This window comes from Panthera uncia, chromosome E3 (genome assembly GCF_023721935.1).
Source record: "Panthera uncia isolate 11264 chromosome E3, Puncia_PCG_1.0, whole genome shotgun sequence".
NCBI lineage: Eukaryota > Metazoa > Chordata > Mammalia > Carnivora > Felidae > Panthera > Panthera uncia.
The window spans coordinates 13,438,955-13,511,043 of record NC_064815.1 but is presented as its reverse complement, the minus strand read 5'-3'; the positions used below and the strand labels follow the sequence as shown (position 1 = coordinate 13,511,043).

At 44.4% G+C, this 72,089-nt stretch overlaps 1 pseudogene; it reads left to right on the top strand.

Annotated features, from left to right (window-relative positions):
- The first annotated feature begins 23,320 nt into the window (after positions 1-23,320).
- LOC125928675 (uncharacterized) lies at positions 23,321-23,419 on the top strand (annotated as a pseudogene).
- Positions 23,420-72,089: the final 48,670 nt, after the last annotated feature.

The following is a 72,089-nucleotide window of genomic DNA, read 5'->3' as shown; positions in this document are numbered from 1 at the left end:
CAGGTCATCATCTCTTGGTTCATGGGTTCGAGCCCTGTGTTCGGCTCTGCACTGACAGCTCAGAGTCTGCTTGGGATTCTCTCTCCCTCTCTCTGTCCCTCCCCGACTTGTGCTTTCTCTCTCTCTCTCTCAGAATAAATAAATAAACTTAAAAAACAACCACATAGGGATTATGAGCCTTGACTCTGGAGCCAGAGTGCCTGGGTTCAAATTCTGTCCCTGCTGCTCAAGCTGTATAACCTCAGGCAAGTTGCTCTAGCTCTCTGAGTCTAACTTTCCTCATCTGTAAATCAGAGATAATAGATTCATCTCAGAGGGTTTTTGTAAGAAATAATGATTTTACATATGTAAAGTTCTTAGAATTGTGAAAGTTTCAGCTACTATTATTTTTTTTTTAAAGACAAATTGTTATACACGCTGTGGTTACTATTTATTCAGTGCCTACTGGGTGAGAAACATAGTTTCATTTAATCCTTACAAGAACACCGTGAGATACATACTGTTGTTTTCATCCGCCGCTTTTATAGATGAGAAAACTGAAGCACAGAGAGGGTAAGTGACTTGTGCAAGGAAGCATGGCTAAGAAGGGGCCTTGAACACAGGTGGCCTAGCTCTGGACCTGGACATTATATTCCTCTTTGCTATGCAACTCACCAAAACTGGGGAGGGACGTAGATTGTTTTGATGGGGAGGGAGGCGACGCTGAACTGAAGTATAGACAGGTCGATTAGAGAGGATTATGGAGGAGCCAAGTGGAGATGCCCAGTGGGCTGTTTCCGACCCGCAGCCTCGGAACAGGAGGCCATGGTTTATAGTCTAAACCATTTTTCCCCACTGCCTGATACGGTCCAGCCCCAGCCACCAATGTTTAGTTCTGTCTTCCTTCTTGTTGGCTGGGATTTCATATTTAGAGCAGGTTGGTGAAGGCGGGCTCTAACAGTTTTCCAAATCAACCCGTAAACGGGTCAGGTCCAGAGACAGACGGGGCAACCAATCACTCTGGAAACACGCATCTGAGGACAATAGGCCTGGCCTGGAAAAGCCTCTCCTGCTTCCTTGTGCCCAACCTCCCGCCTCATTGCTTTTTATCACATACTTAAAAAGGTCTTAAAATGCACCAGGTATTTTTAAATAGCACTTTACAGATACTAACTCACAGTAACCCCATGGGATACTGACCTCCCATTTTACAGATGGGAAAGTCGAGGCACAGAGAGGTCAAATAATGTGCCTTGTACCTGTCTGTAGAGCTTTTGCTCTTAAGTTTTGCCCATACTGTGGCTGAGAGAGGCAACCCAAGTGTGCTGTGGTTGGCTGCCTCCTCCTGACACAGAAAAGGGAAACAGCCTGAGAATGCTCTGAGGGTCTCGGTCCCCTGTGTCCATGCTGGAGAGCTGTCCAGGAAGCAGGAGCCTGTAGAATCCTCGATATTCGTCCCTTGCAGGGACATCACCTAGAGGGTGTCCAGGAAGAGCGTCTACCTCTGAGCTCAAGCACCCTCAGGAGAGTCGCTCCAATGAGCTGATCTGTGCACACTGACTGAGCACCTCACAGCAGGATGTGGGGAGTCCAGAAAGCCTCCCAGTTTTTGAACCCTCCGCCTTGAGGAGGAGAATCCAAGGTGAAATTCCAGGATATGGACACCGGAGCCAGACCGCCCAGGTTCAAACCCCTGCAGCAACACCTACTAGCTGTGTGACCTTGGGAAAGTCACCTAACCTCTCTGTACCTCAGTCTCCCCACGTGTAAAATGGGGATAACAACCGCCCTATCGCATAGGAATGTTGCGAGGATTAAACGAGTTCATCTGTGGTAAGTGATGACAACAGTGGCGGGCACGTAGGAGACACGGTCTAAGCGACAGCTATTTTCATTGTTGGGGACTTCCTGTCTCAGATCGACTATCTGATACCTTTCCCTTGCCCTCAGATGTTCAATTTGTCAGCAGATTCCATCAATCTCCAAAGCATGTCACCGTGTGGAACACTTCCCCTGCATGCCGGTCCGAGCTACCAGCACCTCCTGCCTGGATGGCTCCAGTAACCTACATGTTCTCCCTGCTCTGCTTTTCCTCATGCCTGGCCCACAGTGATGTTTTACAAACAAAACCACTTCGCATGACTCCCTCGCTTCCCATCAGATTTAGAACCACCTCTGAAGTTCCCACCAGGCTCAATGGTCCCTCCATCATCCGATTCCCTTCTGTCTCCTAGCCCTCATCTCCTACCATGCTACCCCCTTGGTCACTGTGTTCCAGTCACACCAGCTGCAAACACACGGAGCTCTTCACTGCCCCAGGGCCTTAGCACATGCTGTTCCATCCACCTGGAATACATATCTGTATTCTCACATGCCTGGCTTCATCTTCCACTCGGGTCTCGGCTCAGATGCCCTCCCCATCATCCATGGTAGGACATGATCTGATTTCCTCTTGAAGATCTGCTCCCGTCTTTGGGGAGAAATCATTACTCACACAGCGTGCTCTTACACTGTTTCTAGTAAGTCCCACCAGGCACTAGGCACCCCTGTGTGGAAGTACGTGAACTGGAATTCATCTGCTCACTCAACAGGCATTGTGCTAGGAAGTGTGTGCAAAACCAAGACAAACGAATAATGTGCCGGCTCACCAGGAGATCAAAGCCCGAGCTAGAAGCTTATCTGGTGGTTTTCTCAGGCTGAAAACATGTCGTGGCCCAGAACTTTCCGTAAAGAGTGAAATTGCTCTAACAGGTGTCAGGAGGCCTAGGTTTGAATCCCAGCTCTGATGCTTGTTGTGATGACCTTGGGCAAGTTACTTAACCTTTCTGAGCCTCTCCTACCTGATGATGCTGCTGTGGGGAGAAAAAGACATAAAATACAGAAAAGCAGCTAGCACATTAGGCACTAAATACTTGTTTGTTGCCTTCTTTTTCTACCCTACATACTCATTAGTCCTTTTGTCTTCGTTCAAATGCCTTAACTTTGTGCACTTTGCTGAGATATAGAGCAGTGGTTAAGCATTTCTACTAGAGCCTGACTCCACTGCTTTCTCAGCTGTGTGACCTCAGGCAGGTTGCTCGACATCTCTGTGCCTTAGTTGCCACATCTGCAAAGTGAGAATAATAATTCACAGAGCTGTTATTAAGGATGAGCTAATTCAGAAAAGGTGGGTTGGCCAGTGGCACCTAGTCAATGCTTTAAAAAACCATCAGCTCTAGGGGCGCCTGGGTGGCTCAGTCGGTTGAGCGGCTGACTTCGGCTCAGGTCATGATCTCACGGTCCGTGAGTTGGAGCCCCGCGTTGGGCTCTGTGCTGACAGCTCGGAGCCTGGAGCCTGCTTCTGATTCTGTGTCTCCCTCCCTCTCTGCCCCCCTCCCACTTATACTTTGTCTCTCTCTCGCTCTCAAAAGTAAATAAAACATTAAAAAAACCCCAAAACGATTAGCTTTCACCACTGATACTATTAAGCAGTGGGCTCAGGCACAGACAAGGGCAGCCTGCAGAGAGGACGGATGGGATGGAAAAACACAAGGCCACAGCCTCGAAGTTGTACGGATGGCACAGGCACCCCAGAACGCAAGAGGGAAATGCGTGTTCGGTCTGTGCCCTGGCCAGCTGCAGGCACCAGAAGGGCACACTGCTTCCAGAACAGCCACACTCAGACGCAGAACGCACTGCACTTCTGTCTACGGTGGCTACAACGGGGAGTGCTTTGGGGTGACCCAGCATCTCCCCCCACACCGGGTGCACTGGCCTTCCTCCTGGATCCCTGGCTCATCTGTTCGTTCATGTGAGCTTTCCCGAGGGTCCACAGAGACAAAGCCTCTGTCCCATGCCCAGGAAGTTTCAGGTGCAAACAAGAGTCGGGGTTGGGGGGCAAGTGAAGAGTTCAGGGCGGAGAGGAGGCAGACGCATCATCAAGCTCATCCCCCTCCTCACGTGCAGATGAGGGGACGCTAAACGGACACCCTTGTGCTGCAGGCCCAGGGCTGCTGGAGGCGTCCGGCCTCTGCAACCCACCCCCTGTTTTCGGAGATGCCACCTCCAGCCCCAAGACGCGGAGCCATGGCTCAGAAACACGAAGGACACAAGGAAGTTCCCCCCACCCCCCGGGGTTGAGAGCCCTTCCCTGTCACACACCAGGCAGGATTCCTTCCCTGGCTGTGTGTTCCCCACGAACATTTTGTCGCAGGTGGGGGGCCTCTGGTTCTCTCAAGGGGTGCATGGAACGGAAAGGTGACCCTTCCCTGTTCACTGGGTGCCGTGATGGGGGGAGCACGTGGGTGCAGGTTACAGCAGAGTCTAGGAGCGCAGTGTGTGACTTAGGAGTTGTCGTCGCTTGTGTTGCTGGTACACACACTCCTGGAGCTGTGTGTGCCAGAGGCTTCCGGGCTGGGCTCTTGGGAACAATCCCCGAGGGGTGGCGGAGGGAGAGGGAGAGCGGAACGGCCGCACAGCTGTTATGTGGACTCAGCACTTCCACGGGGACTGTGGAGTGAGAAGGCATTTTATTAAATTATTTACTTATTTATTATTTTCTCAAAAATGTTTTTTTTTTTTGAGATACAGAGCGCCGGTGGGGGAGGGGCAGAGAGAGAGCGAGGAAAGAGGGTCAGAAGCGGGTGTGGCCCTGACAGCAGCTAGCCCGACATGGGGCTCGAAACTCAAGAATTGTTAGATGGTGACCTGAGCCCGAGGCACCCCGAGAAGGTGTTTTTGAGTGTCCCGAATGAAGGCAAGGAGGGAAGGCCTCCGCATCCCCACCTCGACCAGCTGCTGGATGTGGGATGTGCATGTGACCTTGGCCAGGGCAGCTCCCTTATGCGAAGGGCAATTCTGGGATAGGGGCTCAGCTGTGAACAGGCTGGGCCAGCAGGTGCAATCCCAGCAGTGGGAGGAGGAGGGCTGAAGGGGAGCTTGTGCACCTGCTGCAAAGGTCAAACAGACGGGGGTGCGAGTCCTGGCTCTGTCACTTTCTAGCCCAGAGATCTTGGCTAAGTCAACCTCTGGGAGCCTCATTTCCCCCACCTGTAAAAGGGGGAGGCGGCCAGGATGGGCTTCCTAGGGCTGGGGTGAGGGCTGACGGAGGGCTGAAGGTGGAGTGTAGCCTAGAGCTTGGCAGTGTTAGGAGAGGTCGTTATTATGCCCGGAAACAGCACACGGAACTGGGGGATTGGTGTGTGGTGGGGGGGGGGGGGGGGGGCAGGAGTTAGGGGTGGGAAAGATGGTTCCCCGGAAAGCGTCTCACAGCTGGGGACAGCTGAATTTTGAAGAAACTGGCCCTACAGGGAAAGGTGTGGGGTGGGGGAGGTGAAACACGGACAGAGGGAGAGTTAATAACCCAGTGGTGGGAGAGAGCCCGCAGATGGCCAGGCGGTCCCTGTCCTTTGGGGTCAGCACCTGCCTCCCTTTGCCCCACACTCCTGCTACACGGGAAACCAGAGTTTAGTACCTTTCTGCTTCTGAAACTTCCATTCAGCCTTTTCACCTTGCTCAGCATGGTGAGCTTCACCAGCTGGAAGGGAAAAAGCGAAAAGCCCAGAAGGAAGAATAGGAGCCCCGAGCTTCCATGGGGCTAAATATAAGCCCCAGTCAAATGCAAAGAAACCTAAAAGGCAGTGAGCACGGTGACTCCAAGAAAAGCCCACTGGAGGGATAATCCCCTCAATGGCGGTGGCACGGCTGGGTGAATGACACCAGGTAGGCACCAAAGAAAATTCACCGGGTTGGTTCCATCAAAAGGCTCCACGCCAACTGGACCTGGAAAATGTGCCATACTGCCTGGTGTCCAAAAAGGAGACTGAGGCCAGCTCTGAGCCTACCTCTTTTTTGGGTTCAAATCAGTTCAGTCTCTGAGACTGGATTCCCCAGAAAGGGTGAGCAGAGAGATGATCGGAGGCGAGTAATTAATGAATTAGTCCATTAGTTCATTCAACAAACGCCGACTGGTCAGCTAGTATTTGCCGGGCACTGCTTAGTTGCGGGGCCTCAGAGGAGATGATGTTGGATTAGCACTTTGAAAAAACCCAGTCTCCCCTGTTATAAGTCAGAGCTGGTGCTGACCGGAAGGCGAACGACAGAGGCTGAGCAAACGCACCTTTCTTGAGCCGGGTGCTGGTGACCAGGTGTGTTTAGTTTATGGAACTTCATGAAGCGTGGGATGCATCTCTTTGTGTGCACCTTACACTTTGATTTTTTTTTTTAAGTTGAACAATTTAAAACCTCTAAGTCCGAAAAAGATGACGGTACCCTTTTCCATGGGCAATTAGAAAAACCACTCTGTTTTAACATATGTATGAGGAAGTACAACACATTCTAATTTTTTCCATGATGACTACTCTGGTCAGTTTTTGAAATATCAAATCTCATTTTGAAAAAGCTTTTCTCTCTCTCTCTCTCCACTCCCCCACGTGTTCTGGCCCCAAGCACACGCTTAAGTTTGCTCCGAATCCGGCCCTGGTGGTGACTGAAACCCACCAGGTCTCTGTCTTCCCGAAACTGAAATTCTAATGAAGGAAAGCAGCCATTCTGCAGGCAAATTAATACAGAAACGAATTGACTGCAGATAGCAATGAATGCTATGGAGAAAATCAAACAGGGCAACGGAGCACAGAGCTGGTGGGGGGTGTGAAGAGTCAGGGAAGGTTCCCTGAGACGATGATATTTAAGTGGATTTCTAAGTGGTGAGACGACCTCCACAAGAAGAGCTTTGTAGGCAGCAAGAATGCGCGGTTGAGGGACCACAGAGCTTGCTAGATAGGAACAAAGGGTTGATGTGGCTGGAGGAGAGGAGAGAAGGGGGAAAGGAACGGGAAGGAAGCTGGAGAGGCAAACAGGGACAGAATGGGCAGAGCAGCACTTTACAAACACCTAGGCAGCTTTAAAAATTCCAGTGCTTGAACCCTCACCGCCCCCCCCCCACCCAGTCACTTGCAGCCCAGGCATGAGTGTGTTTAAAAAGTCCCCAGGTGGGGCGCCTGGGTGGCTCAGTCGGTTGAGCTTCCGACTTCGGCCCAGGTCATGATCTCACCGTCTGTGAGTTCGAGCCCGCGTCGGGCTCTGTGCTGACAGCTCAGAGCCTGGAGCCTGCTTCGGACTCTGTGTCTCCCTCTCTCTCTAACCCTCCCCCGCTCATGCTCTGTCTCTCTCTGTCTCAAAAATAAAATAAAACATTAAAAAATTAAAAAAAAAAAGTCCCCAGCTGAGTTCATGAGTTCGAGCCCCACGTCGGGCTCTGTGCTGACAGCTCAGAGCCTGGAACCTGCTTCGGATTCTGTGTCTCCCTCTGTCTCTGCCCCTCCCCTACTTGCACTCTGTGTGTGTCTCTCTCTCTCTTAAAAATAAATAAACATTAACAAATTCTTTTTAAAATTGGATTCTGTGTCTCCCTCTCTCTGACCGCACCTCCCCCCCACCCCCGCTTGCACTCTGTGTCTCTCTCAAAAATAAACATTAAAAAAAATATTTAAAAAAAAAAGTCCCCAGGTGATTAAATGTGCAACCATGGGCACCGGAAGCCCACACAGACATTTTTGAACTTTTATGTGCATCCCATTCACCAGAGGATCTTGTTAAAATCCAGATTCTGATTCAATAGGTGGGTTTAGGAGCTGCGTTTCCTTTTTTTTTTTTTTAAGTTAAAAAATGATTTATTTTGAGAGAGGAAGAGAGCAGGGGAGGGGCAGAGAGAAGGAAGAGAGAGAGAACCCCAAGCAGGCTCTGCACTGTGAGCACAGAGCCTGTTTCGGAGCTCAAACTCATGAACTGTGAGATCATGACCTGAGCCGAAACCAAGAGTCAGATGCTTAACTGACTGAGTCACCCAGGTGCCCAAGGAGCTGCATTTCTTTTTTTTTCTTTTAAATGTTTATTTATTTTTGAGAAAGAGCATGAGCAGGGGAGGGGCAGAGAGAGAGGGGGAACAGAGAATCCAAAGTGGGCTCCACACTGACAGCAGACACCCTGACCCAGGGCTCGAACTCATGAACTGTGAGATCATGACCTGAGCCAAAGGCGGACCCTTAACTGACTGAGCCACCCAGGCGCCCCAGGAGCTGCATTTCTAGCGAGCTCCCAGGTGATGCTGATGCTCCTGGTCCAAGGACCACACTTTGAGTAGCAAGGTTTTGGGCTGTGATAAGGAGGCTTATTTTTTAAAGAGCCGGGGAAGCCATTGGAGAAGAGTAAGCAGGAGGCTAGCACGACCTTCTGGATGTTTTCAAAAGATTACTCGGGTGACAATGTGGAAAATGGATTGCGCTGGAAGATAAGGGGTAAAGGAATCAAGGGGGAAGGCTGAGTGACTTCTCTTGCTTTTCCTGCTGCCCCAGGCCCTAGGGGCCATGGGCATTGGGAGAGCACGAGAGAGATTACAAATCTACAGCATCCAAGGCTTTAATCTCGAGTACCTATCTGTGTCATCTCACTAGACAGATATTCAGAACTATCCCACGAGGAGTAAGTCAACTAAGTAATGACTTTCAAAGCCAGATCTATGCCCCAAGCAGAGCAGAAAGGAGGTGCAGGTCTGGGGAAGCACAGAGGACCAGCAAAGTATACGGTCGTTTTAAAGTATAAGAAAATGATCACTGATGTCTCAGCTCTTTGGTTGACAGCTAATAGCAGTCTCTTGGGTGACAGAGAGGCCAAGGTGAGTGAAGGAAGCATGTTGTTATTTGGAGAGCTGATCCTGCTGGATGCATGTTATTAATTCCCCCAGCCCTACCCCCTGCCTCGAGCAATGCCTTCAAACCAGTCTCCACAGTCCTGAAAAGAGTCAGGAGCCAGAGAAGCAAGGGGCGCAATGAAGATCGTGGGGGATGAAGGGCAGGCCTTCGCAGAGCAGACAGGGGTCCTTCCTGCTCACATACTTGCTGTGACCGTGTTGGGCTGTGGGATGTCACACTCCTCCCAACCCTGCCAGAGAAGCTGGCTGCCTTGGGTTGCTGTGCCTCCAGTGGTGTGCTAACATTCCAGGCTTAATCCCTCAGCCCCCAGGGAATAGATCCCAACTTATCTGGAAATTCATTGACCCAGGAAGGAAATAAAAGTGAATGTTTCTGCAAGACAAAATGACCCAATGTTACCCAAACTTCATAGTGTGTGAGACCCCTTTTTAGTATAAAGGACGGCCATAGATCCCCAGATAATTGAGTTATTATGCTTTTTTCTAGCAACCAGGGAGTACAAAACCAGGGGTTCTGAAGGTCATATCCTGCCAGAGGACTTAGTGTGGTTGGCTCTTCCAGCATTTTGGAAAGACTGACAATCATAGCTAACATTTGAAAACTTCAGAGGCTCACACAAAATCTAGAATTCTGGCTTTCTTCCAAAAAAAAAAAAAAAAAAAAATCAGAGGACCCGGCAACAATGGGCCACATTTCTGTATGGGGCCATGTAATTTCCGGCTTGCCATCATGCCTCCAACTCCTTCCCTTGAGACAACCCATCTGGCTCTGTAGGCACCTGGGTTTGTGGCCCTTGTCTCCAGATTCCAGAGTCCATTGCTTGCCCCATGAGGTCCCAGGTCCACAAGCTGGGAACAAAAGACTAACTCTTTATCTGCACTTAAAAGCAGTTTGGAAGCCACTCAGATCAAAGATCTTAGTCATAGCTCAAAAAAGGAGCCTACAAAGTGAGAAATGAATGTAGAAATAACCACAGCTTTCCACCCAGAGTTCTTTGATGTCAGTGGTCTCTGATTCTCAAAGTGGGGGAGTTGTGCACACAAGTACTTTCAGATTTTGATCTCTCCAAGCAAAAAGGACTGTAAGTCCCTCAAATAGCATGGGAAATGTTGTCCTAGGAGGCATCATTCCATCCTCTGTGTGTGTGCAAACGACTTCATTAAGACCTGATGGGCAGCAAATAGGTTCAGGTCATCCTTCTCCCCTTCCTGTCCTCTCCTCACCACTCCCACCCCCCTCCCCCGAATAAGTTCATGGAAGGCAACATGGCAATATAAATCAAAAGACTTTGAGATATGGCTATCTTTAAGGAGGGAGAAGGCTGGAATAAACCATGTATTTCATGGTTTATTTCCCTTTAAGGAGGGAGAAGGCTGGAATAAACCATGTATTTCATGGTTTATTTCCCTTTAAGGAGGGAGAAGGCTGGAATAAACCATGGATTTCAACTGGAGATATGATGGCAAACTCATGTTTAGCTTAATATCAATATAGATTGGGAAATATCAGATTATAGATATGTCTATACACGTGGGTTTGTATACACACATACATTTCCAAGCTCTGTCTGCCGGCAGGGTCTAGAAGCAACAGCATGCTGGTACACTGAGTGTAATCAGTACCCCGGGTCTTGATCTCCAATCAGAGAACCAGAGCCCTCTGGAGAAATTACTTCCTTTAGGGCTGCAGCAGGGAACACACAAGATGAGCCTGGAGCATCTCATAGGCCAGGAAACAAGGAAGTGTCCAAGATACCCACCAGTGGGCATCTATCAAAAGGACACAGGTGGGGTGCCTGGGTGGCTCAGCTGATTAAGCGTCTGACTTCCGCTCAGGTCATGATCTCATGGCTCGTGGTTTCGAGCCCCACGTCGGGCTCTGTGCTGACAGCTCAGAGCCTGGAGCCTGCTTCCGATTCTATGTTTCCCTCTCTCTCTGCCCCTCCCCTGCTAGTACTCTGTCTCTGTCTCTCAAAAATAAATAAACATGAAAAAAAAAAAAAAAGGATACAGGAGCCAACCAACAGAGCTCCCAGTAGCCAAAGCTGGAACATTCTCAGCAACGAGATAAACAGTGGAGTAATGGATTATAATCCAAGGTATAAAATAAGTAGCTATGGGTCCATAGTGATATAAAGCAATAAACGGATGAATAAGTAAATGGGCGGTAGGGAAGGAGACAAATCTCCTGTACAGAAGAATTCCAAATAATTTATACAGTTATGGCCACCTCAAGGAGGGGAGCATAATTCCCCAGAGGAATTTCCTTCCAAATAGCAAAGTCTAGAAAGGGGTGCAATGCAACTCTACAGGGGAGAAACCTGACACACACAACCTCAGCCAGGTGATGGAGGTCAACATCAATAGTGACAAGTCATGTGGAGAGTTCGCGCCCTTGGTAAGATGTGATGAGAACGGCACCTTGTGTGGTCCTTCCTCTCGAAGCCCCATAACCCCTGATGTAATCATGAGAAAAGCATATTCTACAGAATCCCCAGACAGCCCTTCTCAAAACCACTGAGGTCATCAAAAACCAGGGGAGTCTAAGAAACCCACAGTCTAAAGAAGCCTAAGGAGATATGACGGCTAAACATAATAGGAGTGGCCCAGATGGGATCCTGAAACAGGAAAAGGACATTAGGTAAAAACTAAGGAAATCAGAATAAAACTCAGCTTTAGTTAATAATGTGTCAATATATTGGTTCATGAGCTGGAACGAATGCATCATTCTAATGTCGGTTCTTAACACCAAGGGAAACTGGATGTACATATACAGGAACTCACTCTACTATCTTGGCAGCTTTTCTATAAATCAAAAACTATTCTAAGTCGAAAGTTTATTGAAACATATGCTCATCTTTTAACTCAGTGTTCTCAGTTCTAAAAATTCCATAAAGAAATAATTCTGAACGTGCGCGAGAATTTATTTACAACAGTGTGTGTGTGTGTGTGTGTGTGTGTGTGTGTGTGTGTGTATTGTTTTTAACTGCAAGCAGACTAAATACCCAATAATAGGGGATGAAGTAAATAAATTATGATACATTAGAAAACGACATACTATCTGATCATTAAATGATGCAGTAAAACATTTGTTCATGTAGGAAAGATGAACGTGATGCTTTAGTAAATAAAAAAGTACTTTACAAAAAAATTTATGGTATAATCTCATTCTGGTTAAAAATAAGGGACTCCTGGGGTGCCTGGGTGGCTCAGTCAGCTAAGCATCTGACTCTTGATTTTAGGTTAGGTCATGATCTCACAGTTCATGAGTTTGAGCCCCACCCACATCAGGCTCTGTGCTAGCAGTGTGGAACCTGCTTGGGATTCTCTCTCTCTCTCTCTCTCTCTCTCTCTGCACCCCCCCCCTCTTAAAATAGATGCATAAACATTAAAAAAAAGTAAGGGATAGAGGTGCCTATGTGGCTCTGTCAGTTTAGCAACTGACTCTTGGTTTCAGCTCAGGTCATGATCTCACAGCTTGCGAGTTCAAGCTCTGCATTGGGCTCTGTGCTGACAGTGCAGAGCCTGCTTAGAATTCTCTCTCTCTCTCTCTCTCTCTCTGCCCCTCCCCCATTTGTGCACGCTCTCTCTCTCTCAAAAATAAATAAAAATAAACTAAAAAAAAAATAAGGGTTAGCTAAGTAGGGCATAAAATGTAAATGAGCCTGGGTGGCTCAGTTGGTTAAGCGAATGGCTTCAGCTCAGGTCAGATCTCGCAGTTTATGAGTTCCAGCCCCGTGTCGGCCTCTGTGCTGACAGCTCAGAGCCTGGAGCCTGCTTCCGATTCTGTGTCTCCCTCTCTCTCTGCCCCTCCTCTGTTCACATTCTGTCTCTCTCTGTCTCTCAGAAATGAATAAAAATGTTAAAAAAATTAAGAAAATGTAAATATATATATTTGATGGGGGTTATAGCTGTGCTAAGAGAATATGAGGATTATCATTACTTGTTACTTTCAAGCTAATTTTTATTTCCTAAATTTTCTATAGTGAACAATACATTGTTTCTATTGTAAAAAAGAACATTAAACATACATATGTATTTATGTTTGCATATGTTTATATACACATATGTATTAAGTATATACATATATATGTATATAGTTTATATGGATATATATTTTTTCTTTTTCTTTTTCTTCTATATATATGTTTATATATACATATGTATTAAGTATATGCATATATATTTATATCGTTTATGAGACTGACTCAGGACAATATTTATATGGTTTATATGGATATATATATATATATATACACACACACACACATATATATATATGTATGTGTGTGTGTGTGTATATATATATATATTTATTTATTTATTTATTTATTTTCTTTTTTTTCCTTAAGAAAAGGAAACACAGGCCCAGGCTGTGGACCCCCACTTGACTATGGCGACAAGCAGCTTTGGGGTAAAATCCAGTTTTTCTCTTTCTCAAGGCCACCAGGAAAACAACGAGGAGATCCTTCTCAGTACAAGGGTGTTGTTGCTGGGCACGTGTGGGAAGCAGAACAAGATGGCACTCATGGGTGGAGAGGTTCTAGAACTTTGCAGACCCACGGTCCTTCCTGTCCATCTTCAGGCTCCTTTCTTGGATGATTCTCCAAGAGGTTGCCATTTGTCCAGGCTGCCAAGTCTGGGGGACTCTCCCGGCCGCCTGGCGGGCACTAGGCTCTCACAAAACGCTTGCTGAGCGAGCCGGAGAGTAAGTGGACGGACACATGCATCTTCTTCTCTGCTTGCTCCTTGTCCTCTCTCGTTTCCATTTCTAAGTTGAGAGGATTTCTATTTTGGTTTTTGGAGGCTTTGCTTTCCATAGCACAGCCGTCCTCTTTCCGGCTGCCCGTTCCAATCCCCTGAGCAGCTTCAAAACAAGCCCAGGACTCGGGGTTTTGGGGGTCCGGAGGAGGGGGCGGGCATCAGCGCTTTTGAGCATCCCCTGGGTCACCTTCTATGTAGCCAGGACTGAGGGCTGCCCTGCCGGCTGTGCTCCCAGCTCCTGTCCCTGGGTGGGGGGCGGCTGCCGGTAAGGGCCACTCGCAGATCCAAATAACCAGCAGACTCTGAATGAATGACCAAGCCCTTTCTGGTGCAGGGCATCACCTGCTTGGGACTTTGGTGACTCATGCAGGCAGCGGGCAGCCCCTTCCTCCTCCCTTCCTTGGCATTCTGATAATCCTGGGTTTACAGATAATTTCATTCTTCAGACACAGGAGTAGTTGTCATGCACACCAAGGAATGAGGAGCGTTAATGCTTTAAAATCATCACTTAATGTGTGTGTGTGTGTGTGTGTGTGTGTGTGTGTGTGTGAGAGAGAGAGAGAGAGAGAGAGAGAGAGAGAGATTGATTGAGAGAGAGAGAGAGGCATCACAGGGGAGCCTGTAGATCTTGAAACACCCCTGGGATGAGCACGCGTCCCCAGCAAACCCAACCTCCCTTTCCAGAGGATAGTTCAGGAGTGTCTTCAGAGATAACAGGAATATTGCCTCAGCCCCCCTGAGCTTGTCCTTTGCAGCGCTTATCTCAAAAATAATTGATTAATTTTTTGTGCACAGCTGGGTGTCTGGTGAGGAAGAGGTTTAATTTTGTTTTCTGCAAGAGAAACAGTTGATGTGTGGTTCTGGGAAAGCTGCAAGTTCAGAGGACAGATTTATGGAAGGAGACAAAGATGGGAAATTATAGAGCCCTGTCAGGGCAAACTGGCCCAGCTGTTGGTGTGGGAAGGCAAGGTGTACCTGCCCCCAATATGGAAACCACCCTGGGGTGGGGGTGGGGGGCAGGGGAGGATAGGACCGGAAGTGAGGTCATCGAAAGGGAAAGACAGTCATGGATTGATGGACAATGGGAACACTCCTGACCTTGCCATCCAGAGAGCAGGCTTGTACTTGAATCTAAAAATCTGTATGTCTTATTCTGGTGTGATGTACCTCTTGCAAAATTCTCCTCTTTAGCTGCTCCAGCAGAGTTTGGTGGCTGGAGGTGATGGCTCTAGGTGAAATCCTGGTGCTGTCCCTTAGAGCTGTGATCTAGCAGGTTACTTAACCTCTCCAAACCTTAATTTTCTCACCTGTAAAATGGGTTTAATCCTAATACCCCTTAGAGTTGTTTTGTTTTTTTTGTTTGTTTTTGGTTTTGCTTTTGAGAGAGAGAGAGAGAGAGAGAGAGAGAGAGCGCGCGCGCACATGAGTAGTGGAAAGGGCAGAGGGAGAGAGAGAAAATCTCAAGCAGGCTCCACACTCAGCATGGAGCCCACTGTGGGGCTCTGTCCCATGACCCTGGGATCACGACCTGAGCCAAAATCAAGAGTCAGTCACTCAACGGACTGAACCACCCCGGCGCCCCACCTCTGAGAGTTATTTTAAGGATTAAATGAGATATTGTGTAAAACATGCTCAGAATAATACCCAGTCCAGAAATCGCTAAATCACTCAATAAATGTCAGCTTTTTCCTTTTTTTCTTTTTTTATTCACACCTTAAAGGATTATAGCAGCATGGGTAGAAATTGCACTCTCTCTGGATACTGAGATCTAGCTGCCATCAGTGCCAAGAGTAGCAACTTGAGAATGTATTTGGGATTTTCCTGTCCCAGGAGGCAGGCTGGGTGTCTCGGCAATGGGGATCCTTTCTGAAGCTAGAATCTATGGTGGCAGTTGTGACACATCGTAGCCTCCAGGGAGCACATCTCCCTGGGCTCCAGTTCAGGCAGAGCCTCTGCAGAAAGATGGACTGACCACTTGGACCCCAGGAAGCAACCCGGAGACTTAGAAGGACCCAAGGAAAGAAACCAGACCTCCCGCTGAACTGGCAGGTGGACTGCTAGGACCTGGTCTCTGGAGGGCGCTCCTGAGAAACCATTCCTAGGCTCAGGCGGCAGTCACCTGTCCCCCACCTCGAGGGCAGTCACCACCTAGCACCACTCTATCCCCAGTGCCTGGCGCCTAGTGCACACTCAGTATCTATCTGAATGAACAAGTGAATTAATGAATGACATACATTTTTCAAAGTCCTTTCACACCTAGTATCTCATTTAATTCTCATAAAAGCCCTATGAAATATGCAGGGCAAGGATCATTTTTCCAATTTTTACCGGATAAACCGGACCAGGACTCATACGTAGTTGGCAAGACTCCAGGTCTCAGACCCCTATTGTTCTTTCTACTATAGCATGTGGCTTCTAAAATGTCTTTCGTTGGTTTTGCCAGAAGTTCAGGACAGTATGGTTTTATCACCATCATCTGCCTAGACTTTTTTGGAGTGTATAAAGTCACTTGACCTCCTTGCCAAGCATCTCCTGGCTATGAAGACAATTATCTCCTCCAGTGCCCTGGAACCTGGACCTTCTGCCCATCAGAGCAGACAGACTTCTCCCTTGGCCTGTGGGCAGCATTAATGAACAGCGGCTGGGAACCCCGTGGCTTTGGCACAGGAAGCCCTGCTGCCAGCAGGGATGGTGTTGTGTCCCTTCCCACTGGCTAATTCAGGGGATTTCTCATTCCTAAGCCAAGGGAATTGCTGGCCCAGCTGCCTGGAGGGGAGACATCCTGGTGTCTTCTCCAATGCCCTCTCTAAGCGAAGAGTTTTCAGATAAGCAAAAGGAGGCAGTTTCACTACCTAGATTTGCCTTCCTGCTCCTGGACCTACGACAGGTGCACAACACTGTTTGTGGGAAGAATAGATCTTTTTAGAAGCAGCAAATTTTTCTCAGAAGGGAGATAAGGCATGCACGGTTTTCTATGAAAACACATTCCTGCAGCTGAGTTAGAAGCTGGGGAATCAGATGGATGGGATAAGAGGCAAGAGGATTGGAAAGGTTTTGATTCAAGGTTTTTATGTTTGTTTTTTTTTTTCTTCCCCACCCATAATGTTTCTAGTGTGGATCCTGGAACCAGATGCATGGTCAGGGGTGAGAGAGAACCTCTCCTCTTTAGATCTCCCTTGGTGATTTCCAGGGGACTCAGAACACCTGTTGACTGATGCGAGGCAGATAGATTTGCTTCACTGGGGGTCAGGTTTCTCAGGCTGGAACTGAAATGGAACCAGATCCGAGTTGGAGAATATTTCTCAATCACTTGTAGAGGGTATCACAAGAATCTTATTATCAATAACTGTAAGTTCTGAAATGTACAAGGGACGTGCTTCTTATTTTTATATTAGGGCGGCCTCTGTTCTCACTCGATTGCATTCTGATATACTCACTTCAAGGGGACGGAAAAAGAAGGTGGAGCGAACAACCTTATTGTCCATTTTGCAGATGAGGAAACTGAGGACACCAAGAGTTCCACAGTCTCTTGTGCAGATTCACAGCTGTCAGGTATAGAGGAAGATTCAAATGCTGCAAGGTAGCTCTGAAGTCTACACTCCCAACTGGATAAATGGAGTAACAAGAGAACCAGAGATTGTATGGCAGAGTTGGGGGACCCTAAGGTCATCTAATCTTCTTGTTCTGTAAAGATGGGGCCCCCAAAGGGCATGATTTATTCCGGGGCACAGAGTAAGTCGGGGCAGAGTGGAGCCCAGAACTAAGATTCTGGCTCTTCTAACAGCGAAGATTTCAAATATTTTCCCAACATCTCCAGGATCTTTAAATCCAAGGGACAGGTATTTTCTTGACTTGGGTGAGAACCCATGTCCAGAGTGGTCAAGATCTGAAAAACCAGGTCTACACAATCACCCACACGTTTTCCAGAGCCCGATGTTTAGCATGGAAGAAACTTGACATCCAAGTGACGGAAATAATGTTTCACTTTCTCCCTGCCAGCTTTCCGGTCTTCTAATCAAACACCTTGGTTTGGTTTCTTCTCCCAACACACCAGCGTCAAGTCCTCTCTGGCCTTCCCGTGCCCCATCCTGGTCTGGGGAATTTAGGCTCTTTTCCTTAACCCATTTCATTTTTTAGGATTATTGTTTGGTTCGTTCTGGTTTAGACTGTACCCAAATTTCTTAGGACTGACTCAAAGGAAAAAGCATTTTGTTAAAATAGCTGCATTGCTTTTAAACAATTTGTCCTCCTACTCACTTTTTCTTTTTGGAAGACAGAAACTGAATATAGATTTGTGGGAGAGAGATACAGAGGGAACCAGAGAAGAGGGGCAGAGAAGAGAGAGGCTAGGGAGAGGGGACGGGAGAGAGGAAGAGGGGAGGGCAGGACAAGGCAGAATACCAGCTCCAGGAATGACGCCAGGAAATCAGCCAGGACTCTTCCCCACTTCTGGTTGTGTACAGGCTGAGACCCAAAACCAGTCCCTGTTTCTGTCAAAACGGAATCAATGCCCAGCCCACATGTATATTTTTAAAGATCGCATCTTTTCCACTGCCCCTAAACAGGTAGTTTCATTAATGAAGGGAAGGGAGGTCTCTCTGTGGTCCCCTAACCGGGTTTGGGCTTGGGGAAGCTGGTAGCCAGAACACAGGGAAAACAGGCACAGGCTGTACCCCACAGGGGGGATTCCTGCTGACTCTGTTTCCCCATTCATGACTCCCCAGGAGGAGCAATTGAAAAATTGAGCTGCTTGGCACAGCGGGAGGGCAGTTCATGCATATTCAAATCCCTCCCTCCCAGCACTAAACTTAGCTGCCACCTTGCTCATCCTGAATGCCTTCCACCTCCGCGTACCGGTTATCCTATCCGCTCCACCTGTGCCCAGGAGCCTGTCTCCTCTGTCGCCCCCACGTGCTTACCTTGTCATTGACCGTGATAATAACAGCTAACACTTAGGCTGGCTCTACCGGGTATCCCTGTTCAATGCACGCTACATGTGCGAAACCGTTTAATCCTTATCACAACCATATGAGGTTGGTGCTGTTATTGTCCCTTCCCTTTTGTTGACAGATGATGAACCTGAGGCACAGAGAGGTTAAGTAACTTGTCCCAGGTCACACAGCCAGTAAGAGGCAGAAGCAGGTCTTGAACCCAGCACTGTCTGACCCCCTATGCCATGCTTCTATGGCATATGTCTGACCCCCTATGCCATGATAATAACTCAATCCTGTGTACCTGGCTTTTGCCAACACAACTTTTCTGAGGAGAATACTGGCCTTTCATTCTGGTCCAGGTTCTTATAGGGCCCGTTGTCATCTTCTCCTAAAGGATATCGCTTCTACCCCTCACTTGATTATTTAGGACTGAATGGTTTGTACTAAGTCAGCAAGATAAAATAGTTGCCCTTGAACACCTGCCAGAGAGCGCATTCTTCAAGTGCATTGTTACAAGGTGGTCGCCAAAAGTACAGAAGTACCACTGAGAGGAGGGTATTTGGCAAAGGTTTCACCCATCTCCCAGGTATTCTGAGTATCCCTCTGGATCAAGCCGGACTAGTGCTGAATCACTCAGTGCTATGAACATCCACAATGCCAGCACAGTCACTGAGTGAGAACTATATACAAACACTTGGCCAAGGGCTCTATCAATTATTATCTCATTTAATTTCCATAACAACCCTAGAAGGGAGGTACTATTTTTAAAAATGTTTTTAATATTTATTATTTTTGAGAGAGAGAGAGAGAGGAGAGAGAGAGAGAGGCAGAGAGAGAGGGAGACAGAATCTGAAGCAGGCTCCAGGCTCCGGGCTGTCAGCACAGAGCCCAACGCGGGGTGTGAACCCACGGACCAAGAGATCATGACCTGAGCCGAAGTCAGACGCTTAACCGACTGAGCCCCCCAGGTGCCCAAGGGAGGTAGTATTACTTTGCCCATTTACAGATGGGTACCCGTGTACCGGAAAAGTGAAGCAGTGTGCCCAAGGTCACACAGCCACTTAATGGCAGAGCCAGACGGGACTTCAACACAGAGCACTGTGCTCTGTGGCTTTGGGGACTTTGCCATCAGCCCGTGTTGAGGATACTCTGTTTTGTGACATGAAACATCATCCACTTAGGAAGGAAAATATTCTTATCTGATCTTGGTACCAAGGAGAGTGGGATGTGTCTATAAATTCTAAAACTTATTTATTCTAGCAACTATTTATCAAACACATACTAAGTGGCTGGTGCTGTGCTAAACACTTCATATATAATATTTTATTTTGCCCTCAAAATAACCTCATGACTACAGTTTTATCCCCATTCCATGTAAAGAAACTCAGACTCCAAGAGATTAAGCAATTTGCTCAAGGACAAAACACGGAGCCTGTTGGAGAGCCAGGTCGGCTTGACTACAGATCTGCTTGGCCACCGGGTTCTCCCGTATTCTGAGCACTGTGGGTGTGCAGTTGACCAGGTTTCCCCTAGACAAGGGACTGTGAGGAAGCTTGGTTCACAGGCGGCTATATGAACCACGCTTAGCTAGAATGTAGTTCATTGTGAGGTGCAATTCACTCTCATTCTTGGCTCTGTCCAGTCCCTTTTTTTCTTAGTCCAATTTTAAAAATTGGACCCATCTTTTCTTATTTTGTGTAACTAAAGCCCCCTTAACTCTTTTCTGGAGCAAGATGGGTATCAATCAACAAATATATTAAATATTATAGCCCCATTTCACAGATGAGGAAACCGAGGCACAGAAGAATTAAGTAACTTGAATAGGGTCCCCTAGTTTACAGGTGGTAGAATCAGGACTGCAAACCCAGGTGATCGGGCTCCACAGGCTGAATCCTTGCCCACTCTGCTAAGCTACCAGCAGCTACCAGGGCAATGGAAGGAGCCAGGAGTGTCTCTTAGAGTGAGCTCTGCAGGTAGCTAGAGGGGAGACTGGGACCCAGGCACGAAGGGCTCCCTGTGAGTGGGTGGCCACCCATTGTGTTGATGGCTCAGGCCCACGGGCTCATCAAAACCCTCTGAAATGCAAGGCTCCCACTCTTGTCAAATTGAACCGGCTTTGCAGATTTCAGTTTCAATCCTGCCAACTTGAAAGTTTTAGCATTTCAGCTGTTTCAGAATTATAAAAGCCTACAAATGCTAAGGTGCTTTTTTTAGAGTTAAAAAAAATGTGTCTTTTCCCCACCATCACATAACAATCTGAAGGGATTTTTTTGCAGATTCTTGCCAAATGTGTATTTTTAAAGATTGCATTTGGCTAAAGACCAGAAGTGGAAAATCTGGGAGGAATGTTGAGGAAGTTCTAAGGCATATTCATAGAGGAGGAGAGGGGAAAGCTCTTTCCTCTCTGCAGACCCCTGGGTCTGCTGGGGTGGATGTTGTTTATTTCAGCTTTCTTGCTACCTTTGGTGACAAAGAGTTTCTTTAAAATACTGACACCTCAGCTGGTTGGGTGGCCCAGAGGACATGTGGAGTGTGGCCCTGGCCAGGGAGGACCACCATCACTGCATGAAAAGCTCCCGGCTCAGCAACTGTCACCAGGAGCCAGATGGCCTCTTAGTGGACAAAGTTACTGCACTTATTGGATCAGGTGGCAGCTCAGTCCTCACTAATTAGGTGTCTTGTGTGTGTGTGTGTGTGTGTGTGTGTGTGTGTTTATGTGTCACAGACTCTTCCCCAGTGTGAATCAGCTCAATCATCATTTTGCAGTGTTTCAGATTCAGATTGCAAACATCCACCAACAAATAGGAGCCTTGCTTTCTAACGAGCTGGAGATGTGTGGAAAATAGAATCACTCACAGTAGTAGTGAGCCACAGATGTTCCATGGAGACAGCCGGCTGTGCCAAGCACAGACGGTATGTGTGACCACGAGACAGGATGCAGAATCTTGCAATGAAAGTGTTGCCCACAGAGCCCAAAAGATGAAGAGATGAAGACAGGCAGAGATGGAATCTGGTTTCTTCTTCCAAAGTCCTGGCCTTCTGTATAGCTGCCTGACACTCCATTTGGGAGTGGTCCAAAACGCTGAATGTTTAAATTTGAGTAACTGCCACCAAGGCCTTCACTACCAAAGTAAAAAGATGCTTCTAAGGAATCAGAATAACCTGGGTTCAAATCCCAGCCCCAACCCTCTACTGACTGAGTGTCTGTAACAAGTCACTTAATCTTTTAGGACCTTGCGCATAATAATAGGGCTTCCCTGTTGGGTTTTCGTGAGGATTAAATGAGAGAATACCAAGAAGCCTCTTGGCATCATGCCTACTCACAGCATATGTTCAGTAAACAATAGCTATTACCACCACCATCACCATCATCACCATTACTACATCATCATCACCACCACCCTTATCACCATCATCACCATCATCATCACCACCATCACCATCATCACCATCACCACCATCACCATCATTTCTAGCTCTGCAATCCTAGCAAGTTTGACTGACCTGCTAAATTTCATTTTTCTCCTCTGTAAAAATGGAAATAATTATGTCTACTTCAGAGTTGAGTTAATGTTTATTAACTTCCAGCACAGTGCCCAGCACATAGATGCTCAGGAAATGTGAATTAATTTTTCTTCTCCATATTACCTTCAACCTTACTTTAAAACATCACTGAATTTGGTTATTAAGAATCAATATTTATAGTTCAGTGCAGGTTCCCTCAGGACCCGTGAGCCAAGAGGCATGGACATCGACCTGTCCTCCAGGAGATGATCCTCTAACAGGTAAGACAAAAGCTGAGTAGAATGGTTATGTTTCCAGGGAGACCAAGAGGTTAGAGAGTCTCAAGGCATTTGCTCAAGGATAACAAAGTGGTTCCCAAACAGGTCATTCTGAGTCCAGAGTCTACACTTTTAACCATGACTATCACGACTACCATGGCTTCCAGGAGAGAATGGGTAGAGGTGAAACCAAGGGTTTCCATTTCTCTTAATTGCTTCAGTTCTTTGTTTTGAGGAAGAAAAAGAGAGAAGGGGAGGGAGAAGAAAAATGGTTTCTGATTTGTGTGTAGGGGCAAACAAGTATGCTCCTAGTGTCCTGGGAGCTCACTCAGTTTCCTTTGAATAAGGAAGGCCCTACTCAGAGGTCAAGATCACTTTAAATACCTTATAGAGGAGTACTCCTCCTTCACAGCAGGAGGCAGGGCTTGGCCCCTGCCACTGTTCAAGGCAAATAGCAGAGTTTGTGTCACTGTTGGGGCTCTGATGAAACAGCTCCAGCAATGGCATCCTTGGAAGAAATCCCACACAGTGGTTAAGAGCCCAGGTTTGGAGCCAAACAGAACGGGAATCACATCCCAGCTATGCTACCTACTGGATGAGTGACCTTGAGTAAGTGGCTTAAACTTTCTAAGTCCCTGGTTTCCATTTCTGTAAAGTGAGGATGGTAGTTAATAGGATTTATATCTTACATGGAGGGTAAAAACACAAACATGCACTTAAGGCACTAGCTTATTACATGGGAATCACTCAATAAATGGCTTTGCTGTTTTTATTGTTTTCAGAACAGTGCCCCCTGGGGGCGGGCATGGTGGTGGCAACAGAGGGTGCTAGGGACAACTGAAACTCAGAGCTCATATTTGTGCTTCCAACCCATTCTAGGTGGTCTCCTTTCACTACAAAATCTTTGAATGTATGTGTGTGTGTGTGTGTGTGTGTATGTGGGGGGGTATCTTTTAATAATTAAGACATTTTCCTGATAACCACCCCCTTGCTACAATCTGTAGCAATAACCTGTCCATATCTATTAAAATCATAACCCCATACCTCTACTGATTTAGCAATCTCATTTTTGGTAATCTAGTCTATAAAAACAAAAGCACCAGCATATAAGGACACATGCGTAAAAATGACTGAAAGTGAGACAAAACAAAACAAAATTGGAAACAAGGTGGATAGTGCTCGCTTCGGCAGCACATATACTAAAATTGGAACGATACAGAGAAGATTAGCATGGCCCTGCGCAAGGATGACACGGAAACAAGGTGGATATTCTTCGACAGGGAAAAGGTTGAATACACTGAAGGGATTCCAGTCTGTGGAATATTAGGCAACCATTAAAAAGATTGAGTCAGATCAGTGCCTATAAGCCTGGAGGAATATCTATGATGTATTGAGGGAAAAAAGCAAGTGGCAGACTAGTATCTCCAGTGTGGATTCAATTTTAAAAATCAAACAATGCCGTTCCCCCACCATGTGCATGTATGTATGCGTTTCGAGAGTGAAGATACGGAGGAAACACATCTAGCTGTTGACATTGGTCACTTTGGAGTGAGGTAGGGAGGGGACAGAGAGGGAGTTGGGCAGGGCATATTATTACTTCTCTTTCTATTTTTAGATGGTTTCACTGTTTAGAGTAAACAAATGTTACTCTTACAATTTTATCTAAGTAACCTCTACACTCAACGTGGGGCTCAAACTCAGGATGCCAACAGCAAGAGCCACACGCTCTACGGACTGAGACGAGCTTGTGCTATAGGCGATCACATAAAATAGGCTTTTCTGGACACTCCCAAGTCCTTGAGGGAAGGGGTCACACCTTTTCAGCTTTGCTGGTCTCAGACCTGCTCAGTGCCACCCTTACCAGAGGAAGTCCTCAGTAAGTGTGAAATACATGATTGAGCATTTACTCAGCCAGTGTTATGGGATCTGGCTTTCCAGGGAGCCCACTGATCTCGAAGTGAGTTTCCACTCAGACAAACCTCCTGATGGCGATCATGCTTAGCTAATTCCCTACCACAGAGCTGTGTTCTTCAATGCTTCCTTTTCAGTGATTGATGACTGTGAAAAATTGAAGTGGCAAAGCTGGTCAATCACCCTGGAAGATGACACTTAGCTGGGAGGTCTAGTGGCTTTGCTGGATGACAGTTAGGACCCCTAAAAGGACCTCTTCACACTTAACACACACCAACCTGAACAAGGAGCAAATTTAAATCTGGGTTAAAAAGTCCCAAGGGCAAAAACGTGTTGCTCAAAATGGCATTTGGCTAGCTACCTTCCAACAGCTTTTCCCAGCTTCTTAAAAAATACATAACATACCAGAAAGAGATAGACTCATAAGCCTAAAACCAAAGACTGAAAGACAACCTAATGGCACAGTCTTGGGAGAAACAACGCCAACTATTAATGCAGTTGGAGATAAATGAGAAATAGAGGGGGAAAAAAGACAGATTTGAAAGAAAATAAACTGTAAGCAATCACACTGTTCAACTCTGTACTAAAACATTTATACGTTTCTATGAAGCGAATGATTTTCTAGGCAACAAAAATGACTCCAGAAAAAGGCCCAGTATAGACAAGACATGAGAGAAGTTATCAAAGAACTACTTCAAAAAAGCCCCAGGCCCAGAAGGTTTTACATGAAAATTTCCATGCTGCAGAATCTACGTCACAGCATAGAAAATCATTTTATCAGGCTACTACCACTCTGATTCCAAAACTTGACACCAGGAGCACACAAAAAGGCAAATTTCATTGACAAATACAGAGAAAAACCCTATTTACATACTAGCAAATCTATTTCAGCATTATCAAAAATTAAGTATGTCTCAAACAGATTTATCACAGGAATGAAAGATAGTTGGCTAATATGAAAGGCACTAACTTCGCCTATTAGCCAGCCAAAGGAGAGAAAGCTAGCCATGTCAATAGATACCCCGAAATGGAACCCTTCATGCCCAATTAAAATTCTTACTTAGCTACATACTGACAGAAACTCCAGAGCATGATAAAGAAAACACTTTGCGCCAAGAGCAGATGCCAGGCTTCTCGGTGAAACCCTGGAGCAGCTGGCTGTTCACTTTAGGGGGAGCAGGAATCACCCCTAGGAGTCTGCTAAAATGCAGATTACCAGCTTTGTACAAATTCTATGATTTATATCCAAATCTGCAACCACACTTTGGGAAACACAGTCTGCAAAGCATTACAATTACAGTTAGGAGCAGGGCAAGGTGACCTTTTGAGCATCACCACTACTTAACTAAGCTTCTAACTAAGCCTTGACTATTCTCTAAGCCTCAAAGGAAAAACAGCAGGGGGAGAAAAAGTTCTATCTACTATTTGCAGATGATATGATTGTTTACCTGAAAAACCAAATTAAATTAATTACAGTGCAGATAGCACCGCTAACCAAGTTCAAGCAACTTACAAATAGATAATTACTGATCACTAGCTTCTTCATATTAGTAATACTAACCACTTAGAAAATATCTTGGAGAACATCACCCATTAACGTTAGTAACCAAAAATATAAAACCTACCTACAAACAATGTGCCCAATCAACATACAGGCTCGAATGAGGAAAATGGAACTTCTCTAAAATACATAAAAGAAAACATTAATAAATGGGATATATATTATGTTTTTAAATGGGGGAAGACTCGATGTCTGAAAGAGGTCAATTGTGCCCAAATAAGTCTATTAATTAAATTTTTATTAATATCCCAGTTTTCCTGGCAACTTGATAGAATGGTCAGAAAATTCACAGGGAAAATCAAAACGTGAGAACTAAGAAGATGTTAATAAAGAAGCATGGTAAGGGAGAACATGACCTTCCGGTATTAAGAGTCTCATGAAGCTATATTAGTTCAAACAACAGAGTGATAGAGCCTCAGAAATAAAAATATAGATTAAAAGAAAAGAATAGAAAATCCAGAAACAGATACAGTTCTAGTATGTGTGTGTGTATGCGTGCATTTAATAAAAGATAAAGGTCATAATTCAACTCCATGTGGATGAACTATTTCGTAATTTATAAATAGTGTAATTCGCAGTTTAAATATCTAGGGCAACTTTGTGTCCAAGTACTTGGTATTTTCCTACTGCTTACAACAAACACAGGAGGAAAGTGGCATGGAGGCGGGAGAGGGTATAAAGCCTTCAGGATTAGCTTGCTATGAGCCCAATACGAGTTTCCAGGCCTTTGTGGTTTCCCAAACATTTATTAAGCTCTTAGGCTCCATTATTGCAGGGTCAGAAAGGATGGGTGTGGGGTTTCAGTTCTTGTTCCGCTGTTTACTTGATGTTTGACTTGGGGCAAACCACTCAGCCTGAACCTCAATTTTCTCACCAGAAAATGAGGATAATGCTCCCAAGTCTTGTGTCGTTACTCAAGTTGGGAGGAAAAATGAAGTCATGGATGAAAGCTCTGTAATCGTAAAGCATTGAGTGAAGGTAGACATCTGGTGACCGGATTCTTATTTAGGGTTAAAAGCCCAGGTTGTGGTTAGAGGCTGCCTTAATTTGCATTGGGACTCCATCACTTCCGATCTGTGGGTCTCTGGAAAGGCTGTTTGTACGTTGGTTTTGTCATTTACCAGCTGTGGGTCCTTGGGCAGTTTAGTTAACCTCACTGTATTTTGGCTTTCCTCATCATTAGAAGGGTGATAACAACAGTGGATAACTCAAAGTGTTGTTACAGGAAGCATACCACTTAGATCAGTGCCCAACATGTACTAGCTAATCAATAATGTTTGTTGTTTATCATAATGATCTCTGGGGATCTATGCCTCTCCTACTCCAAGGTTAAAAGACTGGGCCTGAGCCAATCAGCCCCGTGGGACCTCTGGTCTACAGTGATTGGGTCAGTAATGGACACGTGATCTAATCAGAGCCTATGAAATGAAATGAGGCTTGTACCTGCTGCAAAAGACACTCCTACACTAATGCTGGATTCAAGCATAGAAGAATCTAACCCTGAGAGCTGCTCTCATACATATTGTATCCGTGAATCTCTCATTGTTGGAGGAGGTCATTGAGAGGATGTGGCTGCCAGCTGACTTATGAATTGGACCCAGGCAATTGGAGGCTCCTCACACCCCCATCCCCACCCCCACCCCCACCTTTGGAATGTATGCTCTGCTCATTGTCCCCACAGTGGAAGCCATTTTCAAGGACATAACCTTGAGAGAGTAAGGTGGTGTTGAGACCTTCTGGACTGAAAATGTGACTGAACCCAGTTATAAGGCCTCTAAGTAAACTTTTACGATTCTGGCGGGCAATGAAGAGAATAATTTGTCTTGCGGCCGGCTCAAGACAAGCCTTGTATATAAGTCCCCTTGCCTATTAAAACTACCACCTTCCAATCTGTAGTGGTCTGCCTCTTTCTTGGGTCTCTCCTTGCCCTAGGGGCATGCGGGGACAGTTTACAAAGCCCCCCTCCTGTGCTACTATGAACCAAAGTCAACAGAGAGGAAGAGAGAAGAGAATGGTAAGAGAAATTCTGTACTTGTGAGTTTGATCCCTGTGCGAAGCCATCCCTTTACTATCCACTTATGTGAGCCAATAGAGATCTCTCTGAATGTCTGTCTGTCTGTCTCTTTTTTCTTAAGTCCATTAGAATTGGGTTTTCTGTCACTTACAATTGAATGAATTCTATACGATACAACAGTATTATTATCCTATTATGAGCTCAGACAATATATTCCCAAATTCGCCAGAACAGTTGGGTCGCGCTGTTAACACAAATTCGGCACTTAGTACATTTTTCATCCTCAGTGTGTGGTCACAGAATTATGAATGACGATCCTTCATCCAAATGATGGGCACTTTTAAGGATGAAGACAACACTGCCCTTTTCCAAATACTGGTTGAGAGCACAGACTAGGGACAAGTTCGGAGCTTCAAGCTCATGACCTTCAAGCAGCAGCCCCAGGGCTGGAATGGAAATTAGCTGAGACCATCATTTCAAATTTCAAAAGGTCACCATTTATGAATAGATTCTTTAATGTTCACCCAAAACCGGATGATAAATCAGAAATGAAAGGATAAAGGGCTGAAACAATGGTTACACACGACTTGCTTTCCATGACCTAGTAAACTCTATCTGTGCCCAATTAGACTGGCAATGACCTCCTGGGGTTGCATTCAGACTTTTAACATCAGTTACTCCGTCACATGGCACCTCATCTAATAACCTTTCGCTGGCTGTCTGTGATAGAATTAGCAGGGGTTGGAATGTCCGTGTTTGAGTGTTTTCTGATCAAAAAATACAGGATGAATATGGGGAAGAAATTAGATAAAACATCCTTTCTGAGTTCAGCATTAGTGCATCCAGTGGCCCTCTTAACACCCCCACTCGAACGTTAGATGGGAAGCTATAAATTCATCATGTTCAAAACCTAATTACCAGCTCCCCCTACAAACTTTCCATCAATAGAAGGCCTCGCCATCCATGCAGAGGTTAAAGCTAGAAACATAGGAGTCCCCTGACCTTGTTTTCCCCTGTCCTTGATGTTCAACAGGGAATTCTGTTGATTCCAGCTTTTAAGCATCTCCCAAAGCGATAGCCAATGTCTCTGTCACCACTGCCACTTCCCCAATGGGGAAATCCATCATTGAACCTGGATTATTGCATGAAGGACTTTTTTTTTTAAATTTTTATTTGTTTTGAGGGGTGGGGAGGGGCAGAGAGAGAGGGAGAGCAAGAAAACTGAGCAGACTCCACAGTATCAATGCAGAATCCTATGTGGGGCTTGACCCCATGAACTGTGAGATCATGACCTGAGCTGAAATCAAGAGTCAGACTCTTAATCATCTGAGCTACCTCAGGCGCCCCTGCATGAAGGACTTTGAACTGGCCTTCAGATATTCTTCTTCCCATTGATTGTCCATACTGCAGCCAGAATGAGCCTCAAAAATGAAAACCTTATCATATCAGATTTTTAAACTTACATTGTAAATGTTCCAAAGGGCTCCTTTTGCTCCCAGGATAAACTTAACATACTTTCCACAGATCTGAATGGCTCCTGCTATTCTCGGGACTCACCCCACCTGTGAATTTACACCTGCCTCTAGCCACTACTGAATGCTTAGGCTTCCCTATTAGTCCATACTCTCTCTAGCCCTGAGACCTCTGTGCCTGCTGTTCCTTCTGTCTGGAACAACCACCTTATTCCTTCATCTCTGTAACTCCCCTTCATCCTTCAGCTCTTAAGAGAATTGTAATTTTTCTTAGTTCTTTTTAAATGTTTATTTATTTTGGGATGCCTGGGTGGCTCAGTCGGTTGGGTGCCTGACTTCGGCTCAGGTCATGATCTCACAGCTTGTGAGTTCGAGCCCCGCATCGGGCTTTGTGCTGACAGCTCAGAGCCTGGAGCCTCTTCAGATTCTGTGTCTTTCTCTCTCTCTCTGCCCCTCCCCCGCTCACACTCTCTGTCTCCCAAAAATAAATAAACGTTAAAAAAATTAAAAAAAATAAATGTTTATTTATTTTTGAGAGACAGAGCACAAACGGGGGACAAGGAGAGAGAGAGGAAGGGAGACACAGAATCTGATCTGGGCTCTGGGCTCTGAGTTGTCAGCACAGAGCCCGATGTGGGGCTCGAACCCATGAACTGCAACATCATGATCTGAGATGACGGAGCCACCCAGGCGCCCCTGTAATTTTTATTTTGGAAGATTCTTCTCAGCCCAGGGAGGAAGCAGCTTGGTGGTTAAAAGGAAAAACCACGGAGTCGTGTTGTTGTGAGTTCAAACTCTGTCTCAGATAATAACTAGGAGTGTGACTTTGGGCCACTTACTTAACCTCTCCATTCCTATGTTGTCTTATTTGTAAAATGAGGACGATAAGCATTGTTAAAGGGTCAAATGTGATCACATAAATTACTTAGCATAGTAGCTGGCACATAAATTCTGAAGCAGTGTTAGATATTATCATTATTATTTCACTTCTATACACGGTCACTTGAAAGGCTTTGTCTTTGGTTCCGTTCTCTTATTTTTCACACCCAAAATGTGAAATTTTTTTCACAAATGTATTTTCACATTTTGCCACTGACAATTTCTAAGTATGCATTTCCAGATGAAGCTTCTAAAGTCTTCTCTTACTGGGGTTGTAATAGCCCCGTGGCTTAATCTCTCTGCTTCCCTTTTAAATCTCTAAAATCTGTTTCCACAAAGCACCTGACTATACTTAAAAAAAAAAAAAAAAGTCAGTTCAGACCACATCACTCCTCTGCTCCAAACCTTTCAATGGCTTCTCATTATCTTTCTTTCAGTCAGGTGTCTCAACCCCAGTTGCCACTGTTGACACTGGGGACTGGAAAGCTCTTTGCTGTGAGAACTGTCTTGTGCATGGCAAGATGCTTAGAAATCATCCCTGGCTTCACCCAGCACCTGCCAGTGCTTGCCTACACCCCTACCTAAGTCGTGACAACCAAAAATGTCACCGGACATTACTAATGTCCCCAAGGGGCAAAACCACCCCCTGTTGAGAACCACTGCCTTGGCATAAACTCTTGATACCTTATGATAATCTTCAAGATTATTCCTGGGTCACATGCTCATCCTGAGAGCCAGGCTGGGGTTGGTGCCACATGGACAGAGAGGACAGAATGATAGAGTGATGGGGCAGCCCCCAAAGTAGATTAGAATACTGTTATCAGAAGGGGGGGGGGATGGATGCAGGGCTGGCCAAACAGCAAACCAGCAGGAACAGACATTCCTGGAAGCATCCTCAATACCCTTTGATTCTGGATTTCACTTTGCTTCCCAGGGCCCAGCACTGGGACTGGCCAGGAGCAATGCCTGTTCTCTGGAGGCCTGGCATCACCCTCCCTCCCCTAAACTCTCCATCTTCACGCACAGGGTCCTTTAATTATAGGTAGAAGGTAGACAGTTTATACATTTAAGCCCCCATCCGCTAAGAACCTGAGGACTCAGCTCTGTTTTCCTATGCTTTGCTTTGTCTCACATGTAAGGTGTCTCTCAACAGATCCCGAGCCTCCAGCTCTCTGTGGAGTCGTGGCTGAGCTTTGTTGGTGTTCCTGAACAAAGACACAAGGCGCAATGAATCCTCCAGGCCCTGTCGGGCGTTCTACCAGCAGGGTTGCATTTTAATCAAAGACATTGCTTTCAGTGCTTGCTGGAACCTCACGTTGCCTCTTACATCCCAGTGGTGGTGCAACAATGGTGGAGCTTAGCTGCAGCAAAAGAGAACTCAGAGCAGAGAGACTGGAACGCGCCAAGGGGACTGTTTCATCTCCCAGTGGGGAAGATAAGGCACAACTAGAAGGAAGTCTTCTGAAGGAAGTACGAAAATGGTTCCTTCAGGTTCTCTCCTCAGCCACTGGAAGTTTGTCAACAAAATTAAAATAACAGCTGTAGCAGCCATTCTCCACGTTTTTGATCTCAGGACTCCTTTCTATTTGTGCAAATTACTGAGCTGCTGTTAACGTGGGTTATATTTACCAGTATTTCCTGTTTCGGAAAATAAAACTCAGAGAATTTAGAAATATTTATTTTAAAATTCGTTTTGCAAATATTAAACTTGACTGCATGTTAATACAAACAACATATTTCTATGGAAAATAGCGATATTTACCACCCTCCCTCCCCCCAAAAAGTAGAGGGGTGCTATTTGTTTTTACATTTTTGCAAATCTCTTTAATGTCTGGCTTAATAGAAGACAGGTTCTCGTATCTACTTCTGTATTTGACCTGCTGCCAAATGTTTTGGTCGAAGCACAGGAAGAAAACGCAGCCTCACACAAATATGTGGTTAGGAAACACACGAGTATCTGAACAGCCTTCAGACATGATTGTGGATATTCTTCTTTGATACGACACCAAAACTCAACAAGAACTGATTTCTTAAAGGCTGGTGACTATGTGGAATCTGAAACCATATTAATTAACTTTTTATGTTCTTATCCACTAAAATCTTTGTTGTAATCCTGTATTTTGACCAAATCTTTTACCCAGGGATAATTTTTTAAGTAGGCTCCATGCCCAATATGGGGCTTGAACTCATGACCCTGAGATCAAGAGTCATGTGTTCTACCAAGTGAGCCAGCCGGGCACCCCCAGAAATAATTTTTAACATGATGCATTGGTCCTTTGAGAAATATTGGTTCACTGAGTTACACGGGTCTTCCAAATTTGGCACATTTCTTGACACAATATAAAAAAAAAATCACATTCACTCACAGGGGCAGATACAAGCAAAATTGTAATTTTCATTTGAAATCTTGAATTTTACCCTTGGCAACAAATGCCATCAGTGGCTTTCCTCGAAGTGACAGGATCACTTAGCTCATTTTCAAGAAAATGTCTGCCAAATATCCAAGACCAAATAACCATCATTTGCCTGTCAGTCATTCTTTCAAGTGAATGTGGTGTTTCATAGGAAAAAAAAGCAGCTAGCTCAGCACACAACTCAGTTGCATAAATGCCTTTGCTGGAGACCAGCAGTGTAGCCTGGCTTGCCAATGAAGAGCTTTTGTGTGCTTCCTATGTTGTTACATGTAAGGCTTGAGATTTCATAAAATTTAATAAGGACACTTTGAAGGGACACTAGTGTTTTCTTGCACTGTGAGTTAGCGATGGTGATAAAGACAGTGACAGCTAGTGTGGATGGGTGCTACTGCCTTTATTCAAGCTCAGGTTCCAGTAGTGTCACCCACTGTTGGCTTTGGCGTCATTGGTGCAAATGTCAACACAATGAAAAAGGCAGATCACATCTAATTATTGCTCTGAGATAGTCTTGACCTTGCAGACTCGCGGCCATGAAATGGTCTTGGGAGGCCTTCCTTAGCCGCTGGGGTTAATAACACATGCTCTGAGAACACTGAACTATCACAACAGTGTTAAGGATCTCAGCTGTCAGATTTGAAAGACTCAGGGTTGAATCGCACCTCTACCACTCACTAGCTGTGAGACTTTGGAAGTTACTACGCTGAGTTCCCCTTGTTCATCAGTAAAATGGGTGTAATACCCCATGGGGCCCTTGAGAGAACTAAGTGAGATAATGCATGTAAACACTCAGTATGCACCTGCTATTGTTATTTATCAAGGTTCTAATGGAACTAATGGTTCCTCAGTGTGGCTTATCTGGGGGACATTCTAGAATACAGATTTCTTAAAATTTTGACCACCTCATCAACCAGTATGAAAAGAACCTAGCTTAAGATCACTAGTTGGGTTCTGTGCTGACAGCTCAGAGCCTGGAGCCTTCTTCGAATTCTGTGTCTCCCTCTCTCTCTGCCCCTCCCCTGCTCATATTCTGCCTCTCTCTTCTCTCTCAAAAATTAATACATTAAAAAAAATTAAAGATGTGTCACTAGAGACCATGAATCTGATTCCTTGGTAGGATCTCCGTCAGCTGTATCACTGGCTTTGCTCCTAGAAAGCAAAATGCGAAGATTTGTGAGGGTGAGGGGACTAGCAGAATAATGGTAACCATGGCCTGGAGAGTTCCTTGCTGTGGACAGAACTACGAACATGGGCAGACATTGCCCAGTGCCAGACACTGTTCTATGTGTTGTACAGATATTCGCTCATCAAATACCCATAGCAACCTCTGAGTGGTACAATAAGAACCTCCATTTTACAGATGAGGGAAGAGACACAGAAAGGTTAAGTAACATTGGTATACTGTCGTGCACTGTTATACACTGTTGACCTTGGGATGTGAGCCCAAGCAACATGACTGTAGAGGTGAGCTCTTAACTACTATACTATATTAGGAAAGCAGAAAAAAAGGAGCAGGGTAGGTAACGGCTTTTCCAGAAGGTTCTTTCCTCCACCACAGGACTTATATTTAAAAAGCACAATTTTGCTCTGAAATAACCTGTTAAGAAACCCTTTGAGTCACTCAGAAACTCTAAGAAAAATGAAAACCGTACCAAAAAGCACAGTGCAATGCAAATAAATATATGGCATGATTTTGAACAACTGGTTAAGTGTTAGAAAAAAAAGATTCCATTTGGACCTTTTTTTTTTTTTTTTGAATAGCTATGAGACTGTGACTTTGAAACCACAAAAAGGAAAATGAAATCCTAGAAAACAACTTAGATTTGCACTGAACATTGTCCACCTAATCATAATAATTTCATTGGCTTTCAAACTTCAGAATCGACCTATAGCCCCAGCATGGGAGGCACTGGCACAGATACAGAACAAAATGCAAATAGAATGAATTCTTGACAATGTAAAAGTAAAAATACAACTAACAGATACGGGTGAGTGGAAGGGACAATGTGGACACCGTCATTCCAGAAAGGGGAAGCTGAGACATTCTATCCAAGGTGGATGGGGAAAGAAATAAAGATTTATGTTATCTTTAGAAATTGGAAAGGTAATCAATACAGAGGGTGGAGTGATTTAGCTAATCCTCCTCTATTATGGCAGGAAGTCGATAGACTGTAAGTCAAGAAATAGAAGATAAACATGTTATTTAGACATACAGATGTAACCACTGGGAGAACCAAATCAGAAATGGTTAAAGAGGAAACAAAAATCTTGCTCTGAGGAAGAGAACTTGGGGTAGGGGGAGTAAGCACCCCTGAGGCAGATGCTTGTCATTAAAAGCCCTTCTGGATGATTTAATTTTTTAAGTAGGCTCCATGCCTAGCGAGCAGACCAACGCGGGGCTCAAACTCATGACCCTGAGATCAAAACCTGAGCTGAAATCAAGAGTCGGATGCTTAACTGACTGAGCCACCCAGGCGCCTCTACATGATCTAATTTTAAACATAATGCGCATGATTAAATGCCTTCATATATTATAAGACAATTTTTAAAAGCTTTTTGAGTAAATTGTGAAGAATTTGAACCGGAGGAGATAAACACACCCTTTCCCATCTCTTTCACACAGTAGAGCACAAAGACAGGGAATGATATTTCTTATAAATTCACCAAACTGGAAGTAATAGTCCTTTCGGGGCAAGGGGATGCGATTCCAGTGATGTGGATCCAGCACAGAGGAAAGCTTGCCTGGCCTGTTTTGTTTTAAAAGTTTATATTGAGGGGGCGCCTGGGTGGCGCAGTCGGTTAAGCGTCCGACTTCAGCCAGGTCACGATCTCGCGGTCCGTGAGTTCGAGCCCCGCGTCAGGCTCTGGGCTGATGGCTTGAAGCCTGGAGCCTGTTTCTGATTCTGTGTCTCCCTCTCTCTCTGCCCCTCCCCCGTTCATGCTCTGTCTCTCTCTGTCCCAAAAATAAATAAAAAACGTTGAAAAAAAAATTAAAAAAAAAGTTTATATTGAGAATGTGTTTTGTGTTACTTGTATGTTACCAGTGTTTTAAGAAAATACAATAAGAAAAATATGCCACTCAAAAAACATGACAAAAATCAAGTATCCAGGTTTTTTTTTTTTAAAAGACAGTTTAAAATTTTAACCAATGTGTGTAGTCACTCAATTTGTCTCCATGGATTTTTCTAGAAGTAGGCTATTGTCCTGCTTTCTTTCCCCTCTGCTTAAGGATAAGAAACCAGGAACTCTGAATTCGTTTCTACTCCAGCCCCCAGCACTTAGGAGAAGTCAGTTTTCCTCTGTGTGACCTACACAGCCTTTCAGTGAGTGCATCTGGCAAATGTGTTTTGAGCCCTTACTGTAGGTTAGGCTCCTTGGAGACATACAAGCCCGAAGAGAACGTTCTGTGGCAAGCCCCTTCTCCCCCTGACTAATACAGGACCCTTACTCCACGTTCTGAGAGTCATCTGGTCCGAGAGACATCCTGGTCTGTTCACCTGGATACACTCTCTCAGCATCTTTCCTATGCATTTCTGGACTTACCAAAGATGAGAATTTGTCTACTTTACTCTCTGCTGAGTCCTCAGCACCTAGAACACAGTAAGTGCTCGGTAAGGACTTGGAGAGCAGGGGATCCAGGATGGATCTGCCCCGGCTGCAAACCACTCACTTCCCACCTCCTATTGGATCTCCAGGCTGAGAAGAGGGACCAGCCCAGGAGAAGGCGTTAGCCTGGGCTGGAGAAGGGCGAGGATCTGAGTTAGGAGGGGCTGCCCACTGGGAGGGGTGAGTCTAAGAATTTTGCAAGATTCACTAAACGTTAGAAACTTCCATGTCACTATCATCCACCCCCTTTCCCCACAATAAGAGATACAATACTGAAAACAGTAAGGGGCCAAGAGCTTGCTTTCAGGGGAAGAGGTAAGATGAGGGTGAAGAGGTGCTATTCCACTGTGACCAGTTTTCTAGAAGCACCAGGGCAAGGTGAGGCAAAAACTTAGAAGACTAGGGTCGAAGTTCGTGCCTGCGGGAAGCCAGGGAGGTCACAGGACAAAGCACTCCTTTTATCAAGCAGCAAAGAACTCCATTGAGGAGGAAACCCAGACCGTGGCAAACTGAAGAACATGTCAGTTGTGGGCTTAAAACCTCCAAAGCCTTCCAGTTTACCCAGAGTCAAAGTCAAAGTTCTTACAACATCTTTCAAGGCCTCATACAATCTGGTGTCTAGCCCCCTCGACTGACGCACTTGCTCCTCTGAGCTCATCCTCTTCAGCCACAGTGGCTCCCTTGCTCCTTGAGCACCCCAGTCACATCCCACCACTGGGCCTTTGCACTTGCTGTTTTTTTCCCCCTGTCTGGAATGATCTTTCTCCCAGTAGCTGCCTGGCTTGGCTCCTCATCTCCTTTATACCTGGGGTTAAATGCCACCTTCTCAGGGAAGCCTACCTTGATCACACTACACTTTCACCCTCCTTCCTTCTCTCCAGTGCATCTTCCAGCTTTTGGACAGTTTGGAGAAAGTCCATAGCGCTGGGCTGGGACTCTCCATTACCTAGGCTAAAGGGATGGCCTCGCAGCTCAGCCCCAGGGACTGTGACTGGAAAATCATCTTTGGAGGTGGCCCAGCATGAATTTTCCTTGGTTCAGACCTTATGATCTCTTGGAACCTAACCCCTGCCATCCCCCCAGCACACGGGAGCTGAGCCATCACTCACCACAGAGCGAAAAAGCAGAGAAGAGCAATTATTATGCTGTGCAGCAGACCTTTGACTCAGATTAACATCATTGCCTGTTGATTTGATCTTTTTATTTTTCTCTAAACACTTAGAGCATTTTGATCACAAGCCGGATTCATCTCTGGTGAAAAGTACTATTTTGAAAAACCAGGACTTACATGGTAGTATATATTTTAAGGCATTTTCAGCTGATAAACCGCTAATTGGCCCTGCGGTCCTGTAATTTGCAAAGGGTCAAAACGATTTGTTGTAAATACACATCTGTATTGACTGTGGCATGCCAAAACCAGCTTCCACAGGTGAAGCAGAATTTTGCAATGGCTGAGATGCGGAAGACACCTCAACAGTTACCCATGGTTTTTGGAACTATTTTAACAGGTGGGTGTTATTGTATTGCAAGACAGCTTTGCCTCATGCTGAATGGCATATGCCACGGAATACAGAGTGGTGGAGATACCATTTCTTAAACATGCAGGTAACTGAATATACATAGAATCTGAAGCACAAGGGATGGAAACAGGGTCTGATGGATTTGTGCACACTATGTCCCCACAACATGTATTTACTTTTTTCTCTCCCCGAGTGTACACCCAGAGTATTGCAAGAATTTGAAATGAGACTATTGAACTACTCTGGATAATCTTTGAGGGAAAAATGGGAAATAAGGGACAGACAAATAATGTTGAGATATTCAACATAGTGACGTCAGTCTTCCTCAAAAGACACGCTTACTGAATTGCTAACAGTCACGGCAGAGATTATAGGATATATTATTTTAAAAGTGGTTTGTGAACGCTTAAGAGCAGAACAGTGACTGGTAGGGATTAGCATGGGTTCACCAGGAGAAGCTCAAGGTAATTGAATTACCTACCCTGAAGCGACAAATTCAATGAATATTTATTGAGTATCTAGTATGTTCCAGTTCTAGGTGGTTCAGCAAAATGTGGTGGGTAGAGCTATTTGATAATATTTCTTAAAACGCACAGGCTGAAAGGTAGATACATGGTGTCAGGTTTTGCTCGCCCCAATCTCATCCCAGGTGTCCACATCTGTCCTCTCCAAGCCCAAGGTCATCAAGACCCAGGCCTGGTGGTGTATTGGTCTGTTGCATATCTAGTGGGTGTTTGTGCTCCTCGAAGATGATTTCAGGGGTGCCTGGGTGGCTCAGTCGGTTAAGTGTCTGACTGCAGCTTAGGTCATGGTCTTGCCTTTGGTGATTTTGAGCCCTACATCAGGCTCTCTGCTGTCAGCAAGGGGCCCGCTTAGGATCCTGTCTCCCTCTCTCTGCTCCTTCCCCACTCTCTCTCTGTCTTTCTCAAAAATAAATAAACATTAAAATATATATATATATATATGGTTTCCGCCTTTCTGAGTGCTGCGTGAGAATCAGGCTGCAGATCCCGAAGTAACAGTAATCTACACCAGAACTTGATTCCTGCCTGACACAGAGGCGAAAGCTCAAAGAAGTCAAACAAATGATGTGTCCCAGTGTACTCCTCAGGAAGTGGGACAGCCATGAACCTAGTGGCTTCCCCAAGTTTGCAGACACTCAAGTCCAACGTAGAAGATGCAACGATCTCCAGTGGTTTGCTTACTTGCATCTAATCAGGTTCTTTAAGAAACTCTGTTCTTCTCACTTCCAAACCATTGGTGTTGCCCTTAAAAAAATACACACACACACACACACACACACACGCACACACACACACACACACACACATCACAGGGCACCTGGGTGGCTCAGTCGGTTGAACGTCTGACTCCTGATTTTGGCTCAGGTCATGATCTCACGGTTGCAACATGAAGCCCCATATCAGGCTCTGTGCAGAGCATGGGGCCTGCTTGGGATTCTCTCTCTCCCTCTCCCTCTGACCCTCCCCTGCTCCTGCACACACACATACACACACACTATCTCTCTCTCTCAAAATAAATAAACATTAAAAACAATTTCTTCTAATTTACATTTGATTTAAAGAGGTGGTGTTTCTCAGAAGCTCAGTGCTACAGTATCTGAATCTTGTTAGCTTTACCATTTCTTTTCCTTGACCTTGCTGGATTTAGAGGAAACATTGGGAAAGGTTGGGATAATTCTTTTTCACAGTTGTTTCCGTTGTTGAATGGCTCAGAGCCAGTGACTAACATCAAATACTCCTTGGCACAGGAGTGAGCTGGTGGGAAGAGACCTGTCCGTCAGGCCCCAGGCCCTTCAATGAAGGCAGTGCAGTGTGGTGGTTCAGGTGAAGCTTCTGGCGATCACATTGGCAGGTGACCCAATGCAAGCGAGTTACTTCTATGAGCCTCAGTCTCCTTGTGGGTGGAGCAGGTCTGCTAACAGCACACAGGACTATTATGAGTTGCATCTATTTATACTAAATGCTTATCCAAGTGCATGGAATACAGTAATGAAAGGCAGCACAGGGTAGGGTTGGAATACCAGCTCTGCCTCTTACTAACCATGGACTCTCTGGGTCTCCATTCTCTCCTTTGCAAAATGGGGATAAAAATAGTATCTACCTCCTGAAGAAGTAACAAGGATCAAATCATATTTGTCAAACACTCACTTAGAACAGTGGCTGGTATATAGTATGTGTCTGGGTTTTTTTTTAAGTTTATTTATTTATTTTTGAGAGAGAGAGAGAGAGAAAGAATATGAACAGGGTAGGGACAGAGAGAGAGGAAGACAGAGAGAATCCCAAGCAGGCTCTTCACTGTCAGCGCAGAGCCCAGCGTGGGGCTTGAACTCACAAACCGTGAGATCATGACCACAGAACCACTGAGGCGCCTCTACGGTACGTGTCTGTTAAGTAAGTAAATAAATGCTCAGGATTTAGCCCAGACGTGAACATTCAGTCGGCCCCAGTAATCGTAGCTTGGTACACACAAGGCGTTTGTTAAGTGTCAGTTATTTCTTATTTCCTTGGCCCTTCCGGGTTCTCATGGCCCAGCATCTCCTTTTCCAGCTTCCTTGGAAGCAGTCCCCAGGATCTATAATTGACACCTGCCCTGTTTCCTGATTCCAGGAGGGAGGGCAGGCCTATCCTGGAGGTGTGTCCTCTTATGCAAGCCTCTTGGGCTGGTGAGCTGCTAGTCTAGACTTTACTGTTCATCTACATCATTTTGGAGCAAGCTTCAAGAGACCCTGAAAATGCTAGTCAAATCCTGACAACTTCTTCAATCTCTGCTTTTCTTCCCAATTTCCACCAGCCCCTCTGCTCCTTGCCCCCTAAGCGGCAGTGCTCCCTAGGGTTTTGTCATTTTCCCTGTTTATATTCATTGGCTTTTCTCTGGCCCTTCTTGTGTGCTTTCATGTCTTCAATTTCCACCTATGTTTAGGTGATCCTAAGGTCATGCCTGGTTTCACCTCTGACCTAAGCTCTGCAATACTGATCCTTAACATTTTGGAGGATGCAACTCTCTCCTTAAAAGCACGTATTTACATAACATTTTTCTTCAAGTTTCATGAACTACTGAACCTCATGTATGGAGCAAATGGAGGGGAACTGCTGTCTAGACTTCCAATACCAGCTGCCTGTTTTTTGTGGACACCGATTTCTTTACCCTCACTTACTCAGGAGCCATCTATGACTGACTCCACCTTCACCCTAGTCTCTAGGGTCCTGTTCTTTCCACTGCCATCAGAACACTGGCTCCTAAAGTTTCCCCCTTTTGCCAGCGCTGACAGATGCTGTTCCCTGCATACCTGGGCAGGGGTTGCATTTTCCTGGAGACCTTTAAGAGGGAAGGATCTCACTGACTTTCTTCCACCCTCTCCAAGTCTCAGGAAGAAGTGAAGTACTACCTGGGCAAAGAACTAAGTGCCAGTTCTCCCAGAAAGAGAAGAGGACGCACAGAATACCTGGTGAGATGAAGAGTCTATGATGAAGGCAAATAGTACAACCACCTCTCCCGACCCAATATTCTTTTATGAAAAAGACTATTTTTTTACATTTATTTATTTTTGAGAGACAGAGTGAGACAGAGCACGAGCAGGGAAGGGGCAGAGAGAGAGAAGGAGACACAGAATCTGAAGCAGCTTCCACACTCTGAGCAAGCAGTCAGCCCACAGCTTGATGTGGAGCTCGAACCCACGAACCGTGAGATCATGACCCGAGCCGAAGTTGGACGCCCAGCCGACTGAGCCACCCAGGCTCCCCCGCCCCCAATATTCTTGAGAAAACAAAGGCTACTTCCAGAAATAAAATGTTGTTATGGATTCCTACATGCCTCTCCAGTGAGATATAACAGGAGTTGGCAAACTTTACTTCTTCTGTAAAGGGCCAGACAGTAAATATTTTAGGCTTTGCAGGCCAAGCAGCAAAATTGAGGATACTATGTAGGTACATATGCAACAAGAGAGAAAACAAATTTCCATAAAATTTTTATTGGCAACGTTCAGAAGTACAGATGCTTAAATTTGAATTTCTCATCATTTTTATGTGTCATGAAATATTATTGGATATTATTTAATTTTTTCAACTACTTAAAAATGTACAACACATTCTTAGTTTGTGGGTTGTACAAAAATAGTAAAAGGGCTGAATTTGGCCCATGGGCTATAGTTTGCCAACCCCTGAGATATAGTTACGTATCATGGTAGATATATACTACTGTGTTTTCGGCTTCCAGAATTTTAGAGACAAAGCATGAGGATATATACCCTGTCTATTGAAGAGTGTCAAATGAGTGGAGTGTAAGTGTGTAACTTTTATTTTAGCTTTCAACTGTGTTATATCTAATCTCTTATTTCCTTAATGATATTTTGGGCAGGTGTCAAAACTTTCCAGTCACTTGTGCCTGTTAAAACTTCCAGATTGCAATGCTCTATCCATGTTTGTCCCTCTTAAAAATATTTTTTTAACATTTATTCATTTTTGAGACAGAGAGAGACAGTGCATCAGTGGGGGAGGGGCAGAGAAAGAGGGAGACACAGAATCCGAAGCAGGCTCCAGGCTTGGAGCTGTCAGTAGACAGCCTGATACGGGGCTTGAACCCACAAACCATGAGATCATGACCTGAGCTGAAGTCCGACGCTTAACCCACTGAGCCACCCAGGCGTCCCTCGTCCCTCTTTTAGCTTCTAGCACCTTCAGTATGCTGTGGCCGGGAGCAGAAAGAAAAGAAGGCCAAAGTGTTACTTCACTCAACTTGGTGAAGGTGTAAACCTTTACTATTTGTTGTTACTGCTTCGCCAGCTAACACTGACGGTCAGGGTTCTCTGCGTGGCGGGGATCTACGTGTTGTCTGTCTTATGGAGACACATGCATTGGTTACTGGAGGCCTTCCCGCTGCAACTTCCCTCTCTGATGTGGGGTATCTGAGTCTGATCCAGTCTCTTCCCTCCCACTTGGCTTCCGACACTGGAAACTCATGGCTCCACGCTGCTGGACCAGCAGTTGAGTCATACAGTACCCTGTGACCACTTTCGAAAGGACTTCTTCCCTTTGGATGGACTCAGCTCTGGGCCAAGGTGCATGGTTTGGGGAATGCAGCAGGAGATGACTCTCAGTCCTTGCTTCACCCCCAGGCCCAGCAGCCCTGTGCAGGGCAACATCTTTGTGAACATCATGTAGCTCTAACCAGGGTCTGCTTGCCTAACGGGTGGCTCTCTTGGGTGGGATACTGACCAAATGGCTCACGCTCAGCCATTCACCAGTTCCACACAACCCACTGAACCTCCCCATTCCAAAAAGGCTGCCCCAGTGTCATTCCCTCTCTCAGCCTGGTGTCTCCCCCAACTTCCCTGCCCAAATAGGCACACAAGCAACGTCCAAACCAGGAATGTGATGCCAGTCTCTCTTTTTTCCAGGCACCCTCAATCTTTATAAAAGATTCTTCTTGGAGCCACAGGTGACTCACTGAAGAACCACAAGTATTTAGGAGAAAGGAGGTGGCATAAGAAAGCTAGCTTATCGTTTGTCTTTGCACATGGGTATTATCTTTCCAGGATGAATTAAGGACTACTGGTCAACATATTATTTAGAGGTATGAAGGAATAAAGGAACCATAAGAAGCATAAAAATACAAATAGTTGAAAATGCTTGCTACTGTGTTTCTTCATTTTACAGGTGTGGAAACTCATGATCAGAGGTTAAGCATCTTCCCAGGTGTTGCAGGCAATAAACGGCAGGATCCAGGTAAGAACCCAAGTCTACCTGATCTCAAGCCCCTTGCTGTTATCCCATGTTCTCCGTGGTCAGAGAACAGTGCATAAATGATTAAAGGCCCATTTGCTCCTACAGTGAAAAAGTGGGCTTTGGCAGGGTCGTGTGGATGGAGGAAAAAAGAAAAACAACATTGGAGTTTTGTGGGCTTCTCTTTAGCCTCAGAAACACTGGTGTCACTGGGGGGGGCACTTCCACATGTCAGAGTATAACTTTTAAATAGTTAGAAACATAATTTTCCTAAAATATACAATGAGCTCATGTCAAGTTTTATTCAACTCCTCAATGAGAGAACTGGCAGAATGACAAAGCTAGTTCAAAGGGGGATGTTATATATATTTTTCAGGGAAAAAATTCTGAAGTAAGATTGTCAAGTTAGGAAACTGATTCATGTTCTAGAGAAAGGGCAATAAATCTACAACATTTGGGGTTATGTCTTCTAATGAACAGAAATCATTTGCACCTCTAATGAGCAAATTAACTTGCATCTTTCCACGTTTCTACAAGTAAACATCTAACTATACCACTGACCCTGAATCTGTAATGAAACTTAAGTCAAACAAAATTACATTCCCCTAGAGGATCCGATGACCCCTTCGGTAAGATTGTTAGAAACTGCTCTAAGAGAACACTCAAAGGATACAGTCATCTTTTTGTGGGCTTTTTTTTCTTGTTTTATTTTTTCTTGATGGATACCAGTAAGCCCACTAGTCACCATGCTAATAACCTACACTGGTTACCCAACCTTGGAACTCGGATCACTTGCCTTTTTTTCTAATCCAGAAAATAAAATGTCAAGTGATGAAGCAAACAGAACTACTTTCAAATCATCTACTTCCTTGAATGAGTAGGATGGTAGGGGGACTGGTTTGAGGTAGAAGGAAGAGGAGTCAGTCCTTTTCACCAATGATAGAACTTAGGAATAAGATTCAGAATATTTAATCACCGGTAAGACACGAGACCAGTCAGAATAGATGCTTCCGTAGGGCTGGAGCAGGATCATGATGGACCCTGCTGGGCTGGGTCTTAACCCTTTACTGGACAAATCTCATAGATGTCTGGGAGGTTCCAGGATAGGCTAGGGTAGCTACAGTGGTGGTGGAAGGGGGAGGGTTGATGGGGGACTTGGGCCAGATACTGTTTACCAAGAAGTAGGAAAGTATTTCAACATTTTAACAAGCAATATGGCCATACAGACATGTTCTAGTTGAATGTTATCATGCTCACACCTCAACCTCTGCCACCTCCCCAATCCTGACTGGCCCTACAAACACAGGCATAGTTACTCACCCCCATCCTGCCTTAAAGCTCCAGTCCACTTCTCTCCTCTATTTGCCTCTTGGGCTTTAGGGACAAAGAAGAAGCATGCAGGGAAAGGAACAGGAAGGAGGTCAAGAGTAAGGAAGAGAGTCAGAGCATTCTGTACCCACGTCTCAGGGAAGGTGCTGCATCAGATCTAGGAGAGGAGGAGCAGAAGTGACTGGTTGACTGTTCCTAAGCTCTAGAGATAGACCAGGGCTCCCAACAGCCAAGGATCCCTGTCCTTATATTCTATTGGAGGGAGCTAGGAAATATGAAAAGTATGAGTTACCATATGCGAGAGCACCCAGCACAGAGCTTGGCACATGGGAAATACTCAACAAACGTTACACCCTTCTCTCATCCCTGTCCTCAATCACATCTTTGCAGCTTCCCCGAAGGCTTCTGAACACATAAATAAAGCTGCAACCCCATCTGGCTGAAAAAGTCAACCATCTGGAGATTTGGAAATATAGGGGAACTTCTAATGACTGGCTAATTTTTTTTTTCAGTTTTTCAGCCAGATGTTTGATGTCATTCAGGCCCATCTGTAGCAGAAATAGCATTTTGTTGAAACTCTTTTCTGTCATTTTAAGTTCCTTGTCCTAAAAGCTAAGTGGGCTTTATTTTCTTTGTAAGCATTTTTTTCAATGAATTGAAAAAGTGATCACTGACTAATGGAGAACAATTCAGGAATAAAATACGAAAATATCAGAAATTTAGATTAAAAATGACTTTTAGATAATTTCCAGGACTCAAAACTGGCAGCCTATGGATCAAATTCAACAATAAGGTAAGTTTGGCTTGGCAGGCACTGCATTAAAAATTGTTTTAATTTAGTTTCCCACATTTTATTTACTTAAAAATTTTTTTTCAGTGTTTGTTTATTTTTGAGAGAGAGAGACAGAGACAGAGACAGAGACAGAGTATGAGTGGGGAGGGGCAGAGAGAGAGGGAGACACAGAATCTGAAGCAGGCCCTATCTAGGCTTGGAACTGTCAGCACAGAGCCCAATGTGGCGGGGCTTGAACTCGTGAACCACAAGGTCATGACCTGAGCTGAAGTTGGATACTTAACCAACTGAGTCACCCAGGAGCCCCTAGTTGCCCACATTTTAAAAATCAAGAGATCTTACAACTGGCTTTTTAATATTTGGAATATTGGGATGAATTTGGTACACATCGGCCCAGAGTAAAAATCAACTCAAGTCCCATAGTAATTGTCCCTTAGATGGGGGATTCTTCTCTCTGGTTTGCCTCAGTCCCCACCACTCTCTGTTGCCCCACCCTGAGACCACATTTCAGTTACTATAGATCTTCTCAAATGCAATTACTTCCCCCTCCCCCACCATAGAATTAAGAGGACAGCGAAATCCTTGTTCCAAATGTAAATTGGAACAGGTAAATGTTATATTACCTGCTTCGTCTGCATGGACATTTGGATTTGTTACTCCCTAATCTTACCTGGGGCTTTCATTTCAGACTTGGATAAACTGAGGCTCAAGGGAGGAAAATAACATGTACAATTCACAGAACTGTTAGCGACAGAAATGTGATGTGTCCTCGGGGTTCCTTGCTACCAGGCCAGTGGTCTTTCCATTATGTAAATATATCACTTTGACTGTGTCTCAGACTTCAAGAGGTCTTAATGAGAGAATCATGCATTGAACGTGTTCTCATTCAAATGCACATGCTGCCATTGAAAACACGCAGCAAGTTGGGGCCCTACTTTGTGAATGCCTTGCGTGCTTTCCAGATAATGAGTCAGGCATTCGTTCTGCTTTCTGAGTGTGGGTGTCTCTACATAGGTCGATTGTTTTTTTTTTTTTTTCTCATTCAAAACGTGTCCTTTGCTGTCTCTGAGTGTGTGCCTGTCTGATGTCTCCTGCACTCCTGCAGATGCTGCACAGGCATGCTGAGTGTTCCGGGACCTGACACTTCTGAGTGGAAAAACCCATGTGTCTGGGCATTCTCACGAGCTAATGTTTGTAGCAGTAGCAACCTATCCACTGGAGCATGAATTAATGTTCTCTAGCAAATGCTCTGAGAAGAAACATGGCTAAGGTGAAGTAGGGCCTGCTGGGTTTAGGTATATAACCTCAGGCAAGTCATATAATTTGTCTAGGCCTCAGTTTCTTCACCTATAAAGTGAGGATAATACGGGTGCCTGGGTTGGCTCAGTCGGTTAGGCATCCGCCTCTTGGTTTCAGTTCAGGTCATGATCTCACGGTTGTGAGATCGAGCCCCACATCGGGCTCTGTGCTATCAGCACGGAGCCCGCTTGGGATTTTCTCTCTCCCTCTCTCTCTGTCCCTCCCCACTCTCTCTCCCTCTCAAAATAGATAAATAAACTTTAAAAAATGAGGACAATAACAATACCTACATCAATGAGCTCCTTTAAAGAGGAAAAAGTTAATTTTTCAAAATTTTGAGAACAGTGCTAGCATATAGTAAGTACTAAATATAAATGACATTCTGGTGAGTTATAGAAGTGAAAACTGGAAACATCCCTTCTCTCACTTGAGTGATGTGATCCTTCTTAACTCATGTAATCATTGCCAGGCCCGTTGTAAATAGTCAATACTTGTTGCTTTTAACATCATAATGACTTAGAGGAGTTTCAGAAAATTTAGATTCCAGTGATCCACTACAGACCTATGGAAGCAGAGAATCTACTTGTGAGGCCTCATAATCTTTTTTTTTTTTTTTAAGCTGCCCATGTAATTCTGATGATTTAGCCAAGTTTGGAAACATTGATGTAGTTTCATTATTCTTGAATATCTTTGGTGGTGAAGAACTCATAACCTCTTAAAGCTCCCCATTCCACACTGCATAGTTATTTATATTGAGGTAACACCTATTTTCCTCTAGCTCTTACTTCTACCCTCTGGAGGCCACAGAGAACATTTCAAATCTCCTTTCCATATGACAACTCTTCAGATATTTGCAGACAGCTGTCATGTCCCTCCCAAGCATTCTCTTTTGGACAAAATAGTCACATTCTCTCATGGTTCTTAAAAAAGTGTGGATGAACTGACTCTTCTAATTTGATATTAGGGAAAACTGAGCTACAAGACCTCCAGTTATCCTTTGACGCTAAAAGACCAGAAAAATGAGGATGTCGAGACTCTGGGAGACAAGGGATCCTGAATGAGAGATGGGTATGCAGCTTTATTCCACAGGATGAATGCTGCCTACTGCATGTGTCTTCTCATGCAGGAGATCAGAGGTTCCTGAAAATTCCTTGAACATTTGCTATATTCATGCACAAAGAAAAATCTTGGCTTCAGATTTTCAGCCAGGTCCATCTAGGTGGTAGTTCTACAGGTGTACACATAGCTAATAATTCACTGTGATTCATTCAAGTTCATGCATCTTACTGTATTTAATACTTCAAAAATGTAAAAAAAAAATGTATAGCTGGGTCAAGTTGCATGAAGACTGCAACGAATTTTCTCCAAAGAATTCACCTAAAAACATATCTTAGATTCATCTAGTTCCATCTTGATTCAAATTCTCACTTCTCCCACTAAGCCCACAGAATGCCTGGGTGGGATTCCAATTCCTTGTGCAAACTGTGGGTGTAGGACATGATGTTGGAGAAAAGAGAAACCATCAGTTGAGAAATTCTGAGCAAGGATTCAGGGATTTTAGGCCCTAACAGGGGAAGCCAAAATTGGTGTTTAATTCTGCATTCCAAGGTTAGTTCCAAGAGGCAGAAGAATCAGAAATAACTGAAGCATGGTCTACATATGTACCTTGTTTGACTCAGATTTTTTATGCCATCCCTAGAACCATGTATACATCAAAACATCTACCAAATCACAACTTTACAAAAGATAATTCTTTGTTGTCAATACAGGAAAGGGAACTATGGAACTTCCCTAAGGTAAATGACTTCACCATATCTGATCACCAATGATCACAAACTTTAGATTTTTGTCAATGTTTGGGAAATAATTATTCTAAAATTTCCGTCAGTGCCCTGGATAAAATAAGAGCTTTGGATAGTGCTAATTCATGACCACCTATTCCAAACTAATCATTTCCCAGATTAATAATTGAGGGTTGGAGTAGGTAAATGTCTTAGCCAAGGTCACATGCATAGTTTGCAGCATTACCCAGGTCTTTTGGCTTCAAGTACAATGATCTTTGTTGCATTTAAAGTAGTCTTTTCCTACCTGGGATTCCCACCAGTTGAAAATTTGTGTTGGAAACAGAATCAATGGTAGTAGTGCTACAGTCAGGAGAGCAGTTGTTCAGAGTGTGAGGACATGGGAAGAAGGCCAGGGAATGATGCAATATTACACTAGCAAGTGATGTCATAGCATGATTTCCTAAGAGATTTACATAAATGCAAGTTCTCAAAAAGCCCTGACAAATGCCAGCCAGTGGGAATGCAGGCATGGAGAACCAATGGCAAACAAGGGAGGGGAACATACAGGAAACCCAGATTTCCTTGCTCATCACTGTGACAAGCTTCACAGATTCCTCAGAAGCCTGAGAAAATTCCCTTTTGCCCCTCTAATCCAGTGCCTTCCCTCAGGCACATAAGCTCCACAGAGCTTTGATTTTCTTCTCTATTTTCCTATTTGCTACCACTGACATTCAGGCATTTCCCAGTGATGCTGAGAGTGACTCCTCATGTAGTGAAAGTGAGTTTAATCATCAGTCAGGCTACCCAAGAGCTTGACATTCTAAAAATTGGTCTGTCCTCTTCGTTATAATTTGGAGCAAAAATCTTCAATTTTTTAAATTAGAAGCTGTGATTTTTGGAGAATTAATCTTATACAAATGTAATGAGAATATATTTGTTGAGTTTGGAGATGACTTAAGAAAGAAAACAGATGGATACCAAATACTAACACTTCAGTTTTGTTTTGATCCCAAACAGTGAAACATCTATTAGTAAGGAAGTTTTGTTAAAATGTGTGTGTGCATGTGCGTGTGTAAGGGTTCACATATGTTAAGTCTCGTTGGCAATGCAAGTTCGTGAAAATATCTACTTAGACCAAACTCATAAGAAACTGATAAGACTATGTTATAAATAAGGAAATAGCTCAGAGTGTGCCAGCCTAGGTCACAGTTTCTCCCTCTCTCTCTCCCTTTCCCTCCCTCCAATCCTCCCTCCCTTTCGCCCTCCCTTCTCCTCTCTCTTCCTTCCTCCTTCTCCCTCTCCCTCCTCCACTGAAAGGCAGTTTAAACAGAGCCAAAGACCCCATCTCAAGCCACAGATCAAAGCAGTTCACAATATGCTTAGGAATTTTAGATTTGAAGACTTTGCTCAACTGCAGAAGCTGCCTAGAGTGCCACAAAATCGCATCTCACGAAGCTTAAACCATAAACAATCAACAAGATCCAACCCCTTCATCCCACTCAGCATTCGTCTTGCTGGAAACAGTCTGGACATCTGCACCTTCTCAGCAATAATTCAAACTATTCCTCTTTCCCCATCACTCCATCTCCCCCAACACCTGCTGGAATATCAGAATATCAGAAACTGCATTATTTGGGGCCACTGAGAGGAATTTGTAAATACCTTCTAGGCAGCAGGTCCTCCACAGCCCCGAATGGGTCATTACTTCTTCATTCTTCCTGCTGGTTTCATTATCACTTGTAGATTTAGTCCTGCACACACCTCTGGAATATAACCAGTAGTCCGTGCCCACTGCAATGGTCATTAAACTAAAAGCTGCGAAGGCTCCCACGGTGGTGATCAACATCTGGATACCTCTGTCACACATCCTCATAATTCTTCATGGTACTCTGGATGGCTGGGGGTTGGAGGGGTAGGTTCAATGCCAGAGGGGAAAATCACTCTGCAGCTGGGTAACCTAGGGCAGGCTCTTCCAAAAATTCGGGTCTCCTTTTGTCACCATCCACAGAGACTTTAGGAAACCTGGGATCTCCTGTCTGGAGCTCTCTCCGGTTCCCTGGGTCGCCTATGGCCCTTGGAAGGGTGCAGGCTCCAGGGGGTTGGTCCACATCACTGCTGCCTTCTGAGGATCCCTGGGTTCCTTTCATTCCTCAGGAGCTTGGTAAAGATGAGGGTCCGTGCAGGGCATGGCTCCGGAGCCTGGAGCTGCCAGCTTGGTTTGAGATGCGCCTGGCTCCTCACAGCCCCGGGAGACTCAAGGCAAAGAAATCCAGAGAGGTCTATGTGTGTGTGTGTGTGCGTGCGTGCGTGTGTGTGCGAGCGCGTGTGCTGGGGGTGAAGGCGGATGGCAAAAAATAGCACTGCTGGGAGGCGAGTCGCTGAGAAGAGTGTTCATTGCTTCCCCAGCCTCCCAGGAAAGCTCTCCGCCTGCTCCTGACACCCCCGCTCAAACTGGAGAAAAGACAGAGTCCTGGGGCGGGGGCCGGCCGGTTTCATCGGAGGGCAAAGGTCTGCCGTGCTGAAGGGACAGCTCCCGCCTGTTGCCCCGCCTCCGCCTCCCTAACGCCCAGGCTTTAGGTCCGTGGTGCTGAAGGGACAGCTCCCTGGCAGCCGCTGCTGTTGCACCCCCTGCCTTTCCAGCGTCGGGGCTAGATTGCTGGGGTGCCGGAGGGTCAGTCCTCCCTCCCGCCGCCCTTCCCCAGTCCCTTTCCAGGCCAGCCAGCCGGCTCGGCTCTGCCTGGTCAATCCCACGCTCCGCGCAAAGTTTCCGGAGCCCAGGGCAGTCAGCGCCCCGGCTCGTCGGCGCTGCAGCACACCCTGTTCCTCCGCTCCCGGAAGGGTTAAGAAAAGGGGAAGGGGAAAGAAGCCCGCAGCGCACTCTGGCGCTCTCTCAGCTCCCACCCAGCGCGGCGTTTTCCCCCCACCAATGAGCCAGGCAAGTTTGCCTTTTGCTGCGGGCGCCGCTGGAGCCCATTGGGGAAGACCGAGTCTTCTTAAAGGGACCGGCAACTCCCGGCGACAGATCTATGTCTTACTCGGGCGGGTAAAAAGTGTGGTCACAGGCACATCTGTGTATAGTCTGTCTCAATTTGGCTCCCCAGAAAACAAACCAATATGTCTACCCTCCTTTCTCTGGAGCTCTCGTTTACACCGGAGACAACGTGCTCAGATCAGACCCGGAACTGTTCATATACATATGATCATGTATTCCTAAAAGACAGAAGGAACTGAACGTATATAGACTCTGTTGTACGCATATCACAGATTTGGGGCGATGGGGTGTGAGATATTGGTCTTTGATCTCATATACTTTAACATCTTTACGTCTGTGGTGGTGGGGGTTGATGGATTCAAGGTGGGATAGTCAATAAAAATGTCAAATTCTTTCCAAAAGTCCCTGGAATGTTCATTTGTTTACATTTTTGTCTAAGTTAGACCATGAAGCAGGTGAAGTTAGGTCTGCTTTCCTTGTTAGTCCAAAGTGCAAATGCCATTGCACACTTGAAAGCTAGTGAGAGTCTCCCTTTAAAATAGTGTTGCAAATGATCAGCATTTGACCAGCTTTCTATTACTATGTATTCTGGCATACACATGAACACAGAGTTGACTAATGACAGTCCACAGAAATGCCTTTATTATTATTATTATTATTATTATTATTATTATTTTCCTATGGCATGACGGGAGGCTGGGTGTTTGGAATTGAGGCTGCTTGGGTTGTTTCTGCAGTTTCTGAGATGTGACCACTACCAACTGTCATGTTTGAGTATTATTAAACTGGACAAAAATATAATGGAAGGTAATCACAAACACATACAGTCTCCTGGTGCCAAGTCAGGCTCTCTGTCTGAGAGCATCTATACAGATGACTGAGTAGCAGTAATGTATTGAAGAGTTCTCAGATGTAATCACAACTTCTTGGTTACTTTGCTACTTTGGGGGGGGGGGCAGTTTAAGGTCACTTGAAGACTTGATTCTTGGTGTTAGATAAACATACCTATGCATACATGGATTTGAATATAAGGTCATGGTGTGATTGTGTTTAAATGTTAACCTGTGCTGTGTTCAATTTAGTTATGAGTTCTGAATGCCTGGGAATTTGTGGCAGAAGAAAAGAATTGCATATATGCAAATATATACATGTACCTGTAGACACTGTTGTGGGCCATGTGAATATGTTTGCTATAAATACATAGCTGTGTGGATGGGTGGGCACGCATGCTTGTGTATAGGCATAGCATATGTTTGTGCACCTATATGTATTTAATTCCATATGCATATGTCATGGTTCACAAATACTGTTTTATGGGCAGGAAGTAGAAATATGAAAAATCTGCCACATAACCAAAATGAAAAAGATAAACTTGGGCCCACAACCATAGCTAGCTTTACTCCCAAAGAATGTAAGAGACAACAGAGGAAGGTCTCCAAGGCCTTCTATAAGTGACTTAATTTTTTTCTTAAAAAGAAAATTTGCTTCTTATTACAATGTTCTGCTTTGGCTTTTTTTTTTTTTTCTTTTTCAAGGAAAAAGCTATCTGTAACTTGGAGATGAAGTTGCTAATGAGATGTTATTAGATGAGTGAAATTTTCCTTCCCTCCTCTCAGAAAATTAAATAATATAAAATAATTGAAAAATGACCATAATAGCCATTCCAGGATCTGTTTCTTTCTTCCTTTAGTCCAGTAAGAGTAAGAAAGGTCTTTTCCCAGAGCAGGGCCATGTAGATGGGAGGTCAGTGACTTTGGGCTTAAGGAAAGTATGCTCTAGTCACTCCATTCACCAGACCTGCAGTAAAATGAGAGCAGCTTCAGCTAAGGTGATTGTGCCCAGGAGGTCCAGCAGAAGGAATTGGGTACCCAAGTAGGATACTGTGGAATAGCGAGGGGAGAGTCAGGAGCTCAGGCAGATGAAAGTGATAATTGTAGATCAGGATACTGTAGACAGTAGGAAGGAAAGAAAGGGGCATGTGTTATAAGATGGAGCTTTATACTGAACCTTTGGCCTGATGAAGCAGGATCACCCTTTGCAACTTCTGCCCAGGGCCAAAGCTGATCACAGATTGTGGGAAGTCCTGAACCTGCATTTGAAGCAAGTAAGAACACCTGCCTGGAGTGGGAGTGTGGAGGTAGGGGGGCCATCAGTTAGTTCCCCGTGATGATTCCCCACTTACTAGGGGGTGACCTCATCCTTTCATTCAATTGAATGTGTAGGCGGTATATACATGGGAGCGTAGAATCAGCTTCTAAGCTTAGATTTAATTGCTTATTTCTACCACTAGAGGGCTCTTTCACCAGATCAATCTGGGACCCAAGAGATTCAAAGCACTATCACATCTGAGGAGCCAAGATGGCAGAACAGCATGGAAGGGTTTTTTTTGTGTCTTGCATCCATGAAATACAACCAGATCAACACCTAGAAAACCGATCTGAGGATTAACACAACAATCTGCACAACCTGAACCACAGAACTCAGCAGGTACATGGCGCAGAGAGGTGAACTGGGGTAGAGAGAAGCCGCAGAGGGCAGGGAGCTGGTGGAGAGAGGATGGAGCCGGTGAAGAGTATGGGAAAAGCACTCCCCAGTAGCAGCTGGAGAGAAAGTGGAAAAGTAGAAACAGCTGCAGGGACCAAACTAAAAAGGAGAAAGGAGAAAGGAGAGGGTTTAAATTTCATTAAGACTATAAACAGGGGGAGCGCAGAGTCTGAAACGCCGCAGCTCTATACCTGGCGGTGCTCTGGTGAGAAGGGCGAATCCCCAGGAGCAGAGTGGGGTCCGGTGTTCTTCAGGCCACACAGGAGAGGCGGTTCCCCTGCTGGGAGGACATCTGGTAGAGGCTGTGTGGGTCCCCCCCAAAGCAAGGCTCCAGTGGCCCTGGGAGAACAACCACTTTCGTTGGTGCTGGAACAAAGTCCCTGGGGGTGAAGCCTGGTGCCAGATGCGTGTTGTGATTGGCCATAGACCCTGAAACGCTGCTGCTACACTGTCGCGCAAACTTTTTCTGGGGCGGGCTGGCACCAGGTCGCAGTCTCCGGCCTGCGGCAGCAGCACAGTCTTGCGAACATTCCTGAGTGTGGCCGACATCCGGCCATTGCTTGGTGAGACCCTCCACAGAGGGGCAGAACAGGTCGATGCCGCAGTCCCTCAGAAGTGAGGGGTCAGGAAACACAGCCGCATCTGCCTGGGTCTTGGTCACGGACGGTCTAAAAGCGGATGGAAGCCGAAGACAAAGGATACATGTGCAATTGCTGATCGGCGAGAACAGAATTCTGATACTAGAGACCTGGCGGCTGGCTGACGCCATTTTCACTGCCCCTGCGCATGCGCGTACGCCCCTACAAGCGCCACAATCATCCACCCCAGTAAGCTAAGCAGCGCCATCTAGTGGAGAATGGAGCCATTACACTAAGCCCCGTCCAAATGGGCCAACATCGCTCTTCAGAAACACAACTCTCTGCCTGCTTAGTTTACGGACAATAAAGCGCTTCACAGTTTGACTTCTAGGGGAAAACGAAGTAATTTCAATCATATTTCAGTCTGTTTGCTGGTCCATCTATTCAATTTTCTTTTTTTCTTTTTTCTCTTTTTCATTTCTTTTTCTTGAATACAGAAAGAGAAAAATTACTTGAATTTTCAATTTTTATTAAAATATTTTTCTTCAATTTTTTTCTACTATTTACTTTTGTGTAAATTTTTTCAAATTCTATTTTACTTCCATCATTTCATTTTATTCTACTTCAGTCTATTCATTTTTTCAAATTTTCAAACAATTTCCTCTTTTTTTCTTTCTTTCTTTCCCCCATTTCTCTAATCTATCAAGCTCCTTTCAACACCCAGACCAAAAGGCACCTAGAATCTGACATCATTTATTTCATTAGTGTGTGTGTATGTTGTTTTTAAATTTTTTAATTTTAATTTTTTTAACCTCATTAATTCCTTTTATCCCTTCAAAATGACAAAATGAAGGAATTCACCACAAAAGAAAGAGCAGGAAGAAATGACAGCCAGGGACTTAACCAACACAGATACAAGCAAGATATCTGAACCATAATTTAGACTCATGATAATAATAATACTAGCTGGAGTTGAAAATACATTAGAATCCCTTTCTGTGGAGATAAAAGAAGTGAAAGTTAGTCAGGATGAAATAAAAAATGCTAGAACTGAGCTGCAACCTCAAATGGATGCCACGGAAGCAAGGATGGATGAGGCAGAGCAGAGATCGGTGATATAGAGGACAAACTTATGGAGAATAATGAAGCAGAAAAAAGAGGGAGATTAAGGGGAAAGAGCATGATTTAAGAATTAGAGAAATCAGTGACTCATTAAAAAGGAACAACATCAGAATCATAGGGGTCCCAGAAGATGAAGAGAAATAGGGGTAGAAGGGTTATGTGAACAAATCAGAGTGGGAAACTCTCCCAACCTGGGGAAAGACATAGACATCAAAATCCAGGAAGCAGAGAGGATTCCCATTAGATTCAACAAGAGCCAACCATCAACAAGGCATATTATAGTCAAATTCACAAAATACTCCAGGTAAGGAAAGAATCATGAAAGCAGCAAGGGAAAAAAAGTCCTTAGCCTACAAGGGAAGACAGATGAGGTTTGCAGAAGACCTATCCACAGAAACTTGGTAAGCCAGAAAGGAGTGGCAGGATATATTCAATGTGCTGAGTCAAAAAAAAATATGCAGTCAAGAATTCCTTGTCCAGCAAGGCTGTCATTCAAAATATAAGGAGAGACTAAAAGTTTCCCAACAAAAATTAAAGGACTTTTGACCCCTAAACCAGCCCTGCAAGAAATTTTAAGAGGGACTCTCTGAGGGGAGGAAAGATGGAAAAAAAATAAATAAAAATAAATAAATACCAAAAGCAACAAAGACTAGAAAGGACCGGAGAACACCACCAGAAACTCCAACTCTACAAGCAACATAATGGCAATAAATTCATATCTTTCAGTACTCACTCTAAACGTCAATGGACTAGATGCTCCAATCAAAAGACACAGGGCAACAGAATGGGTAAGAAAACCAGATCCATCTATATGCTGTTTACAAGAGACCCACTTTAGACCTAAAGACACCTTCAGATTGAAAGGAAGGGGATGGACAACCATCTATCATGCTAAGGGTCAACAAAAGAAAGCCAGGCTAGTCATACTTATATCAGACAATTTAGTCTTTAAAATAAAGACTGTATCAAGAGATGAAGAATGGCATTATGTCATAATCAAGGGGCCTATCCACCAAGAAGACCTAACAATTGTAAACATTTATGCTCCAAATGTGAAAGCACCCAAATATGTAAATCAGTTAATCACAAACATAAAGAAACTCATTGATAATAATACCAGAATAGTGGGGGGCTTCAACACCCCACTTATAGCAACGGACAGATCATCTAATCAGAAAATCAACAAGGAAACAATGGCTTTGAATGACACACTGGACCAGATGGACTTAACAGATATACTCAGAACATTTCATCCAGAAGCAGTGGAATATACATTCTTCTCCAGTGCACATGGAACGTTCTCCAGAATAGACCACATACTGGGACACAAATCAGCCCTCAATAAGTACAAAAAGACTGAGATCATACCGTGCATATTTTCAGACTACAAAGCTACGAACCTCGAAATCAACCACAAGAAAAAAATTTGGAAAGGTAACAAATACTTGGAGACTAAAGAACATCCTACTAAAGAATGAATGGGCTAACCAAGAAGTTAAAGAGGAAATTAAAAAGTACATGGAAACCAATGAAAATGATAACACTACAACCCAAAACCTCTGGGATGCAGCAAAGGTGGTCATAAGAGGAAAGTATACAGCAAATTCAGGCCTTCCTAAAGAAGGAAGAAAGGTCTCAGATACACAACCTAACCTTATACCTTAAAGAGCTGGAAAAAGAACAGCAAATAAAACTCAAAACCAGCAGAAGACGGGAAATAATAAAGATTAGAGCAGAAATTAATGCTATCAAAACCAACCAAACAAACAAACAAACAAAAACCAGTAGAACAGATCAATGAAACCAGAAGACGGTCCTTTGAAAGAATTAACAAAATTGATAAACCACTAGCCAGTTGGATCAAAAAGAAAAAGGAAAGGATCCAAATAAGTAAAATCAAGAATGAAAGAGGAGAGATCACAACCAACACAGCAGAAATAAAAACAATAATAAGAGAATATTATGAGCAATTATGCGCCAATAAAATGGGCAATCTGGAAGAAATGGACAAATTCCTAGAAACACATATACTACCAAAACTGAAACAGGAAGAAATAGAAAATTTGAACAGACCCATAACCAGTAAATAAATCGAATTAGTAATCAAAAATCTCCCAAAAAACAAGAGTCCTGGGCCAGATGGCTTTCCAGGGGAATTCTACCAAACATTTAAGGAAGAGTTAACACGTATTCTCTTGAAGCTGTTCCAAAACATAGAAATGGAAGGAAAACTTCCAAACTCTTTCTATGAACCCAGCATTACCTTGATTCCAAAACAAGACAGAAACCTCACTAAAAAAGGAGAACTATAGACCAATTTCCCTGATGAACATGGATGCAAAAAATCCTCAACAAGATATTAGCCAACCAGATCCAATATACATTAAAAAAATTATTCACTACAACCAAGTGGGATTTATACCTGGGATGCAGGGCTGGTTCAATATTCGCAAAACAATCAATGTGATTCATCACATCAATAAAAGAAAGGACAAGAACCAAATGATCCTCTCAGAAGATGCAGAGAAAGCATTCGACAAAATACAGCATCCTTTCTTGATGAAAACCCTCCAGAAAGTAGGGATAGAAGGATCATACCTCGAGATCATAAAAGCCATTTATGAAAGACCCAATGCTAATATCATCCTCAATGGGGAAAAACTGAGAACTTTCCCCCTAAGGTCAGGAGAAAGACAGGGATGTCCACTCTCGCCACTGTTATTCAACATAGTATTGGAAGTCTTAGCCTCAGCAATCAGACAACACAAAGAAATAAAAGGCATCCACATTGGGCAGGAGGAGGTCAAACTTTCACTCTTTGCAGATGACATGATACTCCATATGGAAAACCCAAAGGATTCCACCAAAAAACTGCTAGAACTGATTCACGAATTCAAAAAAGTTGCAGGATATAAAATCAATGCACAGAAATCAGTTACATTCCTATACACCAACAATGAAGCAACAGGAAGAGAAATCAAGGAATCGATCCCATTTACAATTGTACCAGAAACCATAAAATACCTAGGAAGAAATCTAACCAAAGAGGTACCAATCTATACACTGAAAACTATAGAAAGCTTATGAAAGAAATTGAAGAAGACACACAAAAAATGGAAAAGTATTCCATGTTCCTGGATAGGAAGAACAAATATTGTTAAAATGTCAATACTACCCAAAGCAATCTACATATTCAATGCAATCCCTATCAAAATAACACCAGCATTCTTCACAGAGCTAGAACATACAATCCTAAAATTTGTATGGAACCAGACAAGAGTCTGAATAGCCAAAGCAATCTTGAAAAAGAAAACCAAAGCAGGAGGCATCACAATCCTGGACTTCAAGCTGTACTACAAAGCAGTAATCATCAAGACAATATGGTACTGGCACAAGAACAGACACTCAGATCAATGAAACAGAATAGAGAACCCAGAAATGGACCTACAAACATATGGCCAACTAATCTTTGACAAAGCAGGAAAGAATATCCAATGGAATAAAGACAGTCTCTTCAGCAAATGGTGCTGGGAAAACTGGACAGCGACATGGAGAAGAATGAACCTGAACCACTTTCTTACACCAGACACAAAAATAAACTCAACATGGATGAAAGACCTCAATGTAAGACAGGAAGCCATCAAAATCCTCGAGGAGAAAGCAGGCAAAACCTCTTTGATCTTGCCCGCAGCAACTTCTTACTCAACACGTCTCTGGAGGCAAGGGAAACAAAAGCAAAAATGAACTACTGGAACCTCATCAAAATAAAAAGCTTCTTCACAGTGAAGGAAACCATCAGCAAAACTAAAAGGCAACTGACGGAATGGGAGAAGATATTTGCAAATGACATATTAGATAAAGGGTTAGTATCCAAAATCTATAAAGAACTTACCAAACTCAATACCCAAAAAACAAATAATCCAGTGAGGAAATGGGCAAAAGACATGAATAGAGACTTTTCCAAAGAAGATATCCAGATGGTGAACAGACACATGAAAAAATGCTCAACATCACTCATCATCAGGCAAATACAAATCAAAACCACAATGAGATACCACCTCACACCTGTCAGAATGGCTAACATTAACAGCTCAGGCAACAACAGATGTTGGCGAGGATGTGGAGAAAGAGGATCTCTTCTGAACTGCTGGTGGGAATGCAAACTGGTGCAGTCACTCTGGAAAAAAGTATGGAGGTTCCTCAAAAAATGAAAAATAGAACTACTGTAGAACCCAGCAATTGCACTATTAGGCATTTATCCAAGGGATACAGGTGTGCTGTTTTGAAGGGACACATGCACTCCAATGTTTATAGCAGCACTATCAACAACAGCCAAAGTATGGAAAGAGCCCAAAAGTCCATCGATGGATAAATGAAGATGTGATATATATATATATATATATATATATATATATATGTACATACATACAATGCAGTGTTACTTGGCAATCAAAAAGAATGAAATCTTGCCATTTGCAACTACGTGGATGGAACTGGAGGGTATTATGCTAAGTGAAATTAGTCAGAGAAAGACAAATATCATATGACTTCACTCATATGAGGACTTTAAGAGACAAAACAGATGAACATAAGGGAAGGGAAGCCAAAATAATATAAAAACAGGGAGGGGGACAAAACATAAGAGACTCTTAAATATGGAGAACAAACAGAGGGTTACTGGAGGGGTTGTGGGAGGGGAGATGGGCTAAATGAGTAAGGGGCACCAAGGACTCCTGAAGTCATTGTTGGATGTAAATTTAAAAAATTTGGATGTAAATTTAAAAAATACAAAAAATAAATTAAAAAAACAAAACAAAACAAAAACACAAAGCACTATCACATCTTACAGTAATGGAGCCTGGCTCTCCCTGTTTGCTGATAATTTCTGATCCTACTTTTGTGGTGGGAGACTGGGAGGCATTTACATGGTTTAAAACTGATGTTTGATCCTCTTATTAAGGCTTCGTTCTATCTCTTCTTTAAGTAGGCTTCATGCCCAGCACAGAGTCCAACATGGGGCTTAAACTCACAACCCTGAGATGAAGACCTGAGCTGAGATCAAAAGTTGGATGCTTAACCAACTGAGCCACCCAGGTACCCCGAGGCTTATCTTTTTTTTTTTTTTTTTTTTTATTGGACTCTTAGTGGAGTAGCTGGCTTGGTATATCTGCTTTTTTCTCTGTGTATCCTTTTATATATTGGAGTCACCTTCAACTCAGGAGGGGTCAGTGCCCCTTGAAGGTGGTTGTGTCTTTCAGGAAGGTGTACTGACAGTTGTTTTAATTCAATAAATGCTTCCTGTGTGCCTACTATGTGCAAAGCTTACCACTTTGCAGGACACAAAGATATGGTTCCTATCCTCCAAGGAGCCCATAACATAGTAGGGGGCATTTCATTACTACATTTGGCTGTAAACACTGGAAACTCACTGGTGACAGTTTAAAAAATTGGGAGATTTTGTATAAAGATACGGTGGCATTTCAAGGAACCTTAGGGCAAAGACACAATCAGGCCTTAGCAAGGAATTGAAGCCAGGAAATAAAAGTCATCAGGGGTCTTGCCAGTCACTTTATTTTTCATCTCAGCCTCTTTTTCTTATTATTTTGGTGTTGTTGTTATTGTTGAGAAAAACCATTTTGCCTTCTCTATTCTTCAATCCTTAAGATAAAACCTGGATTTAGAGTTTTTACATCATCTCTACTCAAGAGACCCAGACTGAAGTGGGAAATTTTAGTCCCAATTCCAAATTTCCAGGAGAGCAAATGATTGGTCTGTCTTGTTTCATGTGCCATTTCTTGGCCCAACCAGCTGTGGTCATGGAGAGAGGATCGTGTGCTACAAACATGGCTATCGGGACCAGCCGCTGGGAGCTGAGGAAGGGAGGAAAGATCTTGGGGTAGGAGGAATTTCTGTAACATCTTAAATGACTACTACAAAAAGTCCATGTAATTCACATTTGGAGCCACTCCATGATGCCCAGGTATTCAACAGTAAAACAGGATCACAAATGAGAAGACAACATGGCAGGACTGGGGGACTCTTGGAGCACTCTGATAGAAATGGTACTGGGCTAAGTGTCAGTGATACCAAACCAGCCTCACCTTTTGTCTATGCCCTTATTCCAAGGGCAAAAGGTTAAAAGAGAAAAATTTTTCTAGACTTACCTGAGGTAAAGGTCAAGGAGGATGGTGGAAACCAAGCTGACTCAGCCTGGGTAGTATAGTTTCTGCTGTCTTATAATTTCTCCTTGATGTTTCCACATGGTCTAGTTATTCGTTTTTCTACTGTTAGATTCAACTTCATGCAAAAAAGCATTGAAAATGACATGTGGCTATAAAGCACACCTTCCCATTATTATTGAAACTCTAGCCTTACCAACAGTTAGGCAACTGAAGCCCCCTGTTCTCACTTGCTCACAGCCAAGTGCTTGCAAGTTCGATTCCCACTATACACACAAGTGACGGGACAGTGGGTGGTGGAACGGGGGCGGTGGTGGGGGGAGGGATGGCAGGGACGCAGCATCCTGATATTATTACAAAGAGAACAGCTAAGATATACCGTCTAGAGTTCATGAAAGGAGAACTAGAGGTTGAGGCATGTTATTGAGAGTTACAAAGATAACAGAGGAACTAAAAATATCCTACAACTGTACTTGGGGTGAAGCAATTTGAACTAAGACAAAAACACAACTTGGTTGCCTTCTGGGGAGAGGGACAGGAGTGAGACCAGTCCCTTGGGACCGGTCACGTAGGGCCTTGCGCCCTATTGGATTAAAAATCTTGTGCATGTATCCTTTGATAAATGTTTAGTCAATTAGAAAATAAATGAAAACAGTATGCAGCTAGCTGCCACCTGCCCATCTCTCTCAGCCACCTCCTGCTTTATCAGTATAGAAATGCCAGGTGTTTCCTGTGACTCATCTGTCTATTCCCCGTGCCTGGAATGCTCTTCCATGAGATAGCCTTTTTATATAAAAAAAACACATTTATTTTGAAATAATTTTGAATTTACATAAAAGTTGCTGCCACCAGATGTTCTCCTGGTTCAATCCCTCACTTCATTCATATCTCAGCTCAAATGTCACCTTCTCAGAGAGTCCTTTTTTAACTGCTCTCTCTAAAATAACACCCCGTGCTTCTCTCTGTCCTCTTACTCTTTTCTCTTTCTCCATAGCATTTATTAATATCTGACACTATTCTATGTATATATACACATATGTCCATATGCATGTATATATGCTTTTATGTTTATTGCCATCTCCCCCAACTAGAGCAAAAGAATCCTGAGAGGACAGGTGCTTTGTCTTGTTCACATTTAAATGAGAAGACCCTGGAACAGTGCCCAGAATATAGTAGGCACTCAATTAGCATTTGGTTAATCAATTAATTGCATAAAGAATCATTACATTTCACACACTGCAACAGGCGCTGGAAAGTCAGTAATAATAAGCAAGACAGACATGTTATTAATCGTCTGGAACTCTCAGTCTACTGGAGAGGACAGGGGTAATTGAACAAATCAGAGTAATTGTAGTAGATGCTGCCGGTACCCCCCAGAAGCCCAGATCCCCTTTACTGGGTTGGTGCATTTTTACCCCCAATCTTGATCTCTTTAGCCCCTCTACCTGCTCTCAGCTGCCTCTTCTTGGGAGAATTGCTCTCAGCCAATAGGAGCCCCCCCCGCCCCCCCCCAAGGAACTGCGAGGCCCTTCCTCAGGGACAGCCTGCAGTCAGCCAGTGGCTGAAACAAGGGGGCAAAAGGCAGCCCTCTTGCCAGAGGGACAACTCTGTGGCACAGGTGATGCTCCAGAGTCCTCCGTGGGCCAGGCCAAGGCTAGACTTCATCTGGGGACATGCCCTTGTTTGACTTTGTCCCCTTTCTCTGTGGTTCTCAAACTTTTAGTGTGCATCGGAATTGCTTTAGAGACTGACCACACAACATATTATCACTGAGTTCCATCCCCAGTGCTTCTAGGGTGGTTCTTGAAATTTTTCATTTGGAGTAAGTTCCCAGGTGATGCTGATGGTGCTCCTCTGAGAAATCACAAGTGGAGAATCACTGCCTTCCTAATGCTGCTCCCCATGCTCCCTTACAGGTTTTCCCCAAAGATTACTCCTTCTATAAATCACATGTATCTGAATCCCTGCCTCAGGCTCTGCTTCCAGGAAACTCTTCCTAAGAAAACAAGGAGGGCCGTCAAGGGGTCTGTGAGGGGAAGTGCAGGTCAGGGACAATTAGTGTTGTTGAGGGTCATGGAAGAAGGCTTCACGGAGGACTTTCCATGTAACCTGAACCCTTAGGGATGGGTAGCCAAGTGAAGAGCAGGGGAAACTGTGTTCCGTGCACTGGACTAGCATGTGCAAAGGATGGTGCATAATGAACTTGAGGGAGTGAAAGATGTTTAGTGTGGCAAGTGTATAATGTGGGGTCAGCGTGGTTGACTCTTCATGCTTGAATATTGTACACAGATAAGATGCTTGGCCATGAACACTCTTCAAGAAAATATTCAAAGCCGATTAGCTTTTTGAGGAAGAATATTGCCAACTGATTCCCAAGCTTGATATGTAGCAACCTGTGAATATTAAACCTTGAAACAAGTAAATCCCAGGGGCGCCTGGGTGGCTCAGTCGGTTAAACGGCTGACTTCGGCTCAGGTCTTGATTTCGCGGTCCGTGAGTTCGAGCCCCGCGTCGGGCTCTGTGTTGACAGCTCAGAGCCTGGAGCCTGTTTCAGATTCTGTGTCTCCCTCTCTCTGACCCTTCCCCGTTCATGCTCTGTCTCTCTCTCAAAAATAAATAAACGTTAAAAAAAATTTAAAAAAAACCACAAGTAAATCCCAAAAAGATCCTTGAGCCCAGTTGGGAGCTGGTCATTCCCCATTCCACCTCAGACGAGTCCAGGAAGAGAGATGGACAGAGGAGCATCTCCCAGAGGGCAGAGAGAAGGGTGGTGGAAAGCGCTAAATAAAGGAGTTCTCCCTGCTCACTAGGAAACTTCTTTCATTCTCAGGAAAGGGGAATTTTTGTTATTCCTATCCAGTTGGATTAGATGGTGTCTATGGACCTTGACTGCTGCGGGTACCTCGGTCTCTGCTTTCAAAAGGAGTTCTTCTTCCAGGCCAGGACTGCTTATCTACAACATTCTTATTACATGACAAAAATAGATTCAATTTATTTCATCCCTTTTCGAGTTTAGCAGATGAACATAAATCCCAATTTATACAGATGACAAGAAGTGAAATTAGACAAGTAGTCTATTGGTCATGAAGTTTCTAGTCAGTTGACAGAAACCCAGCTCCAAGCATAAAAGACAAATGAAAGCAATCAATCAGTGCACGTGACTGCAAAGTAGATATGCCCGTGGGTGGCTGGACCTGGGACCTGCATCTTCCTCTCAGCCCTGTCTCCCTCTAGACAGGTCCATTCTTAGATGGGCTATCTTCTCAAGTACCAAGAACTCCTGGCTTGCATCCTCCCAACTGAGTAACCCTAGAAGAAAGAGAACATTTCTCCATCAACAGTTATAGTAAAGGTCTTGGGACAGGTTTCTCAGTGACTCATTTTGTTCATAACCACCTGAGTCAATCATTGTGGCCAGGAAATGAGATTCACTGATTTTCAAGTCTGGGCTATCTTTTTGTCCCTGAACACACAAGAAGGATGATCGGCCTCAGCTTAATTCACGTAGCCTGAGAGTGGGATAAGGGGCTGACTCTTTAGGGGAAATCAAGGTAGTGTCTGAAGAAGGATAAGTAGATGATGAGTTGTAAAAGCTGACAGATGTTCATGGTGCTCTACAGGTAAAAAGATGCCAGATCATGCAGGGTCTTTTAGCCATGTTAGATCATTCAACAGATTATCTCCTAAGATCCACTGGTTTACCAGGTCCTGCTGTCGCTACTGAAGATACAGCAATGAGCAGTACAGATTCTCTGCCCCTAAGGAACTTCCATTCTAGGTGAGAGAGACAGCCAGTGAACACGTAACCAAACAAAAAAGGCAGGTAGTGATAAGGCTGCAAAGGATATAGAATCAAGTAATCTAATGGGATATGACTGGTGTTGGCAGCAGAGGAAGGACCACACTAGGTAGCGTGGTTCGGGGGGGTGCGTTCTGAGGAGGTGACTAAGTTGAGAAAAGTCAGTGGTAGAGGAGTCAGCCCTAAAAGGATCTAGAGCAAATGCCCACAGGAGAGGGGTTTTCAGATGCAGAATCCCTGAAATGAGCATGAATGTGGCTCGCTGAAGAACAGAAATGATAGTGTGGTGGGAATCTTATGCACAAGACAAAAACTCATAGCAAAGTGAGGTCAGGGAGGTGGGCTGGGGTCAGATTATGCAGAACAGGGGCCAGGGTAAACTGGTTTTCTTCAACAGTGTAAAGCCACTGCATGATTTCAGACAGGGAGTAAAATTATTTGATCTATACTTTGGAAATTTCACTCTGCCCACTGAGTGGGTAGACTCTACAGGGGCAAGAGTGAAGGTCTGGAGACAAATTAGGAAGCTATTTCTTTTTTTTTTTTTAATTTTTATTTATTTTTGAGACAGAGAGAGAGAGAGACAGCATGAGTGGGGGAGCGGCAGAGAGAGAGGGAGACACAGAATCCAAAGCAGGCTCCAGACTCTGTCTGCACAGAGCCTGACGTGGGGCTCAAACTCACAAACCTTGAGATCGTGACCTGAGCCGAAGTCAGACATTTGACTGAGCCACCCAGGTGCCCCAGGAAGCTATTTCATTAACTCAAGCTAGACATATTGGCATCTCAGACTAGGGTTGCTAAGGATTGTGACTTTTTCCTGAGGGCAGTGGGGAATTGGGATGTTTTAGCAGGGAATCATGTTTTCAGGGGTTTTTTTTGTGTTTTTTTGGGGGGGGGGTTGTGTGTGTGTGCATGCATGCGCATGTGTGTATGTGTGTTACATCGGAGCTTTGGCTGTACTCCATGGAATAGAAATTACAGCAGAGACCAGGAAGAAAGCAAGAAAGTAGCAGCCATTTGGCCCCAAGCTTCTCCAGGACATTTGTTCTCCTTCCCACCTTCTAGGCTGAGGTATGTGGAAGGAGGGCATTGTCTTTTCCTCAAGACCTCGCTAAGGAAATCAGACTTGGGGGGGAGGGTAGAGACCCTCAAATGGTATCCTGGACAAACTTAGCCAGAAAAGTTAGGAGAAAGAGCCTTTCTTCTCTCATCCTAAACTGGTTTTGGGGACAGAGGCTTACCTCTATAGAAGCACCAAACATTGTAACTTGGTTGACATCTGACAGAATTGGTGGAGAGTATGGGCTTGGAGTCTGTTGAAACCTGGATTCAAGTCCTAATTGCATTACTTGCTCTATGACCTTGAGAAAACTACTGAATCCTCTGTGGCCACTCTTTCCTTGTAAATACAATGATAGGACCTGTGTCTTTGGTCCATGTGATCTCCTTATTATATAATAAGGATTATATATGACATTACACATAAAGGCTTAATACAGTGCCTGGCATATATGAAGTGCTCAATAAATGTCAGCTGTAGCTATAAATAAAGCGATGATGCCAAAGAAGCCCGTCCTCTTAACGAGATTAGTTTTAATCTGCCACCTTCAGAATAACAAACGGGTGACTATTACATGGTTAATCACTTTCCATGAGAATTCTGTGCTAGGAAAGCAAAATGACCCAAGAGGCACTTAGAGATTCAAAAGGTGTCTTTATTGAGAGGTAGGATTAACACCTCAATAGATAACTAAGAGGAATAACATCCTTTTGGACACCTTCCTAAAATCAGTGGAACAGGATGTGGTTTAGGACTTTTCCTATGGCTTGGAATGTTGGCCAAAGCCCTAAGGCTAAAAACAACAAGCACGAAATAGTCCCACATCTGGAGCCACAGAGCTGCCAAGCAACTCCCCCAGGGTCTTGAAGAGATGGCCAGATAGGTTCTGCAGCTCTGCCTCTGATAACTCCCATCTAGACTCTACGGACTGAAGAGTAGGACTCAATGAGGTAGGGGAAATAAGAGGGCCTGGGGGAGAAAGGTGCTTTGGTTCTTTTTGTCCCAACCCCATGGTGGAGGAGGGGATGTTTCTTACCCACCAAACCAGTCAACTCATTAGAGAGATTATGGATACGCCAGAGGGGAGGCTGAAACCTCATTCCCTGGCCAGTGCTTGTTGAGCCGTGGATGCTCTAGGCTGGCACCTGAAACTAAGTGTGGGCTGGAGCAGAGCCCCAGGAGGGAGCACATGAGACAGACTGACAAGTGTCACCCATGAACGCGTGAACATAGAGAGGTGTCTGGTTCCTGCCTGGAGAATGGCGAAGGCAAGAGGCTGGCTGGAGCAGCTCTTCCATTATAGGGTGAGGAGAGAGGGCACCAGAAAGGCAGTCTGGACTATCAGGGTGTCGTGAGGCAACGATGCACTGAGTGCCGCACAGGTACTGAAGAAAATCAGTGAGCTCAAACTCTCTTCATAGGACCATTCACACAAGAGATCAGCATTCGGGAGAGCAGCACTTGAGATCAGCAGCTACAAGAGACCTGCTTGTGGCACCGTCTAAGTAAGGCGACTCTTGACTCTTGCCCTCTGCCTACCACTCCTTCCCCATCCTCAGCCCCAGAGGAGGAGGAGGAGCAGAGAAGGACCTCCTAGCCTCCTCTCCCACTGCGGAGGCCCAGCACTGGCAGCCAGGCTGGACCTGGAGAGAGAGAAAGGCTTTGGATTGAATGCGAGGTTGGGGTTTTGACTTTGATGGAACTGGACCTAAAAACCCTTTCATTATGCAAAAATTCCAAATATGCATAAAGGCAGGGAGGAAAGTATAATGAATGAAGGCCCCTGTGCTACATGCCACACGTGGCAGCAGTTACTGGCATATGGCCCAACTTGTCTCATCTCTATGTCCCATCACTGTCCCTCCTCACTGAATTATTTTGAAGAAGGCCCCAGATGTCATATTGTTTCTGGGTTGGGCTTTTGACTGCCTACGAATGAGTCCTAATTACAAAACTCAGGTTCTTCACATTTAGAGTGACCAGGAGCCCCTGGGTTCCGTCTGTTGCTTCCTTTTATGTTCTAGAACATAAAGAACACAAAGTTCCATGGATGCAGAGACTTTTTCCTTTTTACTCACTGCTCTATCCCCATACTTAAAAAAATATTTTTTAATGTTTCTTTTTTAGAGAGAGAGAGAGAGAGAGACAGAGAGTGTGAGTGGGGGAGGGGCAGAGAGAGAGGAGGACAGAGGATCCGAAGTAGGCTCTGCACTGTCAGCACACAGCCTGACGTGGGGCTCAAACTCATGAACTGTGAGATCATGACCTGAGCTGAAGTCCAGTGCTCAACCGACTGAGCCATCCAGGAGCCCCAAGCCCCCTGGTTTAGAACCAGAGACATGGAAGTATGGATTCAACTTCTGTCAATTTGCCCAAATGTATGAACTCATTCATGAAACCAAGTGGGCCCACGGCCATTCTTTGGCTAATTTTTCAGTTTTCCCCACTGTGTTGTATTGCACTCAGATCTTTTGAATCTTCTTTTGGAATCAATTTTTGGCCATCTATATTTTCCTATAATATAACCTAGTTCATCAAAATTTTCTAATTTCCTAGTCTGTATGTAGTTATGCATAATATTTTCTTGCATGTTTCATTTATTTTCCTTAGTGGTAATTCTGATTCATCTTATTCTTTTTTTTTCTTGATTTCTCTTGTTCTTAATGGTTCCTTGTCTCCCTTCTTCTTGATCAGATTAATTTAAGATTTCCTTTTTTTCTTATTGACCCCCAACACCCACCAAAGATCCACTTTTGAATTTTGTCTCATCCATATCATATTGGGTGTAAGTATTTTAAAGTTTCAAATATATGGATGGCAGCCTTGCATAATTGTTGACAGAGAGATAGCTTTACCTCTCTTTAAAAAATAGGTAAATCTGTATGTAACTATATATACTGTGCATACATACATATGTGTATACACATACATACATATATGCTTTTATGTATAAACTTATATATAATACATATCTATTTTTTTAAATGATTTTTTAAAAGTAGGCTTAACGCCCAGTGCAGAACCCAATATGGGACTTGAACTACGACCCTGAGATCAAGACCTGAGCTGAGATCAAGAGTCAGACACTTAACTGACTGAGCTACCCAAGCATCCCCATACACATCAATTAAAAAAAAAGGGGGGGGTATTGGGGCACCTGGGTGGCTGAGTAGGTTAAGCATCCAACTTTGGCTCAGGTCACAATCTCATGGTTTGTGCGTTCAAGCCTTGAGTCGGGCTCTGTGCTGACAGTTTAGAGCCTGGAGCCTGCTTCAGATTTTGTGTCTCCCTCTCTCTCTGCCCCTCCCCCACTTGCGCTCTCTCTCTCTCTCAAAAATAAACATTAAAAAATTAAATAAAATAATAAAATAAAAATAAAAAATGGGTATCTGGGAGGTAGGAGGACCAGATAGATATTAGATACGTGATCAAGTGATCAAGTTTCCTTTGTCCCCAGAAGTCTAGATTGTTTATTAGTCTCAATTAACTTTTAAATTACTTTATACTCTTTAATCAATCCGGAATTTACACTGATGTATAGTGTGAGATGAAAATTTAATTTTGCTTTATTTATTCCTCCCCCCCAAATATTAATCAACTGTCCCACTGTCATTTATTGAATATTTTTCTTTCTTGCCTTTGTGTGGCTGCTTTTATTATCTAATAAAGTCAGGTACATGAAAGATTATCTCAGCGCCATCTGCTCTATTCCATTGATCTATGTTTCAGTACTTACACACACTATGCTCTTTTCATCTTTGAAACTTTATAGTCCATTTTAGTATCTGTAGTCAGTGTGTCCCTTAATTATGTTTCACTTTCAAGTCTTTTGGCCATTTACTTACCTGGTTGAATTTTAGAGTTATTTTGTCAAATTCTCTTCCTCCCCACCAAAGGAAAAGAAGTACAACAAACAAAAATTAGGAGTATGGGGATATTTGTTAGGATTGCATCAAACCTATGTATTTGTTTAGGAAGAACTGACATTATGAAATAATTATTCTTTAATTCCATTCTTCTGATCTTGTTTCAAATTCCCTGGATGATTTTTCTTCACATATGTTGCTTCTTGTTCTTTTTATCCTCATTTTAAAAGGGAAGAAATTGGGGCGCCTGGGTGGTTCAGTCGGTTAAACATTTGACTTGGGCTCATCTCAGGTCATGATCTCGTGGTTCCTGAGTTTCAGCCCTGCTTTGGGATCGCTGCAGAGTCTGTGCATAATCTGCTTCGGATCCACTGTCTCCCTCTGTCTCTGCCCCTCCCTCACTCTCTCTCTCAAAAAAAAATTAAAAATTAAAAAAAAAAGATACAAGGGAAGAAATTGAGTGTTGCCTGAGATTACACGGCTAGTACGCAGTAGAGGCTGGATTTGAACCCACATCCATCTGATGGGGGAGCCTGCCCTCTTAATAATCACTATGCTCCTTTATTTAAGATTATATTATACTAGGAAAGAATGCTAATGACTGTTTTCCGGAGAAGTATCAATTTCATCAAGATTTTCTAGTGTTCCAGCATGAATTGCACGTTGCACTTTTAATTAATAATTTTTTTAATTAATTAATGGAAATTATTGTGGCTACCCTCTCCTTCCCATGCCCCTGGCCCACTCTCTCATCCTGAATTCAGAACCTTATGATTTAGGCTTTTCCACACGCGGGTTCGTCAAGCCCCTGTTGCGTGAGTCGAGAGAATTCTCGCTCAGGATAGAGTGCTCTGGTCAGGCCAAGCAGTTCAAGTCTCGGATCCCAAGGGTCTGATGTTCAGTTCAAGTTCAGGGTTACAAGGTCCAACTGTATGCCCTTTGGCCAACACTGAGTAGTTTCCTGGCCTACGTGTCGCCCCCTCAGGTGGGTCCATGGAACAGCCAGAAATGCCACTTTTTTAGAAGTTAACCAGATCCTGTCACTACCCAATGAAAAAGCAAAAACTTCCACATTTCCCATGTTTCTTAGAACAGACCTATGTTCTATTTACCTTGGTCAACAGGGCCGTGTGAAGTCTGGCCTCACCTCCCTCTTTGTCTTCATCTCGCACCCTGTTTTCTTTCGTTCACTTCGAGGCTGGTGTCTTTATTTTGCTTCTTGAATGTGCCAGGTCCTTCGCCCAACCCTGGCTCCCCTCTGGGTGTTTCTGCTGCCCGGGATGCACATCCCACAAAGGCCACTTCCTCGGAGGGGATTGAAGGCAGCTCTTTGGCTACTACCAGCCTCACTGCTCTTCCCAGCAAGGCTCACACAGCAATGCTGTTATTTATTGACTTGCTTGCTTGTCTGTTTCCTTACCACCCGCCTGCCGCCCTGGAGTCCGCATGCACGAAGTCTTCTCCGCAGTGTCTCCAGAGTC